Consider the following 54,332-nt stretch of genomic DNA (forward strand, 5'->3'; position numbering starts at 1 on the left):
TTTAATCAGTCGGGCAGTCACTTCTTGTTACATGACACTTTGATTTAATCAGTCGGGCAGTCACATCTTGTTAGATGACACTCTGATTGAATCAGTCGGGCAGTCACTTCTTGTTAGATGACACTTTGATTTAATCAGTCGGACAGTCACTTCTTGTTAGATGACACTTTGATTTAATCAGTCGGACAGTCACTTCTTGTTAGATGACACTTTTATTTAATCAGTCGGGCAGTCACTTCTTGTTAGATGACACTCTGATTTAATCAGTCGGGCAGTCACTTCTTGTTAGATGACACTCTGATTTAATCAGTCGGGCAGTCACTTCTTGTTAGATGACACTTTGATTTATTCAATCGGGTAGTCACTTCTTGTTAGATGACACTTTGATTTAATCAGTCGGACAGTCACTTCTTGTTAGATGACACTTTGATTTAATCAGTCGGGCAGTCACTTCTGGTTAGATGACACTTGGATTTAATCAGTCGGACGGTCACTTCTTGTTAGATGAAACTTTGATTTAATCAGTCGGGCAGTACCTTCTTGTTAGATGACACTTTGATTTAATCAGTCGGACAGTCACTTCTTGTTAGATGACACTTTTATTTAATCAGTCGTGCAGTCACTTCTTGTTAGATGACACTCTGATTTAATCAGTCGGGCAGTGACTTCTTGTTAGATGACACTCTGATTTAATCAGTCGGGCAGTGACTTCTTGTTAGATGACACTTTGATTTATTCAATCGGGTAGTCACTTCTTGTTAGATGACACTTTGATTTAATCAGTCGGACAGTCACTTCTTGTTAGATGACACTTTGATTTAATCAGTCGGGCAGTCACTTCTTGTTAGATGACACTCTGATTTAATCAGTCGGGCAGTCACTTCTTGTTAGATGACACTTTTATTTAATCAGTCGGACAGTCACTTCTTGTTAGATGACACTTTGATTTAATCAGTCGGACGGTCACTTCTTGTTAGATGACACTTTGATTTATTCAGTCGGGCAGTCACTTCTTGTTAGATGACACTTTGATTTAATCAGTCGGGCAGTCACTTCTTGTTAGATGACACTTTGATTTAATCAGTCGGGCAGTCACTTATTGTTAGATGACACTTTGATTTTTAAAATCAGTCGGGCAGTCACTTCTTGTTAGATGACGCTTTGATTTAATCAGTCGGACAGTCACTTCTTGTTAGATGACACTTTGATTTAATCAGTCGGGCAGTCACTTCTTGTTAGATGACACTTTGATTTATTCAGTCGGGCAGTCACTTATTGTTAGATGACACTTTGATTTAATCAGTCGGACAGTCACTTCTTGTTAGATGACACTTTGATGTAATCAGTCGGGCAGTCACTTCTTGTTAGATTACACTTTGATTTAATCAGTCGGGCAGTCACTTATTGTTAGATGACACTTTGATTTAATCAGTCGGGCAGTCATTTCTTGTTAGATGACACTTTGATTTAATCAGTCAGACAGTCACTTCTTGTTAGATGACACTTTGATTTAATCAGTCGGGCAGTCACTTCTTTTTAGATGACACTTTGATTTATTCAGTCGGGCAGTCACTTATTGTAAGATGACACTTTGATTTTTAAAATCAGTCGGGCAGTCACTTCTTGTTAGATGACGCTTTGATTTAATCGGTCGGACAGTCACTTCTTGTTAGATGACACTTTGATTTAATCAGTCGGGCAATCACTTCTTGTTAGATGACACTTTGATTTATTCAGTCGGGCAGTCACTTATTGTTAGATGACACTTTGGTTTAATCATTCGGGCAGTCACTTATTGTTAGATGACACTTTGATTTTTGAAATCAGTTGGGCAGTCACTTCTTGTTAGATGACACTTTGATTTAATCAGTCGGGCAGTCACTTCTTGTTAGATGACACTTTGGTTTAATCAGTCGGGCAGTCACTTCTTGTTAGATGACACTTTGATTTATTCAGTCGGGCAGTCACATCTTGTTAGATGACACTTTGATTTAATCAGTCGAGCAGTCACTTCTTGTTAGATGACACTTTGATTTATTTAGTTGGGCAGTCACATCTTGTTAGATGACACTTTGATTTAATCAGTCGAGCAGTTACTTCTTGTTGGATGACACTTTGATTTAATCAGTCGGGCAGTCACTTCTTGTTAGATGACGCTTTGAATTTATCAGTCGGATAGTCACTTCTTGTTAGATGACACTTTGATTTAATCATTCGAACAGTCACTTCTTGTTAGATGACACTTTGATTTAATCAGTCCGGCAGTCACTTCTTGTTAGATGACACTTTGATTTAATAAGTCGGGCAGTCACTTCTGGTTAGATGACACTTTGATTTAATCAGTTGGACGGTCACTTCTTGTTAGATGACACTCTGATTTAATCAGTCGGGCAGTACCTTCTTGTTAGATGACACTTTGATTTAATCAGTCGGGCAGTCACTTCTTGTTAGATGACACTCTGATTTAATCAGTCGGACAGTCATTTCTTGTTTGATGACGCTTTGATTTAATCAGTCGGGCAGTCACTTCTTGTTAGATGACACTTTGATTTAATCAGTCGGACAGTCACTTCTTGTTAGATGACACTTTGATTTAATCAGTCGGACAGTCACTTCTTGTTAGATGACACTTTGATTTAATCAGTCGGACAGTCACTTCTTGTTAGATGACACTTTTATTTAATCAGTCGGACAGTCACTTCTTGTTAGATGACACTTTGATTTAATCAGTCGGGCAGTCACTTCTTGTTTCAGAAGAAAACATGTGAGTGAATCCGTCGGGAAGTTACTTCTTACAGAAGAATACATTTGCGTAAATCCATCGGGTAGTCACTTCTTGTAAGATGACAGTTTAATTAAATCTGTAAAACAGTTTCTTCTTGTTTACTGACACTTTGACTTGATCCGTTGGACAGTCCCTTATTCTAAGACTAAGATTAAAAGTTGTTAAGTATGACTACTACGAAACCAATCAATGTACTTTAAAAGAAAAAAAAACTGTTGTCTTATTATAAGAAAGTTATATAAGTCCAATATATTATGATTGTTTAAACTTTTTCAATTAGATATAATATTAATTCATATATAATCAAATATAAACCTCGGTTGGTATTCATTTACCAATATATTGCGATAACTTGTCAATCAGCTTGATAAATATCCTATATTTGTCGATAATTTGCAATTTAGCTTGATTTGGGCCCTATACGTTTCGATGGTTTTTCATATATCGATATCGATTGTAACACAAACGAATGCAATTAATCATCATATATGAAATGAAGACAACACGTTCGATAATTTCATGCGTCCGCCTCGCTTTTCTAGATTTACCTTCGTCAGGAACGCTCAAAGCCAAATATATGAAAGCCAATAATGTATAAGTACTATCAGCAGCCTAATGTTGCTATTAGAGCAGCAATAACTGCTAACCCTTCCGAGTGTATCTCCAGTTTTGTACGACTGCTGAATCTTCCGTAAAGTGTTTTGTTGACTGTTAATTTGATTTTTAATTGTTAATTTTTGTTCTGGGGTTGCCTGTTTTTCTTCGACTAATGTTTATATTGTTCCCTTGGTCACATTTCTCCTGCATGTCTTAATCATCTTTCAATAGTAGCTCAAACTCAGTTGTATTCAAACGATTAATCGTACTCAGTTTTATTCAAATACTAGCTTATACTCATCACTTGTTTTATAGGGTTAGGGTTAGGGCTAAATATGTTTATCATTAGCCTAATGTGGTTGATGACAAAGTACTAGTCAAGTACACTTTGTCAGCTTACACATTTGCACTATGCAATGCTTAACTCAACAGTTAAATAGAAACCACGGTTGACGTACACAAAGTGTCTAATTTTTCATACATATTCAAGATGAGAACAAATGTGATAAATACAATAATTGTGAAGGCTGTAACTGAAAGGAGACTGAGTTACAGTAACTGAAAGGAGATTGAGTTATAAGTGACTGAAAGGAGATTGAGTCACAGTAACTGATTGGAGATTGAGTAAGCAGTGACTGATGAAAGGAGACTGAGTTACAGTAACTGATTGGAGATTGAGTTAGCAGTGACTGAAAGGAGATTGAGTTAACAGTAACTGATTGGAGATTGCGTTAACATTGACTGATTGGAGATTGAGTTAAGAGTGACTGACTGTAGATTGAGTTATCAGTGACTGAAAGGAGATTGAGTTAACACTGACTGACTGGAGATTGAGTGAACATTAACTGACTGGAGATTGAGTTAACAGTAACTGATTGGAGATTGCGTTAACAGTGACTGAGAGGAGATTGGTTTACACAGTGACTGACCGGATATTGAGTTAACAGTGACTAACTGGAAATTAAGTTGGCAGTGACTGACTGGAAATTCAGTTAACAGTGACTGACTGGAGATTGAGTTAACAGTCATTGATTGGAGATTGAGTTAACAGTGACTGACTTGAGATTGAGTTAACAGTGACTGATTGGAGATTGGGTTAACAGTGACTGAAAGGAGATTGAGTTTACAGTAAATGAAAGGAGATTGAGTTACAGTAACTGATTGGAGATTGAGTTAGCAGTGACTGAATTGAGATTGAATTAACAGTGACTGACTGGAGATTGAGTTAACAGTGACTGATTACAGATTGAGTTAACAGTGACTGAAAGGAGATTGAGTTTACAGTAAATGAAAGGAGATTGAGTTACAGTAACTGATTGGAGATTGAGTTAGCAGTGGCTGAAAGAAGATTGATTTAACAGTGACTGACTGGAGATTAAGTAAACAGTGACTGACTGGAGATTGAGTTAACATTAACTGACTGGAGATTGAATTTACAGTAACTGATTGGAGATTGAGTTAACAGTGACTGAAAGGAGATTGAGTTAACAGTAAATGAAAGGAGATTGAGTTACAGTAACTGATTGGAGATTGAGTTAGCAGTGACTGACAGGAGATTGATTGAACAGTGACTGACTGGAGATTGAGTTAACAGTGACTGATTACAGATTGAGTTAACAGTGACTGAAAGGAGATTGATTTAACAGTGAATGTAAGGAGATTGAGTTACAGTAACTGATTGGAGATTGAATTAACAGTCACTGATTGGAGATTGAGTTAACGGTCACTGATTGGAGATTGAGTTAACAGTCACTGATTGGAGATTGAGTTACACAGTGACTGAAAGGAGGTTGAGTTACTAAGTGACTGACTGGAGATTCAGTTAACAATGACTGACTGGAGATTCAGTTAACAGTGACTGACTGGAGATTGAGTTAACAGTAACTCAAAGGAGATTGAATTAAGAGTAACTGATTGGAGATTGAGTTAACAGTTACTTACTGGAGATTGAGTTAACAGTGACTGATTACAGATTGAGTTAACAGTGACTGCCTGGAGATTGAGTTAACAGTGAATGGCTGGAGATTGAGTTAACAGTGACTGATTGGAGATTGAGTAAACAGTAACTGAAAGGAGATTGAGTTAACAGTGACTTATTGGAGTTTGAGTTAACAGTGACTGACTGGAGATTGAGTTAACATTGACTGACTGTAATTTGAGTTTACAGTGACTGACTGGAGATTAAGTTAACACTGACACAGTAACTTAAAGGAGATTGAGTTAACAGTGACTGATTTGAGATTGAGTTAATAGTGACTGACTGGATATTGAGTTAACAGTGACTGATTGCAGATTGAGTTAACAGTGACTGACTGGATATTGAGTGAACAGGGAGATTGAGTTAACAGTGACTGATTGGAGATTGAGTTAGGGTGAATAATTTGAGATTGAGTTAGCAGTGACTGACTGGAGATTGAGTTAACAGTGACTGATTGGAGATTGAGTTAACAGTGCCTGACTGGAGATTGAGTTAACAGTGACTGATTGGAGATTGAGTTAACAGTGATTGATTGGAGATTGAGTTAACAGTGACTGACTGGAGATTGAGTTAACAGTGACTGATTGGAGATTGAGTGAACAGTGACTAACTTGAGATTGAGTTAACAGTTATTGACTGGAGATTGAGTTAACAGTGACTGATTGGAGATTGAGTTAACAGTGACTGATTGGAGATTGAGTTACCAGTAACTATTTTGCTCAAGATATCTAATTGTTTCTTGTTTTGATTCTAAATAGTTTTTATACTTTCACAGTTGCTAAGTAAATATTCAATAAAAAAGGGAGAAGAAAAACACGACTTTTCATAACGTCATAAACCTACATTAAAGTTGTTGCCTAGGAAAAATCCTATCTATAGGTTCTCAATCTTATATTATATGTAGCCAATGCGAAAAGATAATTTTTATAGTCATGTAATAAAATATATTGTAGAGTAGTATATACTACAGATAGGGACACATTAAAACGCATAAAGTACAAGAAGAATTAGGTTGGTCCCCTCCGTAAAACATTCAGTATGCCTTCGGAATATACAAATGTCAAGAATTTCAATAACGGCCGGGAAACAGACTAAAAAAGAATATACTAGCGGCTACGTGACATTCATGATTATATTTACATTAATTTCTCTTTTATAAATCTATCGTTAATTTATTAAACGTAATCATTATTTCATGGCAATTATAGAATTGAAAACCAATGCATTTGTTATAAAAGCCAATGTTTTGAACGCTAGTGCTGGATACCTTATAGAAGCTCACATGGAACTTGCACCAGAGGGGACAAGCATTGGTATTTGGATCGTCAATACAAACATACTACCGTATGGGGGATCTTGTGAGATTGAAGATGCAATCTGGGGTAAGTAGTCTCAGATGTGTTTTCTTGCTGAATGCATTGTTAAACTTTTGATTTTTGCAGACCTGGCACTACTTTTTGAATCTTTATTAACTATTAACAGCAATTTAATCATCAATCATATCATATTTTCTAAGAAATCAAGAAAGTTGAGATCATCCCTTTGAAAGTTTTAAGGACACAATCACGAGATTGTTGACCGTTATGGAATATCTGTTTCAAAGATGGCGGCTTTTGTAACCTCAATTCCAACCTCTTTCCCCAATATTTGACATCACAGAAATATACTTAACACCGACTATGAGCTAACATGAGTATTTGGTACCGTTTCGATGAAGAGTATCTTCAGTAGTTTTAATGTACAGTCTAAGACATATCTGATGAGTGTCCTATATGACAGTCATAAAGTTTCTCATAATATATGAATACGTTTCAAAAACGGATCACTAGTATCATGAATGAATGTGTTTTACCTTAAGCTAGGTATTTATTTGTTAATGCCCCCGCCGAAGTGGAGTGGGCATTAAGTTTTACCCTTGTCCGTCCGTACGTCCCAAAATTGGTCTCCGTTCTCTATCTTTTGCCTAAACCAAATGTTATTAAACTTATACACAATGCCTATTACCACAAAACACAGATCACGTTTGAAAATCGGTGGCGTCACCTTTACTGTTCTAGAGTTATGCCCCTTTACAAATGGAAAACATGCTAAATTTCCAAAAATATCAATGTCGTTATTCTTGTAATTTTTTTTAATTTGAGTTATCTTCCATTGTCCATAATTATAGTTAAATCAACTACAGTTAATGCTTTATACAATGCAATGTTTAATTTTGCCTTCCACTGATAAAAACCAGATAAAGTTGAATTTGGTTAGTGTCACTTTAACCATTATTGAGTTATGCCCCTTCATAAATCGAAAAATTGAAAACAAAATTAGTTTCCATTCTGTAACTTAAGTTTGCCCCAACCAAACATTATGAAACCTTTACACAGATAAAACTAAGATCAAGTACAAAATTGTTTCCGTTCTCTAACTTTAGTTTGCCTCAACCAAATGTTATGAGACTTACACACAATGCTTATTATCACAAAACTCAGATCAAGTATAAATTTGAGTAGCGTCACTTTTATCGTTCTTCAGTTATGTCTCTCAATAACTATATGATATGCAAGCCGGGGCATCATCTGTGTCCATATGTGGACACAATCCACATTTATTTAATTCAGTTTAAAGAAGTCTTCTAACAGTTGATTTAGAATGCTACCTAGATGAAAATTACGTAAAGCTATCTTTTGTGTTATTGATGCAAATACGGTAAACGATGTTATATTGTTTTGTCTGAATAAACATTCATTAAACTCTTATTTGGGAAATATTGAGAACTATGTTTCCTATATTTTCTGTTATTTTTTATTAGATAGATAGAACGATGAATGTGTTACGTCTAGTAGCAAATAGACCCCAACCCCTCACCCCAACCCATAATCAACTATTTTCGAACTCATTGTAACATTCATTTCAGCAGACAACATTTTATATTTTCCATTTTAGGGGAAAAGAAAGTAACAACAAATGGATGGAATGACGAAGGGTTCCGAACATTAACTGATACCAGTTATGACTGGAAAGAACAGCTGAATTATCGAATAGTGCAGACGAATGCAGAAGGAAAAGAGATCCTCCTATATTATGGTTGTAAGTTGTATATACGTAAAGTTATGTTCGAATAATGTCGATGAATATAAGTTAAATGATTAGCTTAAACAGGTAGGACAGTACTGTGTTGTTTTAGGTTTTGCTTATTGAAAAACGTCATCTCGAATGAACGCGATTGGCAGTTTCAAAATTGTCGACAAAAAAATCCGGTTTCATTTTTAAATAACGGTGATTATAGTTTCGTGTCTTGAAATAAACAAAATAATATACTAGTATGTAAATCATCGTTTTACCTAAACAAGAATGATTTTTGCGAACCGAATGAGTCAGAAAAAATACTTTATCTGGTGATTTCGTTGTTTTAGTTTTCTATTTTACATTATTCATGTTGTTTTCTTTTAATAACATAACATCATAAGTATCGAAATATCAGGACTGAGACTATACAAAAGCAATATCAACTAAAGAGAAACTTGCATGCAAACGGACCAAAATAAAGTCGTAGTGTTGCCAACAATGCCATATACACGATATTGGTTAACTTATTTTTGCCAAAATGAACCTAACTGGTCGAGAAAAAAGAAATTCCTTCTTCGAAGAGTTTGAGTATACTGATCAACCCATGTGAACCAGTTCTTCCATCTGTCCGTCTTCTTTCCATTAAATTTTCGTCGCTTTTTTTTTTCATCAGCAACGACAAATTATAGCTTTTTGATACATCGCTGCCGAATGTGGAGATGTTGATTATTGAGCCCGGACATTAAGATGCGATCTGGATAAACTAATTGATCCTTTAGATACTAGTTAACTAATACTAAAAAGTAACCAATTCAACTCTGTTAAATTAGACCTTTAAATATTGATTATTTTATCAGTCAATAAAACTGTCATTGCCGTCTTTAGACTAAATTTATTGGATGTTGGATGTGTACTGATTGATTGATTTGCCTTGATACATGATTGTTTTATTATTAGTTGCTCTTGGCTTTGAACTAGCTGTCAGTAACTGTGAGTACTCTCAGATCCGTACGTAATGTCTTTATGTTGTTTGGGTGAATAAATACCCTGCCACGTCCAGTATGTGTTTTTGTTTTGCTTTGTATCAATCTAATGAGTTAAGACCTTTTCAACTGATTTTGAATAAGTTGTTCATATGTTGTACTGTTTCACCACTTTCCCAGGATAGGAGATGGGTTGGACTCCTGCTAACAAGTATAACCCAGTCACAATCTGTATGTGCCGGTCCCAAACCTGCAATTTAGTGGTTGTGTTTTAGTTTCTGTGTATCATATTTGTTATTCGTTTAGTGTTTTTACAGTTTGTTCTTTGTTCTACTGTTTTACCTGTTGTATGGGTTTTGTTTTGTTCATTGTTGAAGACCGCACAGCGACCTATAGTTGCAACGTCTATTTCATTTGGTCTCATGTGGAGAGTTGTCTCATTGGCATTTACACTACATCTTCTGATTTTTATATAAACATACTTGCCATACTGAACTTTTTCGGCGAATTTTCAAGGGAACTACATATAAGCATTTTCTGAAATTTGTTACCAGGCTTCATGTCAACAAGTTTTGACATGTGACGTGGTTGCAGATTCAACGCTTGTCAACAACCTGTTTAACAAAAACTTATAAAACTTGTATATTCTAAACATGCTTACCATATATGAAGTTTTCTATGAAACTACAAATATAAGTTTCCCGTGTTATCTGGCTTTATGTCAGCATGCTTTATTATGTGGCGCGGTTTCAGATCATCCATCATCGACTGTCTGTTTACCGATTATTTATATATTATTCTGACAGATGGCCACGTATGAAATGTTTGTCAGACTGTTTTCCGGAACTACAAATAAGAGCATCTAGAAATTCGTTTTGAGTCTTCTTTTGAACATGCGTTACCGTGTAAACTGTTAAATTATTCAAAGTGCTACTTGTTATTTCAATATTTTGCCTGTTTTAATGTTTGAATCAATAAAAATCATTCATATTTATTGTCGTACTCGATGCTAGTGCACTTTTGATTATCTGATTACAGCAGAGGAAGAGAATTACATCAAAGTAAAGCCTGGTATCGATGCTGATGGTTATAATGTTACAATAAAGATACAGATCTATGATATCTTTATCGATTATACAGAATGTACCAAAAATATCGGACAGGTATGGACACTAAGTAATAATTATAATAACGATACAAATACAGATCTATGATATCTTTATCGATTATACAGAATGTACCAAAAATATCGGACAGGTATGGACACTAAGTAATAATTATAATAACGATACAAATACAGATCTATGATATCTTTATCGATTATACAGAATGTACCAAAAATATCGGACAGGTATGGACACTAAGTAATAATTATAATAACGATACAAATACAGATCTATGATATCTTTATCGATTATACAGAATGTACCAAAAATATCGGACAGGTATGGACACTAAGTAATAATTATAATAACGATACAAATACAGATCTATGATATCTGTATCGATTATACAGAATGTACCAAAAATATCGGACAGGTATGGACACTAAGTAATAACTATAATAACGATACAAATACAGATCTATGATATCTGTATCGATTATACAGAATGTACCAAAAATATCGGACAGGTATGGACACTAATTAATAATTATAATAACGATACAGATACTATCATGTTACAATACAAATACAGATCTATGATATCTTTATCGATTATACAGAATGTACCAAAAATATCGGACAGGTATGGACACTAAGTAATAATTATAATATCGATACAGATGATTATCATGTTTCAATACAAATACAGATCTATGATATTTTTATCGATTATATAGAATGTTTCAAACATATCGGACAGGTATGTAATCGATTATACAGAATGTACCAAACATATCGGACAGGTATGGACACTAAGTTATAAATTTTATATCGGACAAGTATGGACACTAAGTAATAGATGTAATATCGGACAAGTATGGACACTAAGTAATAAATATAATATCGGACACGTATGGACACTAAGTAATACACATGCTATCTGACATATATGGACACTAAATAATTATAACAATATCGGACATCTATGTACACACACATTTTAACTAACCATTGGAAAGGTATGTTTGTATATAACAATTTACAAAATGTCGAATAGGTATTAACTCGAAATAATTTAAAAATAGAAATAAATACAATATCGGACAGCTATGCACATACAACTTTAACAAACCCTTAAACAGGGATGTCTTTATATAACAATTTACATAAAAGTTGAATAAGTATTAAAACGAACTAATTTACAAAGTAGAAATACATATAGTATATCGGACAGGTATATTATCTTAATTAGCTTTACAAAATGATTAAAGAGACATAAGTTGTCAAATTCATGTTCACCGATTTGACTTTTAATCAAAATGTACATATTAAAGCGTATATCCAAATAAAAAAAAAATCTCCAAAAAGGAACCAATTACATTACATGGACTCGTTTGACAATATCAGCATTACGTGTATATTCTAGACTAGCGACATCGTATTAACCATCGTGATGACCTCCGATAAATACTGGTTGTCCTTCGAATCGATATAAACATCAATGTAAGCAAGATTAAAGATACAGCGACAGGCACGTGTAATCGTTAACGTAAAACGCCTATTTGTCTATATCTGTTTGATTTTATGACACGATTTGAATAAAAATCAAATGATCGTTTTACCTGATTAAGGATGATTTCTGTGTACAGAATAAATCAATGAAATTGATTCTCTCCGTTTGTCATTAGTTTCACTCATCATTGTTGACACTCTATTCATTTTGATAACTGAAAATGTTGCATACATATGTAATCCACTTCCAAACGAGGGTTATATTCAAGTCAGCTGAGTACATCTTCAAATTAGTTGAATTATTGTCTTGCAAGCCATAAATTTATACCAATGTTTTCTAGCTTATTTTTACGAAATAGAATCAAACTGACTACAAATAGCTAAGTATTATTTTCACAATTCTATTTGAAACAAAGAAAATCGTTTTCAATGATTTGTCAAAATCGTAAGAAATGCCCGTTAAATAGAAAATTAGACTGTAATTGGTAGAAGTCATCGTCTTGATAAATTAGAAAAAAAATATATATAGTCGACAACTATGTAGAAATGACAAAAATAATTTAGAACTTCATATTGTATATTAATGGGTTATTAGGAGGTTTTGATTCTACATGTAAGACAATAAAACATCAGTTAGCAAGTCGCATATAAGTTTCATATTGTGTAGACTGATTACGATTGGAATAGAGTGCACCTGCTCCGAGCGGGATTCGAACTAACAACCTCAGTAATGACATATCCCAATTACATCACTCGGCCACCGAGGCTCCTGTTAAAAGTGAGGAGAAAGTAACCAAAATAGGCGGAAGACACAAAAGGGACAATAAAAATCTTACCTCGCAGACAAATTAGCAACGCTTTGGCAAAATGCTAAAACCGGCAAAAAGATTAACAGCAGTTTACAAAACACGACATAGAAAACTAAAGACTGAGCAATACGAACCAGCAAAACAAACCAAAAACGGTAATACAGTTATTATTTTCATCTTTCACTTTTTGATTTTTCACCAATATATGGTATCTCATGTTTATCCACTCAAATGTAGTATTTTTCAAATAACTAAACATTTTAATCACCTTAGTAAAACACAACCTTTCAACGAAATTCAGAACAATTTCTGATATGCACACAAATAATATTGAGACACGTTTTAGATTCTACCTGATTATACCACATCAGACCAAACTAGTATATCGTCATTCTTGCATTCCTCGGTTGAAAGCGTGGATTATTACTGGAAAACAGGGAATGTTAAACAAGTAGCCATGAATGCAGAGGTAGCTGGGACACCCGTCACGGATTTGGTATGTTAATTTTCTAACTTTTAGCAATTTGATTGGGTTTTATTTCTTTATACTAAGATTTTATCGAAAACTTTAAACTTCCCTTCCGTATAGAATTTTGATGTTTCACTGAAAGTCATGTCCTTGAGTTTGTCATAAATTATGTTCTTGCATGTCCTCAAATAAACACTTATATTCAAAGCTAGGTGCCAGAAAAAAATATGGAAAACACAACAACAAGGATAGTAGTATGCAAGAATAATATATCATTAAACATGTTAAAAGCATTCAAATCTAAATTAAAAAATAATTGTCAATTTGTCCAATTGGAATTTATTTCTGTAGAATACAACAACGACAATATTTGACACTGAACCTGCACAATGGGTGAATATTGGAGTAGAAATACTGTCTGATGGTAGAAATGTTACAAAATCATTTGATGAACTGATTATGGAGATGTCATTACACAAAGTGATATAATAGAGGTAATGATAATACATGAAATAAACCATTTATCAATTGAATTCAAATTATGGCTTACTGCTTCTTTCTGAAATAACCATATACTTTATGATTGCATTTACTTTTTGATACAGCTCTTAAGAATGTTATTTGTATGTGTTTTTTGTTTTGTTTAGTTGAATCAGCTCCAAACATGTTTTTATCAGAATATCAATTATATAGATTTCTGTTTTTAAACCTATTTAAATGAGATATAAAAAACATAACTCAGATAAACTGATGCAGACCTTACTCTGAATAAATAGTTGAAGATATATTTGAAAGATATATTACTTTCCAATAAGACTATTACAAATGTACCCACTAAAAATGAGAGGGAAAATAAAATTGATATGTTTACACTTACAAGTTAGCGAACGATCAAAACCTTAAGTTAAGCAACAGACTTAATGTGATGCTCATAGTAGGGGTGTCATAGTTCTGCTAATGTCATATCACTTCTTTGTAGGTTTGTAACTTCTTAAAAAGGAAAAGGGACATTTTGTTTCGCGGAAGTACGAACCTTGGTCTGTTTATAGTTATACATTTCATGTACACATTATGGCTTTGTGTGTATTCTTGCGGGATTATCTTAACAAACTCTTGATATATTTAAATTAAGTTGACTTTCTTTGATAATAAAAATACTGAACTCCGAGGAAAATTCAAATCGGAAAGTCCTTTATCAAATGGCAAAACCAAAGGCCCAAACGCATCAAACAAATGGAAAACAACTGTCATATACCTGACTTGGTACAGACATTTCCTTATGTGGAAAATGATGGATTAAACCTGGTTTTATAGCTAGATTATAACCTTAATGAAAGATTGTGTCAACGGGTAGTGTAACTTATATACATTATATAACTAGTAAAAGAGGGACCAAAGATACCAAAGGGACAGTCAAACTCGTAAATCTAAAACAAACTGACAACGCCATGGCTAAAAATGAAAAAGACAAACAGAAAAACAATAGTACACATGACACAACTTAGAAAACTAAAGGATAAACAACACGAACCCCACCAAAAACTAGGGGTGATCTCAGGTGCTCCGGAAGTGTAAGCAGATCCTGCTGCACATGCGGCACCCGTCGTATTGCTTATGTGATTACAAATCCGGTAAAAAGTCTAATTCGGTAGGCCAAATTCATGAAAGGGAAGGGGATTGTAGTTACGACGCAAGGAACATATCCGATATCATTTGTGAAACGGTTATTCCATAACGGTCAACTAACTCGTGATGGCGTCCGTAAAATTTACGAAGGGATGATTTCAACTTCACCATTTGGAACTCTTGGTTTAATGGCTTCCTTGTGAGCAGTAACCCTCTATCAAGAAAATCATGATAGGAAATGCAAGCACGGGAATATCGTATCAATTGGGAGATATATACCCCGTATACAGGTGCTGCTGGAATGTTGCTACTTATAAATGGAAAGTTCACAATTGGAAAGCTGAAATCATCTCTTTTGTCGTAAAGTTTTGTCTTAAACCGACCCTCATTGTCAATTTCTAGATGTAAGTCAAGATTTGAAGCCGACTTAACTGTATCTGTAGTATCCTTTATCTCCAATTCGATGGGATAGATGCGATCCACATAGTCACCAAATTTTGAATTGTTTAATGAAAGAACGTCATCTATATAGCGGAAAGTAGAGTTAAAGGATATTGCTAACTTCTTATCTTTCTTCCTAAGAAGTTCCTGCATGAAGTCAGCCTCATAATAATAAAGTAAATGATATGAATAAATCATAATTGGTCTTTGTGCTGAAATGTGTATCCCAAATATATGTTATGTTTAAAGATCTGCTGTACATATCAAAGTGAGACATTTTTTTTATATTTTTTAGCAATTGACCAACTTTTCCACGATACTGGCTGAAACATCTAATATAGTTGATGGAACATCCACTGTGAATTTAGATCAGGTTGCTAACAGTATTGGTACAATTATTGTAAACAAGCTTTTCACCGCAAATTCCTCAGCCGTAGGTTTTATTTATTGTCCTTTATTATACCATAAACTTTAAGGGAAGTTCATCCAAGATCCGTATTCCGAAATAACATACCGTAACTCTTACCCTAAAGCCAAATGAGCATGAAAAACTCGAAATTCAATGAACGAAGTACTAAATAAAACTGAGAATGGAAATGATTCCCGTTTGTGAAGACAAATCTGATAAATAAGACGATATGTAACTATTAATCTTTTTTTTTTAATTCTATACGAAATGAAGGCAAGTGACAGTGACATTTTAAACCAAAAAAAGCGCATCCAGAAGTGTTGAAAGTATTCAAGAGGTGGTTCATTAACTATCCTTTTAAAACAATGAATGATCACTGTCTTTTGTATTATGTACACTAAGTGATATTTGTTTTTATAAATCTATATAATAATGATAATAATAATAATTTAATGATAATAAGAATGTATTTTAATTTGTACGTTTTTGTAGTCCAAGGCCTTTGATGGAAATAAAGGTCTTTTGGAAAAGCTTAAAATATTGGCAGATAATGAAACATATCCAAAGTATGAAGATTACATCTCAACTTGTCAAGGTAATGTCTTCAAGTAGTCATTGTACATTGATACATATCCATAGTATGAAGATTGCATCTCAACTTGTCTATGTTATGATTAGTCATTGCACATTGATACATATCCATAGTATGAAGATTACATCTCAACGTGTCAAGGTAATGTTTTCAAATAGTCATTGTACATTGATACATATCCATAGTAAGACGATTACATCTCAACATGTCAAGGTAATGTCTTCAAATAGTCATTGTACATTGATACATATCCATAGTATGAAGATTACATCTCAACTTGTCAAGGTAATGATTAGTCATTGTACAGTGATACACATCCATAGTATGAAGATTACATCTCAACTTGTCAAGGTAATGATTAGTCATTGTACATTGATACATATCCATAGTATGAAGATTACATCTCAACTTGTCAAGGTTATGATTAGTCATTGTACATTGATACATATCCATAGTATGAAGATTACATCTCAACTTGTCAAGGTTATGATTAGTCATTGTACATTGATACATATCCATAGTATGAAGATTACATCTCAACTTGTCAAGGTAATGATTAGTCATTGCACATTGATACATATCCATAGTATGAAGATTACATCTCAACTTGTCAAGGTAATGATTAGTCATTGCACATTGATACACATCCATAGTATGAAGATTACATCTCAACGTGTAAAGGTAATGATTAGTCATTGTACATTGATACACATCCATAGTATGAAGATAACATCTCAACGTGTCAAGGTAATGATTAGTCATTGTACATTGATACACATCCATAGTATGAAGATTACATCTCAACATGTCAAGGTAATGATTAGTCATTGCACATTGATACATATCCATAGTATGAAGATTACATCTCAACGTGTCAAGGTAATGATTAGTCATTGTACATTGATACATATCCATAGTATGAAGATTACATCTCAACTTGTCAAGGTAATGATTAGTCATTGCACATTGATACATATCCATAGTATGAAGATTACATCTCAACGTGTCAAGGTAATGATTAGTCATTGTACATTGATACACATCCATAGTATGAAGATTACATCTCAACGTGTCAAGGTAATGATTAGTCATTGCACATTGATACATATCCATAGTATGAAGATTACATCTCAACGTGTCAAGGTAATGATTAGTCATTGTACATTGATACACATCCATAGTATGAAGATTACATCTCAACGTGTCAAGGTAATGATTAGTCATTGCACATTGATACATATCCATAGTATGAAGATTACATCTCAACGTGTCAAGGTAATGATTAGTCATTGTACATTGATACATATCCATAGTATGAAGATTACATCTCAACGTGTCAAGGTAATGATTAGTCATTGTACATTGATACATATCCATAGTATGAAGATTACATCTCAACGTGTCAAGGTAATGATTAGTCATTGTACATTGATACACATCCATAGTATGAAGATTACATCTCAACGTGTCAAGGTAATGATTAGTCATTGTACATTGATACACATCCATTGTATGAAGATTACATCTCAACTTGTCAAGGTAATGATTAGTCATTGTACATTGATACACATCCATAGTATGAAGATTACATCTCAACGTGTCAAGGTAATGATTAGTCATTGTACATTGATACATATCCATAGTATGAAGATTACATCTCAACGTGTCAAGGTAATGATTAGTCATTGTACATTGATACATATCCATAGTATGAAGATTACATCTCAACGTGTCAAGGTAATGATTAGTCCTTGTACAGTGATACACATCCATAGTATGAAGATTACATCTCAACGTGTCAAGGTAATGATTAGTCATTGCACATTGATACATATCCATAGTATGAAGATTACATCTCAACTTGTCAAGGTAATGATTAGTCATTGCACATTGATACATATCCAAAGTATGAAGATTACATCTCAACTTGTCTATGTTATGATTAGTCATTGTACATTGATACACATCCATAGTATGAAGATTACATCTCAACATGTCAAGGTAATGATTAGTCATTGTACATTGATACATATCCATAGTATGAAGATTACATCTCAACGTGTCAAGGTAATGATTAGTCATTGTACATTGATACACATCCATAGTATGAAGATTACATCTCAACGTGTCAAGGTTATGATTAGTCATTGTACATTGATACATATCCATAGTATGAAGATTACATCTCAACGTGTCTATGTTATGATTAGTCATTGTACATTGATACACATCCATAGTATGAAGATTACATCTCAACTTGTCTATGTTATGATTAGTCATTGCACATTGATACACATCCATAGTATGAAGATTACATCTCAACTTGTCTATGTTATGATAAGTCATTGTACATTGATACACATCCATAGTATGAAGATTACATCTCAACGTGTCAAGGTAATGATTAGTCATTGCACATTGATACATATCCATAGTATGAAGATTACATCTCAACTTGTCAAGGTAATGATTAGTCATTGCACATTGATACACATCCATAGTATGAAGATTACATCTCAACATGTCAAGGTAATGATTAGTCATTGCACATTGATACACATCCATAGTATGAAGATTACATCTCAACATGTCAAGGTAATGATTAGTCATTGCACATTGATACACATCCATAGTATGAAGATTACATCTCAACATGTCTATGTTATGATTAGTCATTGTACATTGATACACATCCATAGTATGAAGACTACATCTCAACGTGTCAAGGTAATAATTAGTCATTGTACATTGATACATATCCAAAGTATGAAGATTACATCTCAACGTGTCAAGGTAATGATTAGTCATTGTACATTGATACATATCCATAGTATGAAGATTACATCTCAACATGTCAAGGTAATGATTAGTCATTGTACATTGATACATATCCATAGTATGAAGATTACATCTCAACGTGTCAAGGTAATGATTAGTCATTGTACATTGATACACATCCATAGTATGAAGATTACATCTCAACGTGTCAAGGTAATGATTAGTCATTGTACATTGATACACATCCATAGTATGAAGATTACATCTCAACATGTCAAGGTAATGATTAGTCATTGTACATTGATACACATCCATAGTATGAAGATTACATCTCAACGTGTCAAGGTAATGATTAGTCATTGTACATTGATACACATCCATAGTATGAAGATTACATCTCAACGTGTCAAGGTAATGATTAGTCATTGTACATTGATACACATCCATAGTATGAAGATTACATCTCAACGTGTCAAGGTAATGATTAGTCATTGCACATTGATACACATCCATAGTATGAAGATTACATCTCAACATGTCAAGGTAATGATTAGTCATTGTACATTGATACACATCCAAAGTATAAAGATTACATCTCAACGTGTCAAGGTAATGATTAGTCATTGTACATTGATACACATCCATAGTATGAAGATTACATCTCAACGTGTCAAGGTAATGATTAGTCATTGCACATTGATACACATCCATAATATGAAGATTACATCTCAACTTGTCTATGTTATGATTAGTCATTGCACATTGATACACATCCATAGTATGAAGATTACATCTCAACATGTCAAGGTAATGATTAGTCATTGTACATTGATACATATCCATAGTATGAAGATTACATCTCAACGTGTCAAGGTAATGATTAGTCATTGTACATTGATACATATCCATAGTATGAAGATTACATCTCAACGTGTCAAGGTAATGATTAGTCCTTGTACAGTGATACACATCCATAGTATGAAGATTACATCTCAACGTGTCAAGGTAATGATTAGTCATTGCACATTGATACATATCCATAGTATGAAGATTACATCTCAACTTGTCAAGGTAATGATTAGTCATTGCACATTGATACATATCCAAAGTATGAAGATTACATCTCAACTTGTCTATGTTATGATTAGTCATTGTACATTGATACACATCCATAGTATGAAGATTACATCTCAACATGTCAAGGTAATGATTAGTCATTGTACATTGATACATATCCATAGTATGAAGATTACATCTCAACGTGTCAAGGTAATGATTAGTCATTGTACATTGATACACATCCATAGTATGAAGATTACATCTCAACGTGTCAAGGTTATGATTAGTCATTGTACATTGATACATATCCATAGTATGAAGATTACATCTCAACGTGTCTATGTTATGATTAGTCATTGTACATTGATACACATCCATAGTATGAAGATTACATCTCAACTTGTCTATGTTATGATTAGTCATTGCACATTGATACACATCCATAGTATGAAGATTACATCTCAACTTGTCTATGTTATGATAAGTCATTGTACATTGATACACATCCATAGTATGAAGATTACATCTCAACGTGTCAAGGTAATGATTAGTCATTGCACATTGATACATATCCATAGTATGAAGATTACATCTCAACTTGTCAAGGTAATGATTAGTCATTGCACATTGATACACATCCATAGTATGAAGATTACATCTCAACATGTCAAGGTAATGATTAGTCATTGCACATTGATACACATCCATAGTATGAAGATTACATCTCAACATGTCAAGGTAATGATTAGTCATTGCACATTGATACACATCCATAGTATGAAGATTACATCTCAACATGTCTATGTTATGATTAGTCATTGTACATTGATACACATCCATAGTATGAAGACTACATCTCAACGTGTCAAGGTAATGATTAGTCATTGTACATTGATACATATCCAAAGTATGAAGATTACATCTCAACGTGTCAAGGTAATGATTAGTCATTGTACATTGATACATATCCATAGTATGAAGATTACATCTCAACATGTCAAGGTAATGATTAGTCATTGTACATTGATACATATCCATAGTATGAAGATTACATCTCAACGTGTCAAGGTAATGATTAGTCATTGTACATTGATACACATCCATAGTATGAAGATTACATCTCAACGTGTCAAGGTAATGATTAGTCATTGTACATTGATACACATCCATAGTATGAAGATTACATCTCAACATGTCAAGGTAATGATTAGTCATTGTACATTGATACACATCCATAGTATGAAGATTACATCTCAACGTGTCAAGGTAATGATTAGTCATTGTACATTGATACACATCCATAGTATGAAGATTACATCTCAACGTGTCAAGGTAATGATTAGTCATTGTACATTGATACACATCCATAGTATGAAGATTACATCTCAACGTGTCAAGGTAATGATTAGTCATTGCACATTGATACACATCCATAGTATGAAGATTACATCTCAACATGTCAAGGTAATGATTAGTCATTGTACATTGATACACATCCAAAGTATAAAGATTACATCTCAACGTGTCAAGGTAATGATTAGTCATTGTACATTGATACACATCCATAGTATGAAGATTACATCTCAACGTGTCAAGGTAATGATTAGTCATTGCACATTGATACACATCCATAATATGAAGATTACATCTCAACTTGTCTATGTTATGATTAGTCATTGCACATTGATACACATCCATAGTATGAAGATTACATCTCAACATGTCAAGGTAATGATTAGTCATTGTACATTGATACATATCCATAGTATGAAGATTACATCTCAACGTGTCAAGGTAATGATTAGTCATTGTACATTGATACATATCCATAGTATGAAGATTACATCTCAACATGTCAAGGTAATGATTAGTCATTGCACATTGATACACATCCATAGTATGAAGATTACATCTCAACATGTCAAGGTAATGATTAGTCATTGTACATTGATACACATCCAAAGTATGAAGATTACATCTCAACGTGTCAAGGTAATGATTAGTCATTGTACATTGATACACATCCATAGTATGAAGATTACATCTCAACGTGTCAAGGTAATGATTAGTCATTGTACATTGATACATATCCATAGTATGAAGATTACATATCAACTTGTCTATGTTATGTCTTCAAATAGTCATTGTACATTGAAACATATACATAGTATGAAGATTACATATCAACTTGTCTATGTTATGTCTTCAAATAGTCATTGTACATTGAAACATATACATAGTATGAAGATTACATCTCAACTTGTCTATGTTATGTCTTCAAATAGTCATTGTACATTGATACATATCCATAGTATGAAGATTACATCTCAACGTGTCAAGGTAATGATTAGTCATTGTACATTGATACATATCCATAGTATGAAGATTACATCTCAACGTGTCAAGGTAATGATTAGTCATTGTACATTGATACACATCCATAGTATGAAGATTACATCTCAACGTGTCAAGGTAATGATTAGTCATTGTACATTGATACACATCCATAGTATGAAGATTACATCTCAACGTGTCAAGGTAATGATTAGTCATTGTACATTGATACACATCCATAGTATGAAGATTACATCTCAACATGTCAAGGTAATGATTAGTCATTGTACATTGATACACATCCAAAGTATAAAGATTACATCTCAACGTGTCAAGGTAATGATAAGTCATTGTACATTGATACACATCCATAGTATGAAGATTACATCTCAACGTGTCAAGGTAATGATTAGTCATTGCACATTGATACACATCCATAGTATGAAGATTACATCTCAACTTGTCAAGGTAATGATTAGTCATTGTACATTGATACACATCCATAGTATGAAGATTACATCTCAACATGTCTATGTTATGATTAGTCATTGCACATTGATACACATCCATAGTATGAAGATTACATCTCAACATGTCAAGGTAATGATTAGTCATTGTACATTGATACATATCCATAGTATGAAGATTACATCTCAACGTGTCAAGGTAATGATTAGTCATTGTACATTGATACATATCCATAGTATGAAGATTACATCTCAACATGTCAAGGTAATGATTAGTCATTGTACATTGATACACATCCATAGTATGAAGATTACATCTCAACGTGTCAAGGTAATGATTAGTCATTGTACATTGATACATATCCATAGTATGAAGATTACATCTCAACATGTCAAGGTAATGTCTTCAAATAGTCATTGTACATTGAAACATATACATAGTATGAAGATTACATCTCAACTTGTCTATGTTATGTCTTCAAATAGTCATTGTACATTGAAACATATACATAGTATGAAGATTACATATCAACTTGTCTATGTTATGTCTTCAAATAGTCATTGTACATTGAAACATATACATAGTATGAAGATTACATCTCAACTTGTCTATGTTATGTCTTCAAATAGTCATTGTACATTGATACATATCCATAGTATGAAGATTACATCTCAACATGTCAAGGTAATGATTAGTCATGGTACATTGATACACATCCATAGTATGAAGATTACATCTCAACGTGTCAAGGTAATGATTAGTCATTGTACATTGATACATATCCATAGTATGAAGATTACATCTCAACATGTCAAGGTAATGTCTTCAAATAGTCATTGTACATTGAAACATATACATAGTATGCAGATTACATATCAACTTGTCTATGTTATGTCTTCAAATAGTCATTGTACATTGAAACATATACATAGTATGAAGATTACATCTCAACTTGTCTATGTTATGTCTTCAAATAGTCATTGTACATTGAAACATATCCAAAGTATGAAGATTACATCTCAACATGTCAAGGTAATGTCTTCAAATAGTCATTGTACATTGAAACATATACATAGTATGCAGATTACATATCAACTTGTCTATGTTATGTCTTCAAATAGTCATTGTACATTGAAACATATACATAATATGAAGATTACATCTCAACTTGTCAAGGTAATGTTTTCAAATAGTCATTGTACATTGAAACATATACATAGTATGCAGATTACATCTCAACATGTCAAGGTAATGATTAGTCATTGTACATATATCCATAGTATGAAGATTACATCTCAACATGTCAAGGTAATGATTAGTCATTGTACATTGATACACATCCATAGTATGAAGATTACATATCAACGTGTCAAGGTTATGATTAGTCATTGTACATTGATACACATCCATAGTATGAAGATTACATCTCAACGTGTCTATGTTATGATTAGTCATTGTACATTGATACACATCCATAGCATGAAGATTACATCTCAACATGTCAAGGTAATGATTAGTCATTGTACATTGATACATATCCAAAGTATGAAGATTACATCTCAACTTGTCTATGTTATGATTAGTCATTGTACATTGATACACATCCATAGTATGAAGATTACATCTCAACGTGTCAAGGTAATGTTTTCAAATAGTCATTGTACATTGAAACATATACATAGTATGCAGATTACATCTCAACATGTCAAGGTAATGATTAGTCATTGTACATTGATACATATCCATAGTATGAAGATTACATCTCAACTTGTCTATGTTATGATTGGTCATTGTACATTGATACACATCCATAGTATGAAGATTACATCTCAACGTGTCAAGGTTATGATTAGTCATTGTACATTGATACACATCCATAGTATGAAGATTACATCTCAACATGTCTATGTTATGATTAGTCATTGTACATTGATACACATCCATAGTATGAAGATTACATCTCAACATGTCAAGGTAATGATTAGTCATTGTACATTGATACATATCCAAAGTATGAAGATTACATCTCAACATGTCAAGGTAATGATTAGTCATTGTACATTGATACATATCCAAAGTATGAAGATTACATCTCAACATGTCTATGTTATGATTAGTCATTGTACATTGATACACATCCATAGTATGAAGATTACATCTCAACGTGTCAAGGTAATGATTAGTCATTGTACATTGATACACATCCATAGTATGAAGATTACATCTCAACTTGTCAAGGTAATGATAAGTCATTGTACATTGATACACATCCATAGTATGAAGATTACATCTCAACATGTCAAGGTAATAATTAGTCATTGTACATTGATACACATCCATAGTATGAAGATTACATCTCAACTTGTCTATGTTATGATTAGTCATTGTACATTGATACACATCCATAGTATGAAGATTACATCTCAACGTGTCTATGTTATGATTAGTCATTGTACATTGATACACATCCATAGTATGAAGATTCCATCTCAACGTGTCAAGGTTATGATTAGTCATTGTACATTGATACATATCCATAGTATGAAGATTACATCTCAACTTGTCTATGTTATGATTAGTCATTGTACATTGATACACATCCATAGTATGAAGATTACATCTCAACTTGTCAAGGTAATGATTAGTCATTGTACATTGATACATATCCATAGTATGAAGATTACATCTCAACGTGTCAAGGTAATGATTAGTCATTGTACATTGATACATATCCATAGTATGAAGATTACATCTCAACGTGTCAAGGTAATGATTAGTCATTGTACATTGATACATATCCATAGTATGAAGATTACATCTCAACTTGTCAAGGTAATGATTAGTCATTGTACATTGATACATATCCATAGTATGAAGATTACATCTCAACTTGTCAAGGTAATGATTAGTCATTGTACATTGATACATATCCATAGTATGAAGATTACATCTCAACATGTCAAGGTAATGATTAGTCATTGTACATTGATACACATTCATAGTATGAAGATTACATCTCAACTTGTCAAGGTAATGATTAGTCATTGTACATTGATACATATCCATAGTATGAAGATTACATCTCAACGTGTCAAGGTAATGATTAGTCATTGTACATTGATACATATCCATAGTATGAAGATTACATCTCAACTTGTCAAGGTAATGATAAGTCATTGTACATTGATACACATCCAAAGTATGAAGATTACATCTCAACGTGTCAAGGTAATGATTAGTCATTGTACATTGATACACATCCATAGTATGAAGATTACATCTCAACGTGTCAAGGTAATGATTAGTCATTGTACATTGATACACATCCATAGTATGAAGATTACATCTCAACGTGTCAAGGTAATGATTAGTCATTGTACATTGATACATATCCATAGTATGAATATTACATCTCAACTTGTCTATGTTATGATTAGTCATTGCACATTGATACATATCCATAGTATGAAGATTACATCTCAACGTGTCAAGGTAATGATTAGTCATTGCACATTGATACACATGCATAGTATGAAGATTACATCTCAACGTGTCAAGGTAATGATTAGTCATTGTACATTGATACATATCCATAGTATGAAGATTACATCTCAACTTGTCTATGTTATGATTAGTCATTGTACATTGATACACATCCATAGTATGAAGATTACATCTCAACGTGTCTATGTTATGATTAGTCATTGTACATTGATACACATCCATAGTATGAAGATTACATCTCAACTTGTCAAGGTAATGATTAGTCATTGTACATTGATACATATCCATAGTATGAAGATTACATCTCAACGTGTCAAGGTAATGATTAGTCATTGCACATTGATACACATCCATAGTATGAAGATTACATCTCAACATGTCAAGGTAATGATTAGTCATTGTACATTGATACATATCCATTTTATGAAGATTACATCTCAACATGTCAAGGTAATGATTAGTCATTGTACATTGATACATATCCATAGTATGAAGATTACATCTCAACGTGTCAAGGTAATGATTAGTCATTGTACATTGATACATATCCATAGTATGAAGATTACATCTCAACTTGTCTATGTTATGATTAGTCATTGTACATTGATACACATCCATAGTATGAAGATTACATCTCAACGTGTCAAGGTAATGATTAGTCATTGTACATTGATACACATTCATAGTATGAAGATTACATCTCAACTTGTCAAGGTAATGATTAGTCATTGTACATTGATACATATCCATAGTATGAAGATTACATCTCAACGTGTCAAGGTAATGATTAGTCATTGTACATTGATACATATCCATAGTATGAAGATTACATCTCAACGTGTCAAGGTAATGATTAGTCATTGTACATTGATACACATCCATAGTATGAAGATTACATCTCAACGTGTCAAGGTAATGATTAGTCATTGTACATTGATACACATCCATAGTATCAAGATTACATCTTAACATGTCTATGTTATGATTAGTCATTGTACATTGATACACATCCATAGTATGAAGATTACATCTCAACTTGTCAAGGTTATGATTAGTCATTGTACATTGATACATATCCATAGTATGAAGATTACATCTCAACGTGTCAAGGTAATGATTAGTCATTGTACATTGAAACATATCCATAGTATGAAGATTACATCTCAACGTGTCAAGGTAATTATTAGTCATTGCACATTGATACATATCCATAGTATGAAGATTACATCTCAACGTGTCTATGTTATGATTAGTCATTGCACATTGATACACATCCATAGTATGAAGATTACATCTCAACGTGTCAAGGTAATGATTAGTCATTGTACATTGATACATATCCATAGTATGAAGATTACATCTCAACTTGTCAAGGTAATGATTAGTCATTGTACATTGATACACATCCATAGTATGAAGATTACATCTCAACTTGTCAAGGTAATGATTAGTCATTGCACATTGATACACATCCAAAGTATGAAGATTACATCTCAACGTGTCTATGTTATGATTAGTCATTGTACATTGATACACATCCATAGTATGAAGATTACATCTCAACTTGTCAAGGTAATGATTAGTCATTGTACATTGATACACATCCAAAGTATGAAGATTACATTTCAACGTGTCTATGTTATGATTAGTCATTGTACATTGATACATATCCAAAGTATGAAGATTACATCTCAACGTGTCAAGGTAATGATTAGTCATTGTACATTGATACATATCCAAAGTATGAAGATTACATCTCAACTTGTCAAGGAAATGTCTTCAAATAGTCATTGTACATTGATACATATCCATAGTATGAAGATTACATCTCAACTTGTCAAGGTAATGTCTTCAAATAGTCATTGTACATTGATACATATCCAAAGTATGAATATTACATCTCAACATGTCTATGTTATGATTAGTCATTGTACATTGATACATATCCATAGTATGAAGATTACATCTCAACTTGTCAAGGTAATGATTAGTCATTGTACATTGATACACATCCATAGTATGAAGATTACATCTCAACTTGTCAAGGTAATGTCTTCAAATAGTCATTGTACATTGAAACATATACATAGTATGCAGATTACATATCAACTTGTCAAGGTAATGATTAGTCATTGTACATTGATACATATCCAAAGTATGAATATTACATCTCAACATGTCTATGTTATGATTAGTCATTGTACATTGATACATATCCATAGTATGAAGATTACATCTCAACTTGTCAAGGTAATGATTAGTCATTGTACATTGATACATATCCAAAGTATGAAGATTACATCTCAACGTGTCAAGGTAATGTCTTCAAATAATCAGTTTACAATGAGACATATCCAAAGTATGCAGATTACATATCAACTTGTCTATGTTATGTTTTCAAATAGACAGTTGACAATGAAACATATCCAATATATGATTATCACATCTCAACATGTCAAGGTGATGTCTTCAAATAATAAGTTTACAAGGTTTGTAAATATAGATTTCACAACTGCAACAAGTGTGTTACGATATTTCTCCACTCGAGACAGTTAAATTTTCATTATAGTGAAATCTGTTTGTCTAATGATTTTTATCATTCTTTTTCAAAGATTTGAAGAAAGTTGTGTACTTTTTATGTGACGTCATCAGGCATGGTCGCCTTTTGTCATGACGTCACAATAGGAAACTTCAGAAGAAACAAAGACAATTTAACGTCACAATAAAATTGTGACCAATCATTTGCTGAGAACAATTTTGCACTACAGATTAGAAATATTCTTCTCACACCGGTCAGAAAATGTGAAATAGCATGAACATTAGAGAAACTTCGTGATATGTGCATATGAAGATGACTTACAAAGACACATTTTGTAAATCGTACAGGGCAGGGAATATTGTCATTATGTTGTTTGATTGTTTATTTGCTTTTCTTTCTTTGGAAAGTAGGAAAGGCATTAAAAACAGATTTATTTTATTTCTAACTTTTCCGTAATCCTTGAACAAATTATATCGTACGAACGCGTATTTAATAGTAAAAGCATACAGTTATCTGACTAGTATATATTTGTTTAGGGGCCAGCTGAAGGACGCCTCTGGGTGCGGGAATTTCTCGCTACATTGAAGACCTGTTGGTGACCTTCTGCTGTTGTTTTTTACTTGGTCGGGTTGTTGTCTCTTTGACACATTCCCCATTTCCATTCTCAATTTTAGTTAACCACCACAGTAAACATATCCAACATGTCCATGATTACTTTATATAATTGTTTTTAACGTCTTGAAGCAAACATTTCTTCAAATAAAGATTTATTTTGATTGTTTGAGAAAGTTATGGATAGAAGAATATTGTTTCAGGTATGTTAAGAGTCCTGAACAATGCTTTGGAAGCCATTTTACCCAAAACATCAGTGGAGACACCAGCAGCATTAGATATATATACCATAATGTCGGATATCTCCAGCAGACAGGAGTTATCTGAACCGAACGACGCTGATCTTACTCCTGCAGAAAGAGCATTCATTGCTTTACAGATTGCTATGAAGAATGAACTGGATGCGGATATAAAAAATGATGTTGTAAGTAAAGTATACAATTATAGCGGATTTATCTTACACAGTTAATATGAAATACATGTGATGCACAAAAAACGAGTTCGAGTTCTCGCTTGCTCTCAGCAACACAAATTTATCCCGCTTAAGAAGAAGCATATAATCCTGATAATTTACAAAATCTGTATAGCAATTTTATTTAATTAGGAAGACTTTTTTTAAGCATCAATTGTTTGTAAAATAGGTTAACATCATTTCTCGTAAAATACAAAATTTCATTTCTTAAGATATTAGAAAAAATAAGGCTTAGAATGTGAAAGATTGCCATGTTTATGATTTCATACAAAAAATTACCACCTTAAAAGTGAACGTTTATAACCAATGAAAATGTAATTTCCTTTAATTATATGGAAAGGTGTCTATATAGTTCATACCTTTATATACGAAAAACACCATGATCAAAAGACTAAACTACATGAATAAAAACAACAGCCGACAAAACACTATCCATAGCGCTATCAACCTAGCAGCACAATCCCCACCATAAATTTAGGATTATAAATATCATTCAGTGAGGGTTTAAGAATAATAAATAAAGTTTTAAATAGGAAATACACTAGAGCCATGAACAATAAATGCACAAAAAAGCAAAGCAACGCAATAAAAATGTATGAAACAAATTTCCATTCACATGACTTGCCTTTATAGTAATAAATCGATTGAGCTGAAACAAATCCTGGTCACAAGCCAAACTGAGGGAAACACATCAACTATAAGAGGAAACAAAACGGAACATCAGAAACATTAAAATGCTACAATAACAAACGCTAGCATACATAGAAACAGACTATGTGACAGCAACTGCCGTATTCCTGACTTGTCTTTCATCAGACACGGCCAAAACGTATAGTCTTAAAATTCAAAAATAGATTGAAGTTTCCACTGATGTAAAACTCGTTTGCGTTAATTTACCTGCATCTTGAGTATAAAGACGCTGTAGGAGGTGAATTATAATTTCAGTGAATTTTGCAACAATCAGATTAAAAATCATAAATAATGGTAAACATGATATAAATGATAAATATATGTTTTCAATTTAAAAGATTTTGCCCTTTATTCTAAAAATCTGAAAAAGTTACGAATAGCTTTTTATTCCCTTTGACTTTAAACACCGTACAAACAAGGAGTGCCGAACGGAGTTTTTCAATCCTCCTAGATTTTGAAGTTGTCAGTCATAAGCAACACAGGTTGACTTAAAAGACCTTTACCTTTACCTTCCAGTACATTTGTCTAGTCTCTTTTTAATGATAAATGTCGTGGTACCCAATCTTCGTTTTCTATTTTGTCGTTATTTGCTGAACTATTTCTATATGTAGGTTAAAAACGAGGTTCAAATACTATTGGACAGTATTTCCGATTTAGGTCATGTGCTTCAGAGACTGAACTATCGTAAACAGATGGCTGTTTACGTTCAGAATGGACACATTAATTCCACAGAAGACAAGAAACTGATAGCGGAGCTGATTCAGAATGGGTTTCAGAACAATGACGTAGATTTGAATTTTGTAGAATCTGATTCCCAGTCTCCACATGAGCAAGCCGTACAGGTACATGCAATACTAAAAGATTATAAATATTAATTGTTATTATTAGACATTACCATAGACCAACATCTTTAAAAAGGAAAACAAAAAAGTTGAGAAAACATCATTGTGTCTAAATATTTTTTATTCCATTGACCTGTTATTGTGTTAAAGACATTTACAACATGTTTGATTTCTAGTAAATATAAAACTTGATGTGTGATGTTGATAAATTTCTATCATATAGAACATTTTAAAACGAATCAAGGACTTAAATGTTTCTTTAAAGGTAACATTATATGACCACACACCATTTTCTTTAAAGGTAACATTATATGACCACACACCATTTTCTTTAAAGGTAACATTATATGACCACACACCATTTTCTTTAAAGGTAACATTATATGACCACACACCATTTTCTTTAAAGGTAACATCATATGACCACACACCATTTTCTTTAAAGGTAACATTATATGACCACACACCATTTTCTTTAAAGGTAACATTATATGACCACACACCATTTTCTTTAAAGGTAACATCATATGACCACACACCATTTTCTTTAAAGGTAACATCATATGACCACACACCATTTTCTTTAAAGGTAACATCATATGACCACACACCATTTTCTTTAAAGGTAACATCATATGACCACACACCATTTTCTTTAAAGGTAACATCATATGACCACACACCATTTTCTTGGGATGAGGAGTCTAAGTTCATATCATCAAAGACGGTAACTGTGTCAGTCGGAGAAGGCAATACAACAAACTCAGCAATACCATCTAGAATCAAACTGCAAAATACTGATTTAGTACCAACAAGAAAAACCATCAATATAGCCATTCCTGTAGATAAAAATGAAACCACTTCACAGATGCTGGCGTATAAAATGTACTGGAAGACACCTGCAGACAATTTGATAATCAGTATTAATAACGCCATGGATCACCTCAATCACACTATTTACATTCGGAAGAAAGAACCCCCAACGGAAGACGAATATGACTGGAAAAAAATTACAGAATCAAGCGACTGGTTAACCACCAGCGAAATAAAAGTGGTAGTAGACCGGGGATTATACACAGCTCCAACAAATGTGTATATTGGAGTCCTTGTTCTAAAAGGTATATTTATTTTAAAACGTTAACAAACAGAAAAAACTACACAAATGGGAAATTTGCATTTATTGCCTTTCAGTGCCTATCAGTGAAGTTGTTCATGTCTTTTGTGTCTTCTAAGGCTAATATTGAATGCTATTACTTGATTTTATCTCAATTAAAAAAAATGAAAAACACAAAAATAAACAAAAATAAACAAATCAAGGAATGCAATTATTAAAATGAAAGGTACTGCAAATATATTGTAACAATTTTAACCTTCTACCATAAAATATAATATAAAACTTAATACAATACGTATAGCTTTCCATAAGGTGTTGTGTGTTATTTTATAATTTACTTCTACGTTATTTTGTTTCTGAAGAATAATTGTCTCCTCGGCACTCATACCACATCTGATTATGTTTAGAGTAATAACTGTTTAAAGAAATTCAAAACAACATTATTTGAACAAGACCGTGTCTTTTTAATACAAGTAAAACTTGTAAACACTAAACGCATACATGTTTTATTAGACTTATGTCCATTACCAAATATATTTTTTGTTGTTCTATTTATAAAATAATAATGCTGTTTTTAAATAACAGAAGCGTCTTCCGCTCCTACATTAACCAGGCGAAGACGATCATTGAGTACTACCATTGTTGAATATGAAATTATTGGTGCTACGGTTGGTTGTAGAGTATGGGATACTTTAAAGCAGAAATGGGACAAAAGTTCATGTCAGGTACGATTTTGATAACCCCCTAAAAGGCCAAGTGAGCTTTTCTCATCACTTGGCGTCCGTCGTCTGTCGTCGTCCGTCGTCGTTAACTTTTACAAAAATCTTCTCCTCTAAAACTACTGGGCAAAATTAAATCAAACTTGGCCACAATCATCATTGATGTATCTAGTTTAAAAAAACAAATTTTTACCCGGCCAACCAACCAAGATGGCCGCCATGGCTAAAAATAGAACATAGGGGTAAAATGCAGTGTTTGGCTTATAACTCAAAAACCAAAGCATTTAGAGCAAATCTGAAATTGTTTATCAGGTTGAGATCTATCTGCCCTGACATTTTAGGCCGGTGACCAAAGTCGGATTTATAAAATTTTAATCGTCAAAAATGGTACACGGCTATATCATATATCATTGGATTCGAAAATATTTGTACTTTTAGATTCTTCTGGTCGTCAAATGAAAATTTGGTGCAGTTTTTCAGAAATCTTGATCAAAGATCATATGTCGTTTTCAAGGAAAATTAAAATTGAATATCTAACTCCAATTTAAATACCCTTTTTACAGTAGAATGATTGAAAAGTTAAATGTATTTTCTTCCTTATTCAATTTTTCATCCAAAAAGTGGAAATCCATCATTATATGAGATTTCCAAACACACGTATGCGACTGTACAAAAAGGGGGGTAGTTTTCAGTTTTACATGATGTATTTTTTTCAAATAATAAGAACAACGTCTGTCAAAACTTAACAAAATTTATAGAAAATTATGAAGAAATATGTATTTATTCATATAACCATCTAGTATACATCAATGAAAGTGAAAACTTAAGTGTTTGCCATATACGTTGAACTCGGTTCATGCAAAACAGACAACACTAATTATTTCAAAACAAACTTATAGCTGAGTTTTGACAATGTCATGACGATTTATATGAAATAAATTTGTATCAATAGGAAAATAAATCATTTTAAGATAAACTTACAACTTTAAAAAGGTATATTTTATGAAAGAATAGCCTTTTATTCGTTTGAAAATGAAGAACGTTTCGGTTATTCAATCCCGAACTAAGTGACCCAAGATCATATTTTTTTTATGCGGGATATATTAACATAGCACTAAATATACCTAACTTTGATCAGTAATTCAGACCTCAAATGACTTTTGTACTGTGGGGACATTATTACGACGTTCTGACCATTGGCTGGAATACGTATGTTCGCAAGTGGAAGTTTTAGCAAATCTCGAATGTCAGTATTGGTCCGTAGTGTTTAAAGAACACGACAAAAATTCCTAAGCCACGAACCCTATAATAATATTGCGAATATCAATCTTAAACTTCGGACATTTAACGTGTTATGCCTTGCAATAGAGTGGTGGTCAAATGTTTGTGTACCACATATAGCGAGCTTTTATCCATCACCATTGGACATCATCGTCATTGCTAAATACACTTTGGTCATGTCAATCTATTTTATGGGGGACATAAAACAACTGAAACATCAGTGCACCTCTAGGACAAATGTCAAAAGAACCCTGTGTTGAAAGAAACGTCTTGTCCTGCTGCTTGAAACTCAAAATATCTCTAAACAAAAGCCAAGAAAAAAAACCCATATGTGATCCACATCGACAGTATACACTAGCCATGATCACATGACTGTAGTATGGGCAATATTTCCGATTGTCGTGGTCGTTATGCCCTACATTCTGGTCTGTATAAGTGATTTGATATCTGAACTAGGGATAGCATTTATATCACACTGCTGATGGTAAAAAAAATTCTTCTGTGAATGATCTTGTAATTTAGCTTTTTTAAAGAACAGTTTGACTCCCAGTAAAGGTTCATAGTGGCTATATGACAAATAAGCATTATATTAAACAGCCTTTACTTAAATGTTCTGTTTTAGAGAATGAAATTTCTCGTCTTGGTTGTAGTTTTCTTTACAATAGATGCAAGCATATGAAAGAGAGACAAAAGATACCAAATGGACATTTAAAGTCATAAGTCGAAAAAGGCTGACAACGCCATTGCCAAAAAATGAAGAAGAAGAAAACACAGACAAACAATAGTACACATAGCACAACCTTTGATAGCCGTGACTTCGGTTTCTTGACTTGAGCCGGCTGACATTTTGTCTGTATGTCTCAAAGAAACACAGGCAACAGTACGTAAGTTACCGATGGTTTTGTTTAAAACAAAGCATGGGGAATTCAAGGAAAAACAAAAAATAGTTAAGTTTGGTTGTGTCAACAAGATGATACCCGTATCATGCGAATCAAAAGCATCATTATATTACAAACAGGAATGGAACACAAATCAATTGCAAATTTTCAGATCTGATCTGACATTTTGTATCTAAAAATTGTACACCGCAAAAAGACGTGCTAGTGAGTTGGGCCACGACTGAGCTTAAATGTATCATTATTCGTGATACGGTAATATAAAAAACTATTTTGTGTCTCTTTCAGTCGCAAGTTTTTCATAATTCATTACATGACACCAACATTAAATTTCCACGTTCGACACTCAGGTGTTACAATTGAAACAGAATCTTCTAAACTTTCCGGGGCCACACGTTTTCAGTATGTTTCGTGTTAATCTTTGGTGGTCTATGTAGAGTTTTGCAGAATTTTGTTATTCATTTACGTCGTTCTCCTAATTTTACCATGCCGTTCTGATATTATCGTCGACTAATATGTTTGAATATCCCTCAGTAGTAAAATTCTGCAGCCTGATTTAAGTAGTCAGGGGTACACACCTGTCCATGAAAACTGTATTGACTCAACTAGCACCAGCATAGGGTATCATTTGAGATATGTGCACATTATACGATGGCGCAAAGGAGTGTAGTACATTGAGACCTACCTGGGGAATTGACATTTGGAAAGTTAGAATCGCCCTCCAAAGTTTGTCATAGATTTTTGTTTGTAGTCATCAATCCGTCTCAATATCAAAGAAAAAGGCCAAGATATGAAGCGAACATTCTAATTTCTGTAGTATTCTTTATCACAAACTAACTGGGAAATGTAAGTACTGACTGACTAAAATGTAGGTAAAAAAGAGAAAGGTAATCTTCAATATATATGAATTTTGAAATCATAGAACTAAGCAAAAAGGTTTACTTTAGGTCTTTAAAAGGTTTTGCATTTCAAATTGCAGTGTGAACTGTAGATATCACTATGTCATGTAGACTTATGCATCATTAGTATCCATTTTTATTATTAACAATTTTCAAGCGAATAGAATGAACCCGATGATAGATGTAGTACATCTATGAATTAAAGTAACAATTATATGTGCAATCTTGTGTATATTTTATCATTACACCAATCAACTGTGTCAAAATACCTCAATTTACAGTACGTTTGTAAAAATAAATCAATTATTCTACTTCTGCATTTAATAAAATAACACTATTTAAGGTATCAAAATGAATGTTTGCTTCTTTGAAATGATAACGCAAAGTTTCAACGGACTTTCTAGTTTTGTTATCTTTTGGGGGATTTTGTCGGATCCCTATTTCATAAATAAACCATTGAAAAACTTATTTCGCCTTTTGTATACATAAAATCAAAATAACACAACCTTAAAAAAGAATTACGGACACCAAAATTATTCAACGAAACAATAAAACATCAACAAAAACAAGTAATATCAAGTCCAAATATTACAGGAAAACTATGTCCCAGCCCAAACATGGACGGGACACAACTATCCGGAATATTTTAAAGTAAATGATGGATGAGAAGAGATTTTTGAAATAAAAAAAGAATATTGTTTTAAACAATATGACCTTATAAAAACATTAGTACATGAAAAGAAAAATTGTAGTTTTATTACTTTATAGTAGATACGATATAATCCAGTCATCAGCGCTTTGTTGTATGATGTTGGAATCGGGTAACACACAAAATTTCCCCGTTAACAGTAGTTTTTACCTTCATAGTTTGTCATCAAAAGGCTTTGAGAATTACCCTTTTTGTCTAATGCATAGAACATTATCTTTCACGTTTAAATAAAACAAAAAAGAAAGATATGCGATGGCAGCTTTTGAATAAAAAGCCAAACTGCATAACACGTATGATCTGCATTTGATGTCAAATTTGCTGACTAAAAGCTGAAATAAAAAAAACTGCACCATACGACTTTTTGACGACCAATCTTAAATTCAAGTAAAATAATTTCTCTAGGACTGTGCCAACTTTTAGCCGTGTACCATGAAGTGAAATTAAACTCCTTTAATAATCGACTTTTTCCTATTCTGTCACTGCACTATTTTCAGATAAATCAGACAACCCATTGTTCCTAAATTGGTAATTTTAAGGAAATTTTACTGTTTTTGGTTATTATCTTGAATGTTATTATAGATGGAGATAAACTGTAAACAGCAATAATATTCAGCAAAGTAAGATTTACAAATAAGTCAAAATGACCAAAATGGTCAGTTGACCCCTTTAGGAGTAATTGCCCTTTATAGTCAATTTTAACCATTTTTCGTAAATCTCCTTGATCTTTTACAAAAATCTTCTCCTCTGAAACTACCAGGCCAAATTAATCCAAACTTGGCCACAATTATCTTTGGGGTATTAAGTTTAAAAAATGTGTCCGGTGACCCAGCATCAAACCAAGATGGCTGCCACGGCTAAAATAACATGGAGGTTAAATGCAGTTTTTGGTTATTACTCAAAAACTAAAGCATTTAGAGCAAATTTGACAGTGGTAAATTGTTTATCTGGTCAAAATCTATCTGCCCTGAAATTTTCAGATGAATGGGAAAACCCGTTGTTTGGTTGCTGCCCCTGAATTGGTAATTTTAAGGAAATTTTGCTGTTTTTGGATATTATCTTGAATATTATTATGGATAGAGATAAACTGTAAACAGCAAAAATGTTCAGCAAAGTAAGATTTACAAATAAGTCAACAAAACCAAAATGGTCAGTTGATCCCTTTAGGAGTTATTGGCCTTTATAGTCAATTTTTAACCATTTTTCGTAAATCTTAGTTAACTTTTACAAAAATCTTCTCCTCTGAAACTACTGGGCCAAATTTTACCAAACATAGCCAGAATCATTTTTAGGCTATCTAGTTTAAAAATTGTGTTTTGTGACCGGGCAAACCAACCAAGATGACCGCTACGGCTAAAAATAGAACATAGGGGTAAAATGCGGTTTTTGGCTTATAACTCAAAAACCAAAGCATTTAAAGCAAATCTGACAAGAGGTAAAATTGTTTATCTGATCAAGATCTATCTGCTGTAATATTTTTAGATGAATCGGACAACTCGTTGTTAGGTTGCTGCCCCTCAATTGGTAATTTTAATGAAATTTTGCTGTTTTTGGTTATTATCTTGAATATTATTAAAGATAGAGATAAACTGTAAACAGCAATAATGCACAGCAATTTAAGACTCAAAAATAAGTCAAAATGACCCCTAAAAAGTTATTGTCCTTTATAATCAATTTTTAACAATTTTCATAAAATTTGTAAATGTTTACTAACATTTTCCACTGAAACTACACGGACAAGTTCATTATAGGTAGAGATAATTGTAAGCAGCAAGAATGTTCAGTAAAGTAAGATTTACAAACACATCACAATCACCTAAACACAATTTTGTCATGAACTGTCTGCTTCCTTTGTTTAATTCACATATACCAAGGTGAGCGACACAGGCTCTTTAGAGCCTCTAGTTTATTATAATCGATGTAGTTCTATTTCAACAAGGAAATCAGTTAATCGAATAAATATCCCCTCTTGGTAATGTCACACCAACAACATTATGATCATGCCACTCCTTATAAGGCCCATTGAAAATAAAACAACGTGGTCGACTTCAGCCTAGATATAAATATTCTATAGACAAAGAAGGAACTCTAACTTAAGCATGCACATAGAGTCTTTTGATGCATTTTATTACATTTTTTATTCGACAACAATATGCTAACAATTACTCCACTGACACAGATACCACAGTGAAGGTCCTCGTTTAAATAGTTCCATAGTATTAAAAAAAAATTTGATTAATACAAAGGACCTTATTAACAAATCATATAATGCAAATACACCTAGATCCTAAACATATTTTCTAATATACGTTTTATTTCTTTTTTTGGGATTTATTTTGTATAATTAACACCTTTCTAAACTTTCTAAATTAAGACAGGTAATGTTATATTATGTTAAAATAAAATTGAGAATGGAAATAGGGAATGTGTCAAAGAGACAACAACCCGACCATAGAGCAGACAACAGCCGAGGTCCACCAATGGGTCTTCAATGCACCGAAAAACTCCCGCACCAGTAGGAGTCCTTCAGCTGGCCCCTAAACAAATATGTTACTAGTTCAGTGATAATGGACGTCATACTAAACTCCGAATTATACACAAGAAATTAAATCATACAAGACTAATAAAGGCTAGAGGCTCCTGACTTGGGACAGGCGCAAAAATGCGTATTGTTACTGTTAACGTGCACGTATGTTATTGCTTTATAACATTTAAATATCGGTAAGAAACAATTATGATTATTTATTGTTGCAGACATATGACATGTTCTTTGTATAGTCGTATTTTGACAGTTTTCTCAAGCTTGATATAATCATTCAACACTTCCGACGAAGTAGATTTTTTATTGTTATTTTTATTTTATAGCACTGGAAACCGATACTTTTGGAATAATTTTTCGCAACTGACGAATTTCCGTTGATATTTTAAGAATGATTTTGAATTTTATGGTTTATCTCCCTTTAACAAAATTGACATTCAGATGGTTTGGGTGTCTGCTGAGGTCCCTTTTTGGTTATAAAGCTCTTCGTGTACATCTGCATGGAATGACTTAAAATCAATGGTTTTAGGCGTTCCAGATGGGGGTTAACACAAAAAGCGTTATGAGGCATCATGCAAATTATTAAAGTAGCTTTTTTTACAATACTTCATACATCTAATCTAATATGTTCAAAGTTGCCCAAAAAAAAGGGATGAACAAACTTCAAAAGTTGAGTTAAAACCAACAGAAAAGGCAAACAACGTAAATCGACGAAAATTTAGCAACAGACTACACAACAAAATAAAGAAAACGAAAGACATAACAGTATACTCAATAAAAACCGGGTGTGATTTCAACAGCTGCTGACAGGCTAATACTACTGGTTGATATAACTAGTGTTTTTTCTGTTATTTAGCTCTCTGCTGCATCAACCATCAATGAGACTGTTTGTGAATGTACCAGTCCACCGGGAAACAGTTTTGCAACAACTTTCTACGTTCCTCCAAACACGATCGATTTTGGAAGTGTTTTTGAAAAGTTTGATTTGAAAAACAACGCAGCGGTGTTTGCAACAGTTGTATCACTAGTACTGTTGTATATTTTGTTATGTGTATGGGCATTCAGACAGGACAGAAAGGATCACACAAAGGTAACGTTATTGGCTAACTTATAATGTGTATTTGACACAGTATGTATATTTCTCCAAACAAAATGAAAACTGTATGTAATCGGCAGTATTAAAAAATGTCAAAGTAAATAATAAGATCTGGAGTTCATGAAAATTTGTGTAAAACCAATAGTTTAGGCAAATTAAAGTTAGATACGACAAAAATCAAAACATATAAACTTCGATAAAAGACAAGCTTTACTTTAAATTACTAGAAACAAGTATAACTTGTGTTTATTCACATTGGCTTTGGTCGACCACAACAACATCCAACGAATGTAACAACGTAAGTTCTGATTCCTCCTTCTAATGAAGTATGATAAAGTCCGATGTGTATATAATTACAAGCTAGACCATCCATCTAATGCCAATCTCATATATATATACCTCGTCTAAATTAAAGTATATTTTTAAAGGTATCTTATTTGATGATGAAAGCATTCGTACGATAAAAAAACATTCGTTCGCTGCAAAGGGAACAATAGAAAAAAATACATATGATCTAAAAAAAATCATAATGAAAACATGTGAACAAAATAGACATAAAAGTACGTCATACACGTTTCCTCAACAACACAAATAATCAAACAAACATCTATATCTGTTCATTTATGGAAAAGAAATAAACGAGATTTTAACGGTGTCTATGAAATGCGACTTTATGATTTTCACCGTAAAAAGAATAACCTTTCCCTCATTACAACTGTGGTTTTGATAAAAATCTTACAGTGGGCTTTATCATACCTGAGTGACAATGGACCCTACGATGATTACTTGTACATTATAACGGTGGTCACAGGACTACACAGAAATGCAGGAACAAAATCCAGAATAGGTTTCATGATAATTGATGGCAAACCAAAGAATAGCCATTTTTATGAACCAGATGTACGAATATTAGATGACGAATCACATCGAGTAAGTTTTTTGCTTATACAAAAAACGTTTATGATTTATATGTAAGACGAAACACGGGAACTTTGTATGTGGAAAATTAGAGTTATATACATTTGTGTATTAAGATAGATTTAATACATTTGTTAATAAATACCTTGAATAAACACTCATGGTATCGGTCCACCAATTCGTGATGGTGACCATACAAAAGTCGATTTCAGTCCTTCATTTTTATTAGAACCCTTGTAAACGATTAACTATAGTGAACATACACGAGCAAAATATATTGTCTGAGATATGATAATGCCATTGGACGTTAATCAAAAATCAGTAAAAAAAATGTCTCGTTGCTATATTGTCTGTACTAAGCGATGAAAATCTAAATTATATGCCATTTTACAGGCATGGATAAGTAAACGTGCTGTTGCTAAAAAAAATTCACGTAAAATTTTCTATTAAGTCCTCCCAACAATGGTCTTGTAGATGGGCTTTATCGATGACTACCAAAGATCGGGCAACCTGTAGTCACAACACCAAGTTAAATATAATTCAATTTGCAACACCCTTTCCAGCAGGATCTGCTAACCATTCCGGAACACCTTTGATCACTCGTTGAATTTGGTATGGTTTATGTTGCTCGGTTGTTTTCTATATTGTATTTTTTAGACGGTTGTGTGTTCGTCATTTTTTATTGGGGGGGGGGGGTTGCAAAGGCATTGCTAGTTTTAAATTCATCAATGTATGTGCTTTTCATGGACCTTTTTACCGTCCGCCTCTTTTTTGTTATGAATAATACATGCTGATTATAAGTCAATGAGATAACAACCCAACCACAATGAAATAAGACATCTAGAGGGCAGCATACAGTCATGGACAATGTGCATATGTCTTTACAATGTTGATTGACTTATGCTGTCGGTAGCCTATAAAATTTTAAAAACAAATAGAAATAAATAACAACAAAAAAAAGATCTAACAACCACAAATTCTTCAAATGATAGAGATATAATAACAGACAGTTATTGACATGGTTCCTAAAACTGGACAATACATTTACTTTTGGACGGACCTAACTCAATTGTTTTGTTTATATTATAGGGTTTTGGTGTTGGTAGCATCCGGAAATTTGTCATGGGCGTTTCTAAACCAATAAATGATCCAACGGTATTAAAAATTTGGCATGATAATAGCGGACAAGGAAATTCGGCATCATGGTATCTTAATAAAATCCTACTGCAGGATGTGCAAACTAGTGAGAGGTAAAGCTTACACGTTAATCAAATTTGTTTCCTTTAATAAGTAAAAGGCTACATAGAAATATACATATATTTATGTATCAATGAGATTTTTTATCCGATGATTGACAAATGCAAATAACATATACAATTGTATTTATTTTTCTTTTTTATATTAATTTTTTGAAGAGACAAAAGCAGCCCATACAAACTGATAAACAGTGAAATTTTCAAACCTTACAAACTTTTGTTAATTTTATTGAATGATCAGGTTTGGAATGAACTAAAGCCTCACAAAAAAAAAGTTTACACATACAAAAATCCTTGTAATATACACGTTTTACCTCACGTAATAAAATATCTTCAAAGTCTTGGCTAATAATTAGATATTAATGACAAAAATATCAAAAGTAGACTATTTCGAAAGTGTTTGTAGTTTTGCCGTAATTGCTAGGTCTTAAGCTGAAATGCAAATACTTCAGACAAAATTTTGATAGTTACATACTCATATTATGCAGACTAATGTCTTTTAAAGGTCTAACTGACTTGGGTAGATTTATATCAAATTTATGTAAAAAAGACAACTAAATTGCCTTATTATTCTTCCTCTTCGTGTATTGGTTCACCAGGCTCAAACGAACATAAAATATTTATACAATGAAAATCTACACATGTACAAGAAATTAGGGTGCGTGTCTTTCCGTACCTAGAAAGCGACAAATACCATACAATGCAAACCATGATTATGAACATTAAAGAGACACACATATTTTATCAAAGCAAGTATATTTGCTTCCGTTATATCAATACATATATTTTCTGTTATTTGACAGGTATCTGTTTATATGTGATCAATGGCTTTCTTTGGACCACGATGATGGCTGCATTGATTGTGCCATTCCTGTTTCAGATAAGTTGGATAAACACAAATTCTTATTTCTATTTCACGAAAAGACCAGACAAAACACTACAGACAATCACTTTTGGTTATCAGTTGCAATTCGACCTGAAGACAGCAACTTTACAAGAATAGAACGATTGGCTTGTTGTTTGTCATTGTTGTTTCTTACTATGATCTCAAACGCAATGTTTTATGGACAAAATACCGGAAGTCAACTTTCAATTGGACCTATCAAATTATCACTTTCTGTGATATACATTTCACTTATAAGTGCAATAATTGCAGCACTTCCAATATTCTTAGTATCTTATATGTTTAGAAGTTCTAGACATCGTAAAACAAGCGAGAAGAAGCCTTTACCAAATAATGAAGAAGTCCCTGACATTACACTACAATCCACTAAAAAGACCAATGAGGAAACCCATCCAAAAGCAGATGTTACAGACGACAATGAATTTTCACTTCCATTTTGGTGTAGATATGTAGCGTGGGGAATTGTTACATTAGCCGTCTTCACATCAGGATTTTTTCTCATTCTGTATAGCATGGAATGGGGAAAGACAAAGTCAGAGGAATGGCTGCTATGTTTCTTTATGTCATTCATCGAATCGATGCTCCTCGTTGATCCACTAAAGGTAACATAATCCAGGTGTCGCTGTACACAGGGAATAGTCAGCCATAATTCTTACAACTTTGTGTTTTGCCTAAAAAGTTATATATATACGTAGTGATTCAAGTAACAAAATTATATATATATACGTAGTGATTCAAGTAACAAAATTATATATATATACGTAGTGATTCAAGTAACAAAATTATATATATATATATACGTAGTGATTCAAGTAACACAAATTGAAAACAATAGATAATGATTGCAATAATCAACCTATATGTTGCATGAAATAAACTAATTCCGTATATGTTACCAAATATGAAATGTCAAAAAGCGTCAGTATTATTATTTTAAAATTAGTTATAGTTCTCCATGACCTGTAAGTTTTGATGTTGATTTTGAATGACGTTGCAATGTGTTCGTAAAATATAACCAGTGGTTAGTTAAATGTAATGTCTGTTTTTATGAACGTTTTTAAGTGGACAATATATACCTGCTTGAACCTTCTTCATACTCGTATTGTTCAAAGCAATTCATTATATCATACAAGCAGATAATTTTAGTCGAAATTGTGGGTCTTACAATATTTTTCAAATCTGAAATAAACGCTGATGTCTTTATATGCGGATCCAGGGGGCCCCGGGGCCGCCCCCCCCCACCCCTTTCGTTGGAAAAATTTGGTTGATTATATAGAGAATCATTGAAGCATGACTGGAGCGGGCCCCCTCTTAGGTCAGTCAGAGCCCCCCCCCCCCTTAGGAAAAGTTCTGGATCCGCCACTGACGTTTTATCACAGCCGACTTATATGATTAAAACTAAATTACTGATATATATCTCCTGTTTTTACATTAGAAAACATTTTTGGAACTTTCAAATTATTAAAGCTGTTGATTTGTTGCAGTATATAGCATACTCTTTTCAAGAGGGACGAAAGATACCAAAGGGACAGTCAAACTCATAAATCTAAAGCAAACTGACAACGCCGTGGCTAAAAATGAAAAAGACAAACAGAAATACAATAGTACACATGACACAACATAGAAAACTAAAGAAAAAACAACACGAACCCCACCAAAAACTAGGGGTGATCTCAGGTGCTCCGGAAGGGTAAGCAGATACTGCTCCACATGCGGCACCCTTCGTGTTGCTTATGTGATTACCAATCCGGTAAATAGTATAATTCGGTAGGTCAAATTCATGAAAGGGAAGGGGATTGTAGTTACGACGTAAGGAACATATCCGATATCATTTGTGAAATGGTTATTCCATAACGGTCAACCAACTCGTGATGGCGTCCGTAAAATTTACGAAGGGATGATTTCAACTTCACCATTTGGAACTCTTGGTTTAATAGCTTCCTTGTGAGCAGTAACCCTCTATCAAGAAAATCATGATAGGAAATGCAAGCACGGGAATATCGTATCAATTGGGAGATATATACCCCGTATGCAGGTGCTGCTGGAATGTTGCTACTTAGAAATGGAAAGTTCACAATTGGAAAGCTGAAATCATCTCTTTTGTCGTAAAGTTTTGTCTTCAACCGACCCTCATTGTCAATTTCTAGATGTAAGTCAAGATATGAAGCCGACTTAACTGTATCTGTAGTATCCTTTATCTCCAATTCTATGGGATAGATGCGATCCACATAGTCACCAAATTTTGAATTATTTAGTGAAAGAACGTCATCTATATAGCGGAAAGTAGAGTTAAAGGATATTGCTAACTTCTTATCTTTCTTCCTAAGAAGTTCCTGCGTGAAGTCAGCCTCATAATAATAAAGAAACAAGTCAGCAAGTAGAGGGGCACATTTTTTTCCCATTGGGATGCCGACAGTCTGTTGAAAAACACATTCTCCGAACGTAACAAATATGTTGTCAATCAAGAAATCAAGCATCTTGATAATATCGGTTTCAGAGAATTTTTTGTTTGAATCAGAGTGATTCTTTACAAAATAGGATTTATCCCTCTCAAAGACGAGATACTTGTATCTACGTTTGCCATTCTTTTTTATGAAGCAAAGTAATACCAACTCTTTTAATTTGTCTTTAAGTTTAGAATGTGGAATACTTGTGTAAAGAGTAGAAAAGTCAAATGTTTTAATACGCCATCGAGACCTTTGTTGGCAAAGGAAAGATTTAGAAAAGATATATATAACTTTTCACAAATCTATATGTTATTGTTACAAACTATTTCAAAGGATGTCAATTTTCTGAATTGTGGTACTTTTTTTAATCAAGTTTAAAGTAAATATATCGTAATTTGAATGTTTTATTCTTTCACAGTGACGTATTTAGTAACGCAGATATATTAAAAAAAAATGATTGTGAAGTAACATGCCCAATGGGCCCGGTAGTGGAATACTAGTAATATAAAAATAAGGAGATGTTATATGATATTTACTGAGAAATATATTCACCAGATATCATAGCCCAATAATGCCTAACAACATTATCTTAGTAGTACTATGCTTGAATTGTTTGGATGCTTTGATATCAATCTATGAGCAATTCCCGCACTCCAGAATTGGTGATATTACATAGTTAAAAAAAAACCCATCTTAAATAGACATATAGGGATAAATTTCTAAAATAACAGTGTTTGTAGTGAAGAGTTATATCTCACGAAAACCACCATTCGAACAAAGAATTTCTCATGTAGGTACATTCGATTCATATATAACTTTTAATGTCTCATTCACATGTTTGTGTCACTGCGCTTTTAAGCTTAAATATAATTTTTGACCACTATTACATAATTGGAAAACACTTTACTCTAGCTCTAATAGGTCCAAGTATGACAAAATTTGAACCAATCCAAAGGAAAAAATCAATAGTAATAGATGATTTTACAGATGTACAGTTCATATACAGCTTTACAATTTTACAGTTTATATACAGATGTACATTTGATATGCATCTCTAGAACTGTACATCAAGATTACTTGCACTTAAGTAGCTGTGTAAGACAGTTCAAGTCAATATATAGAGCTGAGGAAATATAACATAAACAAAAAGAGTTTTACTGGGTGCCCCGACAGGGTAAGAGTATCTTGCTCTGTGTGATCACCAACCATGCTAATTCAAACTCAGACATAATGTAAAAAATCGAGAGTAGGACAAAATCCGTATTATTATAGATAATACATCAAATTCAAATTGTTGACTACCGACCTAAGACTTAGAAAATATATCGCTAGTGAGTAAAATATAGACAAATCGTATTGGTCAACCAATGATGGTGGCCGTAACAATTTATGTAGCATCGTTATCAGTCGTTATTCCTTGTACCTGTTTGGTCAGTTTTTATGTAAGGAACTCAATTGTGCAAACTAAGTCCGTTTAGTTGAACATGCGAGAGCGTAATTTGACAATTGCGATTGGTGAACGTAATACGATGGAGCAGACGGTTTGTTAGTGCTTTGTAATTGGAAGTTGACAATATTTCAAATCTTTGATTGTAAAAGTTAAAATTAATATTTATTTGTTTTCAATCAATGTGTTTAGATATCATAATATATACAAAATAAAGATTAAGTATTAAACGTCTGTTATTTTGTAAAAACTAAAGGACAAAGATAACACATAATAAAGAAAGAAAAAAAAACCCGAAATAACCTACATTTTGAAACTTTACTTTTATTTTAGATTATACTGCTGTCACTTGCATTCTCTTGGATTGTAAATAGTTATAAAGAAAAATCTGTAAAATACGACAGAGAGAAACTTCTTCTGGAGACAAAAAGACGTGCAGCAAGTCCATTTTCATATATTTTGGGTAAATATGTATAGACAGATGTCGTATGAGTGCCAATGAGACAACTCTCCACCCAAGTCACAATTTATAAAAGTAATCAATTATAGGTCAAAAAACGGTCTTCATCACGGAGCTTTGTCTCACACCGAACAACAAGCTATAAAGGACCCCAAAAAATACTAGTGTAAAACCATTCAAACGGGAAAACCAACGGTCTAATCTATATAAAAAAAACGAAAAACGAGTAATACTTATGAAAGTTTGTTTACATTCATCTATGAATTTCAAAGACATATTTGTTGTTCAACCTCATTAGTCCCCATTTTTTCCGTTTTCATTTAAACTAATGAAGCAATACACTAATAACATCATCATAGAATATTATGATTATATTCAATAAAAAAAACCATGTAATTACTACATAAACAACTTGATTTGATAGTTCACTTTTTGGTTGAAAAATATTAAACATTCCGGTCATCAATAAAAAAAAAAAAAGTACGCATATAATCATCATGTAAACTTATAGCATTTTTTGGTTTCCTTCAACTTTCTTTTGATACGATTGTTTTATGATTAAGCGCCCTTTTGACATCTTGTTCCTTGATTTTATTGTACTAGACATGTCTTACTGATCAATTACTAGTAAAATTAAATATTGGTAGCTTCAGAATTTAAGTGTAGGTCTAAACTCAATGACGTCCGATGCATATAAATGTTAACATGCCACACTCCCCTATATGTTTGACTTTTGTAGAAAAATGAAGTGCACGTGAGTTTTCGAATAAAGAACATGATGTTTTACAGAATGTCATAGTAAAAGTGGCACAGTTTTATTCGAAAAAGAAACTTCTATGAGAATGTGCAGTGTCTATATTTATAAAAGCGAAACCTTCATACATTTGTTGTGAATTTTTCTTAATTACCGCTCTTCATAACTTTACTAAGTTCTGTTTTTTAGATGTGTATAAAAGGAAGCAAGCTCCATTGAAACCAAAGAAACTTGCTAAATTGAAAGAAAAAAGACAGCAGCGACTTAAAGTGCAAGAGATATTTATAGAACTAGTCTTATATATGATATTCCTTGCTGTTTTGTATAGTATCAGTTTTAGTAACAGAGATTCTAGATGGTATAATGTCAAACATCATCTAGAGCAGCGTCTTGTTACATCGAATAATATCTCAACAGGCGACTCAACATTAAGATACGATCAGGTAAGTTGTCTTTTCTGATTTATATACCATTGTTTTTTCCATGTTAAAAAGTATAGAAAAAAATGCGAGATCAGTAGAGCCATATACACTTCAAGTATAGTGCAAAATAAATGTACGATAAGTAATAAATCAATTTAGCAAAAAGGCGTCCATATAAGCACCTATAAGTCTGGCAAGATATTCCATGTATCGTAATGTGATATCAGCAAAAGAGTTATTTGCAACTTGTGAATAGCGACACAAGTTATACATGTACATCACAATTTTGAATAAAGGGGCATTGCTATAAACTTATAAACCTACCAGTGAGATATTTGTCGAGCCTGCGACTTTTTTTTTCGCAAAAGCGAGACATAGCGATCCTACATTCCGTCGGCGGCGGCGGCCACAAATATTCACTCTGTGATAATTTTGAAATTTAAATAACTTTCTTAAACTATCCTGGATTTCTACCAAACTTGGACAGAAGCTTGTCTATGATCACAAAATAGTATCCAGAAGTTTTTGTAAAAAAAAATCCTGCTTATCCGTATTTTACTTATAAATGGATTTAGTTGTGTTTCTGCCAGTAAACATTACAATCACTCTGTGATTAAAGTTTTAGAAATTTTAATAATAACTTTTTTTTAACTATCCTGGGTTTGTACCAAACTTCGACAAAAGCATGTGTATGATCAGAAGCTAGTATCTAAAAGGAAATTTTGTAAAAAAAATATTTCCTGTTTTTCTGTTTATAAATGGACTTAGTTATTCTTCCAGTTAACATTACATACAGTCTGCAGTTAAAGTTTTCAAAACATTTATTAGATTCATAAAACAACCTGAATGTTTACAAAACTGGACAGAAGCTTCTTTCAAGCAAAATTATCTAGAGGACAATTTTTAATATTTTTTCCCCCATTTCTGTTGAGCCTACGACTTTTGTGAAAATTGTCTTCCTTATCATTTGTTCATTCAAATAAATTTATGTGTCAACTCATTTATAAATCTATAGATTTGATTGCATACTGTATTCATTTTATACAAGCATAACTTTTTTCATACATTTCAAACGTTTTATTTCATTAACCGTAATTATGTGCATTACCCTATCACACTGAAAACATAGACAACAGAAGGCAAGACACTGGGTTCCGCGGAACCCTTACGAATTTTAAATAAAAGCTGAACAAATATGCCAGACTTATAATTTACCGTCAGAAATTCGTAATTCAATGTGCTTATCGACTACTAAACTATCACAATTGACACCTATATTCAAAACAGTTCGAAGGCCGAAATCATTTACGAAGTTAATTTAAACATAGAAATACTATTGTTTTTTTACACTAGACACACATGGTCTAAGGCAGATTTGACAACGTTTGAAATGTTTGTTTTAATGCTATTCAAGTATTCGACTGCTAAAATTCGACATAAGAGATCAGTTTTTTGTAGAGGAATACGCATCTGGTTTACTTAATTATAAGGCTAGTACTTTTTTGTGAGCTTTTACAACCTTTCTGTCGACACCACTAGTACTGCATGATAAGCCATGTATGTAGTCAGTACTACTGTTCTGACATGAAATATCAATGATACGTCATTTTGTAAATTAACTATTCATTAAACTTTAAAATCTTCATTTGTTTAAAATAAGTTTTTATTTGTTCTTCAATTTACTAAGTTGATTCGACTTTATAACTGATTTGAAGAGTATTTCAACACGAAACACGCATCTGACGAACAAAATTGAAATCTTTTTTTTATCTTTGAAGAGTTTTATCAACCGTAGTACGTCCGATTGTCCATCCATATGTTAACTCAACATATAATTTTCGTGGTCTCATACTTGCATCAGTTTTAAACATTTTCTATTGCATTATGCCAGAGTTATAGGACTTTATTAAAGCATACTTTGAGAGCTTCTCAGACTTTGTACAAAAGCATGTCAAAATGGAACACAATTTGTTTTTATCTTTCCATTTGCTTATTTTTACCACCTTTGTTTTATCCAATTTTGAATAGGCTCTTCATTTGATTTGAGGTTATAAACAAAAATATCTATAGCTTATGTTCAATATTCATAATTTAATATATTTAACTAAGACACAAAATATAAAATTCGCATGTTACTTCTGTGGTCATATGTCTTATAATATAAAAATTTTTACAGGTTAAAACTGCATCTAATTTATATGTATGGATCGATGAGACCCTTATTCCTTTTCTATTTCCACGGTACCATACCAATGGAGATCAACTGAATGCTGATAAAAGATTATATGTACAAGACCAAGTCAATTTTCGTGTTGGTCCAATGAGACTGAGACAACTAAGAACAGTTCAAGGTACGATACATAAAACATGTAATGTAATTTGTATTACTTGTTCGATGAATTTAATGACCGATTCTGACCAATGAAATTAAAGATAAAGGCTTACCCTGGCATCAAATATGTTGGTAGTTGTGTCTGTTCCTTAATGTTTTGATTAATATAAGTAACATTACATAAGTTGGTTGCAACCGCAGACTTTTTTCTAGATTTACCTTTATCAGGAATGTCCTAACCTAGACATTTGAAAGCAATAATATATACATACGTAAACGTATACTAAAGTATATGATAATACGAGACATAGCATACATATTGACAGTCTTAACATAATTCAGAATATTATTCCAGAGAGAATACAAGATAACAGCTCAAAAAGTGCAACTTCAATACGAAAAGACAAAACTAGTATAATAATCAAGCCATCAAATGATTTAAACTGAGATTCTACAATTCAATTGGTCGTTGTCTGTTTCACCTGAAGGTGAAATTTATTTATTAAAAGTCATATGATATAAATGTAGGTATTGACTTTTTCAGAGCCATGTAGGACACAGTTTTGGGGTAATTTTACCTGTTATGATGAATATTCTATTTACGGAGAGGATGATGTTAACTATTGTGTAGCCTGGGAGCCTCACCCTTGTGTTAGAGGTCAGGCTGTATATAATATGACATCTGCTGCCTGGACTTTTGTGTCGTCTGTTGATATTTGGGGACTTCCGGTCAGAGGACTACATTCTACATATGGCGGTGGTGGATACATAGCAGAATTCATCGTCAACTACAACATATCACGTCTAATTCTAAATGAGTTGTACAATTACACATGGATAGATCGTAGAACGAGAGCCATATTTACAGAATTCTCCTTGTACAACGTAGATGACAATGTTTTTGTTTTCATGACGTTTTTGACCGAATTTCTTGAAACAGGTGGTGTCATTGCAAGTACATCAATCAAACCGTTTCGGCCTTATCAACATATCGGAAGTCTTGGTATTTTCATCTTTATTTGTGAAATTATTGTACTAATTGGAATACTTATATTTTCTGTTCATAAATGCCTTTTGTTTCGGAGAAAAGGAAAGAAGATGTTTAAGGAATTATGGCATGTTCTTGACATATTAATTATAATTTTATTCTTTGTTGCCACCGTAATGTATATCGGTAGATGGATAATGATTAATTTAGCTATGGACGAATGGGAAAATCATAAGAATAAATTCGTCAACTTCAGTCATATTGCGTCTTGGGACGAAATGTTTAACATTTTCTTGGCATTCATTATATTTCTGACAACAATGCGAATCATGCGAGTTCTCAGCTATAATGAAAGAATAAATCAATTTGGACAGGTACTTGCTCACGTGAGCCGTGATCTTTGTGGATGTTTTGTAATGTTTGTTATGGTGTACGTAGCGTTTTTTACTTCTGGACATCTAATATTTGGCAGGCATTTAGAAACATACAAAAACTTATTCGTGTCATCAACGACATTAGTCAATGCTATTATCGGTAAAAACAGCATCAATGATGTGTTTTCTGTGGAGCCGGTTCTTGGAAGAACCTATTACTTCTTCTTCGTTTTGTTTTTGTTGTGGATTTTAGTGACAATGATGAATGCAACATTAAATGTAGGTATTACAACCGTTAGGAACAAACCTGTTCGGTCAACATATGGCATCACAAACATTGTAGCAAGCTTCTGGAAAGAGACGGTTGGTTTCATTATTGCATCAAATAATGTCACATCAAAGGGCAAGATAAAATTGTCACCAGACTACATAGTAAGTAAGGAAGTTCCAAGGCAAATAGAACTTATACGACAGGAAGCCACAAACCAGATGGAAGTAATAAAACCGAACGTCGATTTAACGAAAAAGAAAATACGTCCAAGACGTATTTATCAGTAGTATTAATATAATCCATGTGCAATAGTTGGTCTTAAAGTTATTTGTAACATGACAAATGCGATATCTACCGTTGAGATTTGTTTAAAACGGGACAACAATTAACACGAATGCTTTAACAGTCGATTTTAAAATGGTTCATTCAAACCGTGTTCTGCAATCAGTTTTTTTTTTCTGTGCACCATAAACTTGTGCAATATGAAATAATCGTGTTTTGTGTGAGTAATGTTTAATAAATAAAGGTCTGTCATCGTTTTTCTTTAAAAAAATATTATCTTATTGACTATTCTTATTTCAATGCATCCACTCGCGTTTAATTCATCTCAAGTTATTTGAGACATATAATACCAAATATGTCTTTGTTTCCCTGCTTTATATTCATGTCAGTATCAAAAAGTGTTTGCTGATGTTGGATTGAAAATATTCAATTTTCAACGTTTATAATCCCTTTAGAATAAACGTTTTTTAAAAGGTAAAAAAAAATAAAAAAATAAGCGAACGTATGAACTTAAAAAGAAGACCGGATGCGCCTCAAAGGCTTGGCAACGTTCTGACAGAATTGG

At 32.8% G+C, this 54,332-nt stretch overlaps 2 protein-coding genes across 2 annotated transcripts; both read left to right on the forward strand.

Annotated features, from left to right (window-relative positions):
- The first annotated feature begins 6,555 nt into the window (after window positions 1-6,555).
- On the forward strand, window positions 6,556-15,766 carry LOC134726715 (uncharacterized). Its single transcript, XM_063591131.1, has 6 exons — window positions 6,556-6,742; window positions 8,295-8,438; window positions 10,439-10,563; window positions 13,174-13,323; window positions 13,648-13,790; window positions 15,659-15,766. Exons 1-5 carry the CDS (start codon window positions 6,556-6,558, stop codon window positions 13,783-13,785), a joined length of 744 nt encoding a protein of 247 aa, XP_063447201.1. The 3' UTR covers window positions 13,786-13,790; window positions 15,659-15,766.
- LOC134726716 (polycystin-1-like protein 2) lies at window positions 13,911-54,005 on the forward strand. The gene is made up of 15 exons (XM_063591132.1): window positions 13,911-13,919; window positions 15,659-15,796; window positions 16,265-16,367; window positions 29,862-30,082; window positions 31,432-31,662; window positions 32,324-32,780; window positions 33,362-33,501; window positions 40,673-40,906; window positions 41,654-41,842; window positions 42,920-43,080; window positions 43,890-44,592; window positions 48,218-48,347; window positions 49,288-49,541; window positions 51,697-51,871; window positions 52,397-54,005. Exons 1-15 carry the CDS (start codon window positions 13,911-13,913, stop codon window positions 53,770-53,772), a joined length of 4,521 nt encoding a protein of 1,506 aa, XP_063447202.1. The 3' UTR covers window positions 53,773-54,005.
- The last annotated feature ends 327 nt before the right edge of the window (window positions 54,006-54,332 follow it).

This window comes from Mytilus trossulus, chromosome 7 (assembly GCF_036588685.1).
Source record: "Mytilus trossulus isolate FHL-02 chromosome 7, PNRI_Mtr1.1.1.hap1, whole genome shotgun sequence".
In the NCBI taxonomy this organism is placed as follows: Eukaryota; Metazoa; Mollusca; class Bivalvia; order Mytilida; family Mytilidae; genus Mytilus; species Mytilus trossulus.

Bases quoted from the DNA above. Each gene is read 5' to 3' on its own strand.
- LOC134726715 (XM_063591131.1), top strand. From the start codon at position 6,556: ATGGCAATTATAGAATTGAAAACCAATGCATTTGTTATAAAAGCCAAT. The intron at 6,743-8,294 runs GTAAGTAGTCTC...TTTCCATTTTAG, and splicing joins GATTGAAGATGCAATCTGGG to GGGAAAAGAAAGTAACAACA. The intron at 8,439-10,438 runs GTAAGTTGTATA...ATCTGATTACAG, and splicing joins GATCCTCCTATATTATGGTT to CAGAGGAAGAGAATTACATC.
- LOC134726716 (XM_063591132.1), top strand. The intron at 15,797-16,264 runs GTAGGTTTTATT...ACGTTTTTGTAG, and splicing joins TCACCGCAAATTCCTCAGCC to TCCAAGGCCTTTGATGGAAA. The intron at 40,907-41,653 runs GTAACGTTATTG...AAAATCTTACAG, and splicing joins ACAGAAAGGATCACACAAAG to TGGGCTTTATCATACCTGAG.